Genomic DNA, 72,089 nt, shown 5'->3' with positions numbered 1-72,089 from the left:
AGATGTAGATATTATTTTTTGTCAACATGTAAAAATGCAATTTCTCACAGTTTTTTTAAAACTGCCAGCAAAAGGTGAATAGAATCAGAGCCCTACCAAGAAGAGAATCACACAATTTTGGCATTTCAAAGCAGCAAACTTCAAGATTGGCAAGAGCAGTCAAGGAGCAAGGCAATCTGACCTGTTGTTCTTGGTCTTTCAAACGAAACACCATCCCCATGTGGAGCCACTGTTAGCTACCTATACCAATAGGTTTCATATTTCATGATTGGCACTGAAAAGGTCCAAATATGCTCTGCTTTGATGATGCAAAGATCACATATTTCCATAAGAATACAATCTGTACTTATAAGCTTGGTATGGACTCAAATTTTGATGGATGGTCCAACAGTCTAATCTTGATCATGTCATGTTTTAAATTTTCAGTTGTAGAATAGAGAAAGAAGTTTGTCCAAATTGTTTAATCTTGGCAGACAGGTAGTTCAGGTAGAGAAGAAAAGGCTCCCAACAGCTTAATCTGGGACCTTGGAAGAAATAAGGGTAGAAGTAGATAGAAAAACAAAAGAAAAAGCCAAAGAAAAGAAAAGGAAAGTAAGGGTCTGCAAGCCTAAGTGCACCCTCCAAGAAGAAACAAAAAATGCTAGGCAAAGTAGCTGGGTAAGTAGATGGGGTTGCAGAAGTGGTATTCATTTCAGATTTAACCTTGATGGTCAAGATGAGAAAAGAAAAACAAAGAAGCATGTCTAACTTCCCAATTATCCCTTTTCCCACTCATTACTAACATCCCCTCATCAATTGAATTGCTTAGAAAACTTGAGGTTTGATGGTGGTTTTATTCATTGAAAAGCCACATTTCTGGTCTAAAAAATTCTTTTCATTTTGATCTACTCCCTGAACTAAGTAAGTTTCAAGTAAACTTAGTGATTTTTTTCCCTTCATTCACATATTCCCCCATATTAACTCTAACTCTATTATGTAATTCCCATATGTTACCCTTTCCCTAGTATTATTAACACCATGGTGTATAAAACCCCAAGCATTCTATAAATATCCTCCTTTTAGCATTATAGCTAAATATGTCTGTCTAAAGGGAGACTTTAGTCCACCTGGGACTGTGGTCAACCCTGTCCCGGGGCTGCTCTAACCTCTGGTTATGAGCAACAACCTTTCCCCTAAGCTCTCACCTTCCCTCTGCTCACAAAAAACCAAAAAATCCCCAAAAAACCTTGCTAAAAACTCCTTTTGTCCCTTTAACCCACTTCATTGGCAAAAATACTCTAAAAACCCACTTTTTTCCCTTATCCAAAGTCTAAGCACCGGGCGCATTTTTGCAAAAATATTCATAAAAAACCCATTTTTTATGCTATCCAATGGTTCAAGCGCTATAATGGTTTTATTTGAAAATACATTAAAAAACATCGAAATCCTTCATACCCCAATGGTCTTCCGCTAAGCGCGCATCTCAAAAAATATATTTTCTAAATCCCGCCCCCCTTCCGTATCGCTCGATCACTTCATCAACCTGTCAGCCGTCCGATCGAGCGCCTCTGATCGGACGGCCCTTATGCATATCGGGTTGGTCCTGACGCCCGACAATTAGCACTCGAGAAACTGACGAAGGGTTACATCAGTCCTCGGCCACCTGTCACCTTCTCAGTCTCTCGGGTCGGCCTCTGACAAAACCGGGGCCGTATTGTAAGCGGTCTGAGAAAACCGTTACCACTGTTTCACTTACCGCCCGGTTTTGCTGGTCCCATGTGATGCCCACGTCAGAGCCACGTCGCTGTCACCCCGCCGTCGCATCACCTCATTCGTCCTTCCCTTCGTGGACATGTCCGCCACTTCAACATATCCGTGGACCAACCAGGACCTGCCACATCACCCGGTGACGTCATGCTGACGTCATCCAACTCCGACCCCACCCGATGACGTCATCCCAAAAACGCGCCAATATTGCCAAAAAACTATTTTTAGGCCAAAATCTCGTGTTTTTTCCACTTTTGGAAAGAAGACTCTACTGCTATTTTTGCATGCTGCTCACGTCCAAACTAGCACCAGCCTGCCAAAGTTGATTCCGAGACCGCCAGAGCCTCCATTGCACCTGCATTTGCAACTCTTGCCGACGAATTCACCAGGTATTCTTCAAAATCATCCCGTAAGCCTGGTTTTATCCATAATTCCTCAAGTAAACTGTTAACAGACGTTAAAACTCAGTTTTTCACTGTTAAACACCAGTAACCCGTACTTATTTCCCTCTGGCAAGGCAAAAAACAGTCTGTAAAACCTGCATTTGACTAAATCAATCTGAATTCACAGTTAGTTCGCGCAGTCGTGAACTAGGAACCTTAACTGACCAAATTCACCACAGAAAACACTCTGCTCAGTCCTGTAAACAGTATTTCAATTGTTGTTTTACTCAATTTGCCTTCTGTTTCTTATATTTCACCTCCCTTGCAAAGAAACTCTCCTTTGTGTTGTTCTGTTCAATTGGAACTGGTTTACATACAAGTCAAGAGCCTCAGTAGCCATGGAGACAACAATAGCTCTAAACATCCAGCCTCTGAATGCCCCTCACAAAGAGATAAATTGGAAACCCCTGGGGGACCTGGATTATCAAATGTTAGATTGGTTTCCAATGGGCTCCAAGTATAATATTGATATGATCAATCAAATAAAAACCCAACACCTTAGTGGGGCTGATATTTTAGGGATTTGGGATTCAAACTTGCCTATTTACAACCTCCCTCAAGTCAATCCCCTTCCAGACTTGATCCACAAGTGCCAGGAGTGTTATGATCCTTGCGAAAGAGCTGTTCTTACTCCTACAGGTTCAGCGTTGTTCTACATCACTCCAGAAACCATTAATGAGATGCTCCACTTCCACACTGCAAGACCATTGACTCCCTTGTCCATACTGGATTTAGTAAAGAAGGGAACTAAGTTATCACATGCCCAGATTGTCAAGATCAACCAGTTATTTGTAGATTCAGGTTCTGAAACTGTAAGAACTCCTCCTATTGGATATGAGTACCTGAATGAATTGGGCAGAATGCTGGTGGACTTGATCAGTTATGTCCTGGGGTATAAGGGAATTGAAGATGTTGATGACACCATAATGGCAATGCTGTCCATATTTTCCCCAGGAATGCCTCCTGCTGTACACTATGACTATGCTACCTATATTGCAGAAAATATTCATGAGCAGCTAATGAATCTACCAAGGGAAAGAGTGTTCAGATTCACTTCATACATCTACCATCTGTTCTTTTTCTATCAACCAGACAACTTCCCTGTTCCCCTCAATAAACTAAATGCCCAGGGAGTTCCAAGATCATTTGTCTTTTGGTATTCAGTTTTTCATAGTGCTTCTCTCTCACCATACACATACTGTAAGTTCATAGACTTATTCATTTTCCCAGCAATGACCTTGCTATATGTTGTACCTCCTCCAAGGCTAACTGATGAGATGCAGAGTCCTCCACCTCTCTAAAGCCTACAGCATTGGTGATTGGTACTTCTACCAACACCACACAGTGAACAGGATTTATGGTTGTGAATTGGACCCTTTTAGGCTTCCAAGGTATGTCCCCATGAGGCTCTTTGCCCTAGAATACTTCAGACAGTTTGGAAATGCTGACTACATCCATTTCCAAAGTAAAAACAAGAAGGTGCAACTGAAGGTAAGGAGCCAGCTGGGTCCTTTCTTATATAATAAAAGAGAAGAGGGATGGAAGGAGGCAAACATCATCCTAGAGGGCCTCAGATTTCAAACCAGCTTCAGATGGTTACCCTATGACCGTAATCACTTTATTTCCCTCAGGAGAATAAAACACAAATTAGGCACATATTCACATCTGAAGTTGCCTCATATTGAGAAGTATGCTAATGCCTTGAGCTGGAAAGAAGGCACTATAGAGGAACCAATTACTAAAGAGCAGATGCTAGAGAATGAAGCTAGAAATCTACAAAAGGAGGCTGACTTGGAAACTTATGGACAGGTCTCTTTTTCATACCAAAGGCAACTTGGAGAAGTTGCCTCATCTTCAACAACACATCAGCAAGCGGCCATGAGAACTCAGCAAGCATCCAACAAAGACAAAGGAAAACATGTGGAGGAGGAGCAGCTACCTCCTATGACTCAAACAGATAAAGAGATGGAGCAGCAGGGAGAAGTGCAGCAGGAAGAAGAACAACAACAACAGCAACAACAGGAAGAACAAAGGCAGGAACAACCTGTGCAGCCAGAACAAACAGTGGAAGCCCCAAAATCCACTGAGCAACAGCCACAGCAAACTGTGCCTCCAAGGCAAGAAACATCAGGTGGAGCATCAATCCTCCAAACTCCACAAAAGGAGGATGTAAGCAGAAAGAGAGACAGAGAGACTCCCCTAACATCTTCTAAATCAGGGAGAAAAAAGGAAAAGGTTGAATGATTTTTCTGAGGAAGATGTAACAATAAGGCAGGCATTAGGCATGGGCCCATCAAGCAGGGAAGCATCTGCAAGTTCCTTCCAAGAGGAACAGAACAGAACTGTAGGAGGAGAAGTCAACTCCTCTAGCCAGCAGAGGGAGGGTGAACTAAGCATCAAGCAGCAGTTCATTGACATTAAGAAGAGGAGTGAGCCAATAAAAATACAGTTATATAACCATCTGTTGAAAATGGCTCCCACCAACCAGCATCGCTTAATGTCTGCATTTGATGTTAGTGAGGGCAAGATGATCATGAGCCACTTCACGCCAACTACATTGCAACCACAGTCCAATGCTGACTATATAAGGACCAATCTTGAGGTCCTTGCCAAAGACATCCACCCAATGGATAAGATTGAATTGCACAAGCAGACAGGTGAGATGGTCTATGCTTCCCTGGCAGACCAAACTTTGGATAACTACAGGCTACAAAGTAGCCTTAACAACACAACCTCTCAGCTAGAGTTGGAGAGAGCATCATCCCAGGCAAAGGACAACAGAATAAGGTCCTTAGAGGATATAATTATTGAGATTGGGCATGATCCCAAAGATATCAAGGGAATACATGAAATATTGAAATTAAGGGATGCTGACATGGCAGCTCTAAGAAGAAAGACCAAACTTCCAGCTACGATTCACCCCCAAACAGATGAAGTAGCTCAACAAAGGCATGATAAAGATGCCACAGCTCTGCTGGTGACTCTCTATAAACAGCTTATGCAGACACAAGAGAAGCTGGGAGAATCAGAGGCTGCACAGGCAGCATTACAGGCAACCTTGAAATAAAGAGAAGAAGGCCAGACCTCTCAGCCTCCTCCTCAAATCATTAATCTTGAGGAAACTGCTCCCATTATTACTCCTCCTCCTCAGCAGACTGACCAAGCAGCACCTTCTATGACAGCTGCACCAACAACAGAGCAGACTCATAGTCTGGATATGCAGAAGCTTCAAAATGAGATTCAAGTCTTGGAAGCTCAAATGTTAGAGCTTAATGAAGCCAAAGAATCTTTGGCTAAAGTAAATGAAAGGTATGATAAGAGCAAACAGAATGTGGCTGAGAAAGAAAGAGATATAAAAGCTCTCAAAAAGAGAATAACTGAACTTGAGAAAGAGCTCACACTTGATAAGGTGACAACAGAGCTCAAAACAGTCCTATGGGCCAATATTGGCCAGTCCATTACTGACCAGTGGCAATTCATTGAGACCATAGATGAGCAGTCAGCACTCATTACAAAGGCAAATAGGGAGATACACAGAGAAAGAGCAAGCCTTGGCAACATGCCTGATGCTGCCAATAGGATGATCAACATATTAAATAACAGGACAAGCTCTCAACTGACCACCATGGGAATTGCTAACAGGACTGAGACAATCTCAATGGTTAAAAGGGTCCTGACATTAAGAAACCTGGTTGGAACATTAGAAAGGAGGACCCAAGATATGCAGACCGAAATCAACAGGTTCATGGATAGGTTTCAGGTATTACAGAACAGAGGCCTCCCCCGCATACTAAGCAGTGTGGGAAGACTGCTTACCCATGAAAATTATGCCAAAAGGGTCAATGCCTTTGCTGCGAGTCAAATTGTAGGGCAGCCCAACACTTCAGCAGAACCAGGGCCAACATCAGGGCAGACTCTCTACAATAGGGTGGAAAACCTGTTCTTCATCATGAACGAGATCAATCATCTGTTCGATGTGACTCCAAATTTCTATAAATATACAGAAGCAGATGAAACCATAGAGGCAATTGTGAAGCACCAATTTCCCACACAGGAAGTCTGGAATATATTAACACAGCTAATATTATCAAGCCAGAACCTGTAATGTCAAGTTTTTTTCAAATTTATAAGTGATCATACAGAGGGAAAATTTTGGTAAATAAGCATACAAAGGAAGGATGAAAGGCTGAGCCAACTCAGCAGGGCTATTCGGTCACCACAACAGCAAGCACAGTCACAGGTGGCAGGGCCGAGAAAATACAGCGCAGCAAACGTAAAGGCACATTTTCTAGCTTGAAAGCAAAGCATTTCAACCGACTCAGTGACATCCAAAGGTCAAAATATCCTCTGACAGACTTAAGGGGCAGTTATGATGCATTCAAAGCTGTAATAACTTCTCTTCTACTTTTCTGTACGAAGTAATGCAGATATTTCTCTCTCAGATGACTCAATCCCTGAGATATTTTGTGTAAACATTTCTATAAAGTCCCCTTCGCATGAGTTTGCAAAGGGTTGTTGTTGATTTCATTTCTATATTTCTGTTGTTGTACAACTCTCAGAGAAATAATACAAAAGGTGGATGGAATTTCCGAAGCTCTGTGTTCCTTGATGCACTGTGGTGGTTGGCTGAATATTACAGGATTCCTGCATGTTTCATAGCACAATAAGTCTTCTTTAAAACTCTGTGTTAAATGTTTTCTAGTCTTTCATTTTCTTTCATGTTTGTGATTTTTACACTTAATGGCCAAGTAAAAGAATAGTTCCAGGATTTAATCACAGATTACCCTGAACTCAATCTAAGCTGTTATAAATGTTTTCTTCCAGATAGAGTAAATAAGGTGTAATTCTTAATTGCTACACTTTCAAGCTATATCTTTCTTTGTGATAAATATTTTTAGGAATTCAAGTTTGCTCCTGAGGCATCTATCTCTTTCCCACACCCCAGCTTAGTGGAAAATTCTTGAATGCTTTTCACTGGTTTTTCACATGTCACCATCATAATCTAACTTTGTTATATGAAGTATTTAAATGGCCCTGTAATTTCAGCAAATCATCTCAAGGTTTCTAAACACTTGTAGTCACAGACTCCATTGCCCAATGAAATAAACTCATCTGCAGATTTCACACTTCAAGTACAGAAAGATATCCCTCAACCAAAGCATAAAACTAAGCACCCTCATTCCATAGCTAGCCTAAAATCTCCACAGAACAGAGACAAATTATAAAGAGAGAGCCCTCTCTGATTAGAGTGTGGCTAGGCACTGTAATCCAAAGATTGGTTAGTGGTTACCCCAGCCGTATTCCCTTAGAGTCAAAGGGAACAACCTGGGTGTTAACAGATTGTACTGACAGCTGGCTAGCTATGAGAGCTAAGGCTTTGTATAATTCGTATGTATTTCCTCCATGTATGATAATACAATAGTGTGGGGTCTTTATCTGAGGATTTCCCCAAAATTATTTTCATGTGTATTGTGCCATTGATTCTTCTTCTTCTAGTTATATTTTTCAGCTCGACCTTTAAGCTTCTGAAAATTGATAGTAGAAGTAGGTTATAGTATTCTACTTTGATTTATATTGCATTATCGGGTTAATCTATCATAGATTTTATACATGGTATCAGAGCTGTGAATAGTATACTGAGAAGAGAATTCAAAGTTTGAAGTTCGAGGTTGCAGGTGCAAATCGAATTCATATCATACTTCAAGGTTGGCCAATGGCATTCTATGGCTCCAGACTTGAGTATGCCCTGTAAGGTAGCTCGAATTACATAACATGGAAAGATAGAATGGAGGTTGTATTAGAAGACAATGTCTTGAAGCAATTCATTGATCAAGAAACTCCAAACACAACTTCAACTAATGCACAAGAGTTGGCTGAGTGGAAGAAGTGTGTGGAAAATGTGAGACGGATCATCCTTGAGGGAGTTCGAGACCATATTGTCTCCAGTATCCATGGGAAGGATACTCCATTTTCAATGTGGAAGACATTGAAGGACCTCTACCAGAACAGTAGCGACCAAAGGAAACTTGCACTCAAGGATAAGCTTCAAAGAATCAAGATGGAGAAGGGCGATACTATTCCACATATATGAACAAGCTCACCACCTGCAGAGATGAGTTTGGCAGTGTGGGAATAACTACTGCCAATGATGATATGGTGAGCCTCACTCTCCTTGGTCTTACAAAGAGTTGGAATAGCTACTAGGACTCTATCAATGGAAGGGAGAAACTGTCGGATTGGGAATGACTATGGTTGAATCTTATGGAGGAAGAGATCAGAAGGAGCACATGAGATGGTTCTTCAACCAAGAATGATGATGAAGAAAATATGTACTTAGCAAGTAAGGCAAGGAAAGGCAAGGGGGAAGGCTTCCCACTTTACATCGGATTCTTCTCATGGAGGGAAGAAGGGTGACATGTCTAAAGTAAGATGCTTTAATTGTCACAAGATGGGACATTATGCAACTAATTTCACATCGAAGAAGTCCAAGAAGGGATCCTCAGAAGGATTAGAAGGTGAGGCATTAGCCTCTCAGTTTGAAATGGACTTTACCCTCATCGCATGCATAGTGTCATCGACGATGGGTTGTGACTGGTATCTTTACAGTGGAGCCTCATTCCACACAGCCGGTGTTGGAGAAAAGTGATTTCCTGTCATTTAATTTGTCAACCCGGGGGTTTTGTAAACTTGTGAAGCATGCGTGCACTATATGTGCTAGAAATTGTCTTTCAGTTTAGATCAATCTAACTACAAAATAATGAAAACCAATTCATCTAATCTATGAAATCAAATAATGAAAATGAAATTCAACTAACCTATGAAATAAAAAACAACTAATGTATGCTTAGTTACTCCAACATTCAATTATGAAGTGTTAAATTCTTGAGATGATGTGTAAGCAACTATTTATACTTTAACTTATAATATCCTAGAAAAGAAAGTAAAGTATGAAAAAAATAACTCAGTAATTGCATGTATCAAATATTCAACCATTCAATCTTGAAATATGATTAAATCAATTTCTTAGAATGATCTTTAGGAATATCAGTTAATGCAATTAAATGAGGATCTTAAAAGCAAATATAAAAGCATGAAAAAGTAAAGCTCAATGATTGCATAGGTTGAACATTCAATCACCCAATTTGAAGTCACCTTCTTAGCCTAATCCTTTTTTCAATTATACAATGAATGGATAGTTTGATCTAAGAAAGTAAATAACAGAACATGAAAGGAAACTATATAGCTATGAGCCCTTGCTTCAAACTTAATCCAATTAGAAAATACATAAATCTTCCATATTGAAATGTTTTTAGAAAAGCAAAGATTACACAGTCATTCTAAAACTAATACTAAGAAAGCAAATGAACTTTAATCTATAAAAGAAATTAAATCTCACAATCATTAGATGGCCATTCCAATGGTGTATGAGGATGGCAAGTGAAGAAGCTCCATATGCAAGCAAAACTAAATCTTCAAATCTCGAAGTATAAGATCCAAATTCTCTATTAAAAACATGACCATTTATCCAACTTTACACATGTCTTTCAGAGGAGAAGACTCTCCTATTTATACAAAAACATAAGAAGCTACCCTATTTAATGAGGATCGACTAAAATCTAATACAGTTACAACCAAATGGCTCATAATGAGAAACATATCCCATAAGTGTCTCATAGAGTTCTAATCCAAATAAGAAATGATGAGACACCTCATACAATTACAATCCAAATAGTACACATATCCTTCTTTGACCTTTATCCAAATCTCCTTTGAAGGGAATTCGAATTTGAGCATTGGAGGCCACATAAGTGTGCCTTAGAAGCTTCCAAATGACCTACACATGTCATGAAACTCAAGAAACATATATAGATACATGAAACCATGTTAATTTCCTAGTTTTTAATCATAAATTCACTTTAAATACATAAAAAAAAACCTTTGGTAAATAAGGATCCTAACCCATATATTTATGAAAATGGTGGCTAATGAAAGGTTATATGGTTATGGAGTTGCGACATGTGAGTGAAATGATGGCGATAAAGGTGAAAGTGGATGTCATTTTCGAGGCCCAACATACCCCCCAACTAGAGTAATTGCATGTCCTCATGAAAATATTGCATTAATTCCTTTGATTTGCTCGCAACGTCTTTTCTTTTGAATGAACTTGGCTTATATCATATGTCCTTAAAATTTGCATTTGACAATTTTATTTATTTTTGCAAAGTATTCCTTGTCATACATTGAATTGCAACATGTTTGGTTGGTTCTTGTGTTTCAACCAAATTCTAATTGGTATTGGTTCTTGTGTTTAAATACCTTGTTTCTTTTTGTTGCAGCAAGATTCATTGAACATATTTAAGAATGCATCTTTAAAATCTGCCATATAGTGTGCTCATAATTTAGGCATTATTTGCAAATCATATAAATGTTTGAACCATAATGCAATCATAATTGATTAGTACAAGTATGTTAGGATGAATGAAAATGTGTGATGGTGTATGATATATGAATATGAAATGATGTCCCTTCCCCCCAACTAAAGATATTACAATGTGAAAGAGGAAGTGAAGAATTTCCCAAAGTTACAATTTTAGTATTTTAAGGAATTTCATGACTAAAAATTAGAAAACCACATACGTTCACTTACCTCCAATGTGCATGAGTTATGGAAATTAAAGAGTGTGGCTACTTCTGGATCATGGAATGAAATGTAGAATTCATTTGCTTCTTGGTTGCATAAATGGTGGATGAGGTTGTGAAGTGGATTCTTTATTTCTGCTACTAAATCTGTTGTATCTGCTTCAAAATGCTGAAATGATATAGTCTTCAATCGCTATAAAACTGATGGTACAACTCTAGTCATCCAAATAAATGTGTCGGTGTCGAGCATGAAGAGAGGTCATTGGATTACCGACCATTGATGAATGTCGTTAACCAATGCGAGGAAAGCTCTTCATTAATGTCAACGAGTGCCAAGGTACCTAAGTACATCTTGTGAAGGGCGAATAAATGAGCTGATGTCGAAGTACTTCCAAGATCCAACGATCAAGGGACATTGGTGTATTCCCATGATTGTTGGCGAGAGAGCCTGTCATTAAGGCATACGAGCCTCAAGGTACTAATGAGGACTCTAGCCCTGAACCTAGATAATGTGTCGATGTCGATAGGCCAAGGCTTGTTAGAAGGAAGTCCTTAAGGTATCCTCCATCATCTAACCCGAACATGAAACAATGATTTTGAAGGACTATGAATGGAAAATTTTGCAGTGGATAAAGGTTTATTTAACGGAAAGGAAAATGAGAAGTGAATGGAAAGTAAAACGACAAATCAACATGTAAGCGAGCCGAATATCTTTATGAAAATGGGTTATGAGTTAGTGAAAGAAAGCCAGGAAAATATAGTTTCTATGAATAAAAATGAGCAGCGAAGGAAAATGAGATGAGAATTTTATTGACTAACTAAGTGAAATGCAATGCGACTACAAACGAAATGAGATGAACATTTTATTGACTGAAGGAGTATCGATGCAATGGAAACATTGTCATCTGAAAGGCTTGCAAATTCTAGATCTTATATGCATTAGCATGTGCTCATGCATTGATGTTTCATCTATGTTGCTACTCTCATCATTTTCTTGTGAAATAAATGTGGTCTTTGAGAGACATTATTTGCTTATAGTCATATGTTCTTCCTCCTGGAACCTGCAAAAAACAAGTACTTCTTCTCCAATGGATTGTAAAGTTATCAAAATAGAGAGGTGATCAATTTCTCTATTAATGAAATTTAAATAAAAAAATAATAATCAGTACTATTAAACAAGTTCATGAAAGAAAACCAAAAGAGTTTATACCTATGTCGAAAGTAGTGCCTCAAGTTACTTGTTGTTTCTTTTAAGAAATTTCTTCATTCTTTACTATTTCAAAATCTGATAATAGCTTCCTCATTTTGTAGATCTCGTCAAGATATTTCCAACGATGCTTGAATCATCGAATTCCGATGTTTTATGGGAAAGTTAGATTGTTTTGAAATTTTTATGACGCATTGAAAACTGTCATGTAAAATGTTCCATGGAAACATGATGCTACAGTGAAATATGATGTAAGTAGATGAAATGGTATGTTGATCATGAATTTATGGTTAGAATGCATTGTTTGACAAATAAATCATTGAGTTAAGTGCATAGCTGCAGAATTGTTGATTAGTTGTAGAATCATTGTACAGCAGCAAAATTGTTGATTAGCTGCAGAATCATTGTTCAGCTACAGAATGTGCACAATTTCTATAGCTAAAATCTTGAACAAACAACCCAAGTTAGTAGATAACAAAAAATGAATTCAAAGAGGAAGAAACAATGGTGTGATTTATTGGAGCCAAATCTAGTGATAATTGCAATGCCTCTTTCAGAAAAAATAGCAATTTTTTTTTTTTTTTTGCAAAGAGAAAAAATAAGAAGTATGAAATAGACCTTCAGTTTAATAATCGATGAGAAATTTTCCCATCTGTTCCAATATTGGAAGTTTTGAGCATGAAAACTGACTATAATTCACTCAATTTAAACATTTATCTTTGTCAATACTTGTTTGAAATCATTTACTGAAGTTGTGTATGCTTCAGTGCCCTTCTCTTTGTGCAAAACATCCAAGTTTTGATTTTCAATCAGTTGCTCTATAGTGCCTAGTGCAGTCATCACCTAAGTCTCTTTGCAGACAGATTCAAATTCATCATGTATATTCCCATGTATGGAAGTTATTGTCTGCAAATAAAGTTGGTAAAGAGTTTCTTGATCGACATATTTGAACGAAGAGAAAATCATTATGAAGTCCTCCTTGGGACAAGCAAGCAAGAGTGAATGTAAAGCCAACGAAAAAGATTTTCTAAGGCTCAAGGGAGAGGAGGAAATGCATGCATGTTTTGAACACCCATGCCATGTTCAAATAGTTCACTGTGTATTAATTAGAAATCATTTTTCCTCACGTAGTCAATGAAACAGTGTCCTAAAGAATCTCATATTTCTCTCAAACAGTTGCGAAATTAAGGAAACAATTTTTGGGTTACTTAACTTGACCTATTATGAAACAAACCCATGTCTCAATTTTCCAAAATTCGCTTTCATTTGGCTGGAAATCATGTTTACAAATTGACTTTTTCAAGTTTGTTAGGCATTTCCTCTGCTCAGGTAACTGCTATGGTTGAATTTTTTATTTGTAGGGTTGTTGTTGGTTTCTGTCAAGAATAGTCCCTCCAAGACCTCTATCTCAAATAATGAACTACCTTTTCTACAGTGTTGATCAGTATCCTAGACCTGTCCTCACCTCCCTGATGTACTATTTCCTTTTCTCCCTTCGTGTGGGCAGCGCTTTTATGGACCTTCTCCTTGGCAGATGCCTTAGCTTTGTCCACTTTCTCCTTCGTACTTGATGCCATGTTCCTCATCTTCTCCTTGGCTGCAGTGGTGGCACTCTTTACAAGTTGCATCTTGAAATGGATCGAAGGATATACATAGTACAACTAATGTCAATGTCTTACAAACACTGTGATATACTAATTAGATATATGCACGCTATTTTGATATTCCAAATTGGAAATGAAGCGATGAACTTTGTAGGAATGAGTAACTAAAACCTGTCAATCCTTCTTGGAAAAAAGAATTGATATTTTTTTTATTCAAAAATCTACATTTTCCTTATTCATTCAAAAACATGAAGATTTTTTTTTTTTAATTGAAATCTAACTTGATTTTTTTTTTATATTTAAAATCAAAACATGATTTTTTTTTTATTATTGAAAATATTTTTGTAAGGTTAGTGAAAATGCAAGAAAATAAGTAAAAATCTAAAGATTTTAAAGTCTAAAAACTTAAAAAAAAAATGCAATCAAGACCTTAAAAAAAATGTAATCAAGCTTGATTTTATTTCCTAGTTTATCCTACTTGAAATATTTTTATTTTTTATTTTTTAAGTATATGAATGTTTCCAATGGAGCCATTTATAGATTAAACTTTCTAAAATGTTTATATCCAAATTTGAAAAATGTACCTAATTGTGCATGAGGACATGAGAAATCGTTTTAACCTTTAGATTTGCCGCAAGGATCTCTTGAAGAATTGATGAATATTGTGGCGTAACCGCTTCTTGATACCATTCCTCAATGTAGTCTTTGGGCTGCATTCTAGATCCTTTGTCCATAAATGGTTAGTAAAAGCAAAAACAAATAAAATACACTCTAAACTAGAAGTTAGTTTCTATGCACACTTCCCTGGCAACGGCGCCAAAATGTTGGGGCAAAGTGATTGCCTGTCATTTAATTTGTCAATGCAGGGGTTTCGTATACTTGTGAAGCATGTGTGCACTGTATGTGCTAGAATTTTTTTTTCAATTTAGATCAATCTAAATACAAAATAATGAAAACCAATCATCTACTCTATGAAATCAAATAATGAAAATGTAATTCAACTAACCTATGAAATAAAAAACAACTAATGTATTCTTAGTTATTCCAACATTCAATTATGGAGTGTTACCTTCTTGAGATGATGTGTAAGAAACTATTTATACTTTAACTTCTAATGTCATAGAAAAGCAAGTAAAGTGTGCAGAAAATAACTCAGTAATTGCATGTATCAAATATTCAACTATTCAATCTTGAAATATGATTAAATCAATTTCCTAGAATGATATTTAGGAAGATAAGTTAATGCAATTAAATGAGGATCTTAAAAGAAAATATAAAAGAATGAAAAAGTAAATCTCAATGATTGCATAGGTTGAACATTCAATCACCCAATTTGAAGTCACCTTCCTGGCCTGATCCTTTATTCAATTATACAATGAATTGATAGTTTGATCTAAGAGAGGAAATAACAGAACATTAAAGGAAACTAAATAACTATGAGCCCTTGCTTCAAACTTAATCCAATTAGAAAATACATAAATCTTCCATATTGAAATGTTTTTAGAAAAACAAAGACAATCATTCTAAAACTAATAATAATAAAGAAAATGAACTTTAATCTATAAAAGCAATTAAATCTCACAATCATTAGATGGCCATTCCAATGGTGTATGAGGATGGCAAGTGAAGAAGCTCCATATGCAAGCAAAACTAAATCTTCAAATCTCCAAGTATAAGCTCCAAATTCTCTATTAAAAACATGACCATTTCTCCAACTTTACACATGTCTTTCAATCAAGAAGGCTCTCCTAATTATACAAGAAAATAAAAAGCTACCCTATTTAATGAGGATCCACTAAAATCTCATATAGTTACAACGAAATGGCTCATAATGAGACACATATCCCCTAAGTGTCTCATATACTTCTAATCCAAATAAGAAATGATGAGGCACTTCATAGAGTTACAATCAAAATAGGGCACATATCCTTCTTTGACCTTTATCCAAATCTCCTTTGAAGGGAATTCGAATTTGAGCATTGGAGGCCACATAAAGGTGCCTTGGAAGCTTCCAAATGGCCAACACATGTCATGAAACTCAAGCCACATATATAGATACATGAAACCACGTTAATTTCATAGTTTTTAATCATAAATTCACTTTAAGCACATAAAATAAATAACTTTGGTAAATAAGGAACCTAACCCATATATTTATGAAAATGGTGGCTAATGAAAGGTTATATGGTTATGGAGTTGTGACATGTGAGTGAAATGGTGGCGATAAAGGTGAAAGTGGATTTCATTTGGAAGACATTTTGGAGGCCCAACATAGCCCCCAACTAGAGTAATTGCATGTCCTCATGCAAATATTGCATTAATTCCTTTGATTTGCTCGCAACATCTTTGCTTTTGAATGAGCTTGGCTCATATCATATGTCCTTAAACTTTGCATTTGACAATTTTATTTATTTTTGCAAAGTATTCCTTGTCATACATTGAATTGCAACATATTTGGTTGGTTCTTGTGTTTCAACCAAATTCTAATTGGTATTGGTTCTTGTGCTTCAATACCTTGTTTCATTTTGTTGCAGCAAGATTCATTGAACATATTTAAGAATGCATAATTAAAATCAGCCATATAGTGTGCTCATAATTTAGGCATTATTTGCAAATCATATAAATTTTTGAAACATAACGCAATCATAATTGATTCGGACAAGTATGTTAGGATGAATGAAAATGTGTGATGGTGTATGATATATGAATATGAAATGATGTCCCTTCCCCCCAACTAAAGATATGACAATGTGAAAGAGGAAGTGAGGAATTTCCCAAAGTTACAATTTTAGTATTTTAAGGAATTTCATGACTAAAAATTAGAAAACCACATATCTTCACTTACCTTCAATTTGCATGAGTTATGGAAATTGTAGAGTGTGGCTGCTTCTGGATCATGGAATGAAATGTAGGATTCATCTGCTTCTTGGTTGCATAAATGGTCGATGAGGTTGTGAAGTGGATTTTTTATTTTTGTTGCTATATCTGTTGTATCTGCTGCAAAATGCTAAAATGATATAGTCTTCAATCACTATAAAACCAATGGTACAACTCTAGTCATTTGAATAAATGTGCTGGTGTCGAGCATGAAGAGAGGTAATTGGATTACTGACCATTGATGAATGTCATTAACGAGTGCGAGGCAAACTCGTCATTAATGTCAATGAGTTCCAAGGTACCTAAGTACATCTTGCGAAGGGTGAATATATGAGCTGATGTTGAGCCACTTTCCTGATCCAACGATCAAGGGGCATTGATGTATTCCCATGATTTTTGGCGAGAGAGCCTGTCATTAAGGCATACAAGCCTGAAGGTACTAATGCAGACTGTAGCCCTAAACCTAGATAATGTGTCGATGTCGATAGGCCAAGGCTTGTTAGAATGAAGGCCTTAAGGAATCCTCCATCATCTAACACGAGCATAAAACAATGATTTTGAAGGACTATGAATGGAAAAGTTTGTAGTGGATCAAGGTTTATTTAACGAAAAGGAAAATGACAAGTGAATGGAAAGTAAAAGGACAAATCAGCATGTAAGCAAGTTGAATGTCTTTATGAAAATGGGTTATGAGTTAGTGAAAGCTACAGATGGACAAACAGAGTGAAGCTATAGGGCTTCACTGATGAAGATTGTGCAGGGATTCCATCATATCAGAAGAGCACATCAGGAGGGATTTTCAACCTTGGGTCAGTGATAGTTTCTTGGTACAACAGGAAATAGAGGTTGGTTGCACTGACCTTGTTAGAGGAAAAATATATGGCTTCAAGTTAGGCAGCGTGTGAGGCCATCTTGATGTGGAAAATCCTAGTTGGTTTGTTTAATTAGAGGATGAATCCAACTATGATCTATTGTGATAATCAGAGTTGTATCAAACCCTCTGAGAATCTAGTATTTCATGATAGGTCCAAGCACATCGACATTCGGTATCATCATCCCAGAGATTTTGTAGCGAGGAGGATCATGTTGCTACAATATATTTCGACAGAGGAGCAAGATGCTGACATTTTGACAAAGGCATTGTCAAAGTGTAAATTCGAGTTCCATAGAGATAGGATCGGGGTGGCAGATAATCCCTTCCTTATTGCGAGGGAGTGTTGAAATATGGCAACAAGAATATTCCAATTTAATTTGTCCTTCAATTAAATTGTGAATTAAAATCGAATTTAGACTTAACAGCTACTTGGAATTAATTAATTAATTTATTTTAAATTAATTAGTTGGAGAAATTCAAGTTAGAAGTCTTTCTGAAGTCATGCAAGAGTTATCCCTTAAATTAAGGAGATAATATTGAGTTATATTTGAGTTGTAATTAGTTATCTCAGTTTACTGAGTTAAGTCCAGTTAAATTAGTTCCAAACTAATTGAGGAACTAATAGTGAGTTAACAATCAGTTGATGCATTATTGCACTCAACTAGTGCTACTCCAGTTAACTGAAGATCCCCTTATTGGAAACTCATGCATCTCTATTCTGAGAAAGACCCAGTTGAGATTATGTTCAAGGACATTGTACTATCAGTTGCATGTGTTTATTCATGGAGAAAACTCATGCATGCATTCAAGGATTCATCCGTGAGGATTGCATAGTTTGAAGGTTGGTTTTCCACTTGGTAAGAGGCTAATCATCCACAAGGAACAACACAAGGAAATAGGAGCTTGGAGAGCAGAGAGGAAGGCTGGAGAGAAGCCAAGACTTCCTGTGAGCATCTATGAGGATTGTACTGAGAGTTGGTTAGCTGTGAGAGCTAAAGCATTTTATAATTCCTATGTATTTCCACCATCTATGATAATACAATAGCGTGGGGATTTTATCTGAGGATTTCCCCAAAAGTATTTTCATGTGTACATGCCATTTATTCTTCTTGTTTTGGTTAAATTGTTTATCTTGATCTTTAAGCTTCCGCAAATTGATAGCGGAAGTAGGTTATAGTATTCTGCTTTGATTTATATTGCATTATTGGGTTAACCTATCACAGATTTTCTACATCTCCAAATGTGGTACCGCCTGAATTAAATGTTATACCTCCCAAAGGTTTTATTCACAAATCTACATTTAATCCTTGTGCAAGAGTTGCACAGAACTATAATATAGTTGAGGACTTGGCTCAAAATCCCTCTCATGTGACAACTCTCAATGCTTTATAAAATTTTCCTACCCAAAAGAGGTCTTTATCTTCTACAATTGGAGGCATAGATACTTTGGATTTGAGTCTTCTGGTCTTTAATAATGAGAGTCATACTCCCAAACTTCCCCCACAACTAGCATTTATGATCCAGGTTTTTGTTTGAAGTAAGACTATCCATTGGACAATTGTGGACAAAGGTGCTTCAACTTTTATCATGTCAATTTCCTGTTGGAAGGCTATTGGTTCTACTCAACTTAATTAGTGACACACTATTCTTAAAGATTTTGATGGAAAATGTTTCAAATCTTATGGAATTTTAAATACATTTCAAGTAGAATTAGCTAGAAAAATGGTTTCAATAGAAGTTGAAATTATAGATGGACCATTGGATTATAACCTTTTACTGGGACATGCATGGATTTATGCCATGGAAGCTCTCACGTCAACCTATTTTAGGGTGATCACTTTCCCTCACCAAGGGGCCATCATGGTCATTGATTAGCTTTCCTTATTTGCTAATAATTCTCAAAATACAGGAAGCATCCCTCTTGTTGGAGGATTCCCACATTCTTATCAACATGTTGGAGTAGGATTATTGAAGGATTCCTCTTTGATAGGAACTTTTTCTCTCCCTCCTCCTCACATTCTAAATCAGGTTGCATTATAAATATGATCTCTTATTGTACTATTCCATTTGATCCCCAGATAGTACCAGAAAATTATAATGTTTATACATTTGGTGACCACATGTCACTTATCCCCATTTATCTTGAATATGAAATTATCTATTCAACTTGTTCGGTACATTCTGATTTTGATTCGTCAATAGATTATTTTGATCATTCCAAATATTTTAGTTCATATTTTGAACCTTTCTTAATCACAAACTATACTAATGAAAGCATCATGGAAATCATGATGTTAGATGATGCACCATGGAATGATAATCATCATCATTCCTCCTTACTCGAAATCCTTGAGAATAATATTGGAGACATTACTCACCCAATATTACCGATATATTTATAGATTCCGTTTCTATTCATGGCACCGATTGTGAGAATGATTTAGAAAATATTCAAGAGAAAGTTCTTCTCGATATTTCTATTAAACCCTAAGTTATTGAAAATGTCCATATTGGTGCAAATTTTTCTCTTGATGAGGTTGAAAGATTTATAACTCCCCTTTTCAATAATTTCATGATTTTTTCACCTATACATATTAAGATATGGCATGTATTGATCTAAATATCATAGTATGTAAGATCAAAAATTATCTAAATTCTAAGCCAGTTCAACAACGCTTACGTCCATTCCACCCTAAGAAAGTTGTTGCAATTAAATTAGAGGTTGAAAAAATTCTACATGTTGGTTTTATTTACCTAGTAACTCTCACTAATTGGTCTCGAACATAGTCCCTATGATGAAGAAACAAGGAATTATTCGAGTACAGGTCGACTATTAGGATATTAATCATACTTGTCCTAAAGACAACTACCCAACCCTGTTTATTGACCAAAATTTTGATGATTGTGCTGTAAGTGAAATTTTTTTGTTTATGGATGCTTTTTTCAACTATAATAAAATCAACATACTCCCATCGTATCAAGATAAGATTTCATTTATTTTTCCAAGGGGCACATTTTCCTATCGTAATCTCCCTTTCGATTTGAAGAACGTTCGTGCAAATTTTCATAGTGCTATGAATTATGCCTTCAATGATATCAAGCATATTGTACAACCCTATTTGGATGATTTACATTTCCACTCCAAACATCATGAGGATCATCTAATGCATCTCAAGGATATTTTCCTATGTTGTCTACATTACAATATCAGGATAATTCCACACAGATGCATGTTTTGTGTCCAATCTAGTAAACCTCTTAGCTTCGTTGTGTTGAAGCAAGGAACCTATATCAATCCACTTAAAGTACATCCGATCCTTGATTTTCCTCCACCTTCCTCATCTATTTAGTTACAATGCCTCCAAGGGAAGGCTAACGTTTTATGGAGATTTGTACCGAACTATGCAAAATTGATGAAAGGATTTACTCACCTATTGAAGAAAGAAGTTCCCTTCCATTGAGATGATACCACCTAAAAGGCTTATGATGCCTTGAAATATGTTTTGGCTTGAGCATCATTGTTGTATCCCCATAATTATCAACTTGATTATTTCATGTATCTTGTTGTGACTATTACTACCATTGCTATGGTATTGGTCCAAAAAGATCACCAGGGGAGTGAACATCCAATTTATTATTTGAGTCATAATTTAAAAGATACTAAAATAAAATATACTCACGTCGAAAAGTTAGCTTTGGAAGTTTTCCAAATTGTTCAAATATTTCGCCACTACATTATGCTTCAGAAGACTATGGCAGTTTCTGATTGCAACCCGATGACATGCATTCGATCACGACATTTTCTGGCTGGGGAAATACTATAAATGGATTGTTATTCTCCAAGAGTTTGATTTGGAATTCATCAAAACCAAATCTCAAAATTCCTTAGTTATTTTTGAACTAGTATGCGACCTTCCCTCATCCAAAAGTGACTCTACATCTAGCGATCTTATTCTTGAAGAGTCATTGTTTCTTATTGATTCATCTAATCCTAGGTATGGATACATCATTATCTATCTCGAATCGAGATATTCTGGTCTAACATATCTCACTCTGATTAATGGAATATTTAGTACTAGAACCAAAATTACTTTATAATTGGTGACATGCTCTATTGTCGTGGTGTAGATATGATCTTTAGATGGTGCCTTAGTGATGAGGAGGTTGAGAAAGCTTTGAATGAATGTCACGCTGGAGCAAGTGGTGGACATATGTCTGGCTATGCCACCACCCAAAAAATTTGGTGGGTTGGCTACTTTTAGCCCACCATGTTTTGATATTGCATCCTTATAGGCCAAAAGTGTCATGCTTTCCATATTTATAATCGTAAATATCATGCATGGGACATCATTGTGGTTGTAGATTATTTTACCAAATGGGACAAAGCAATGCCTACATATAATAACATTAGAAAAACAACTGCATTATTTCTTTTTAATCATGTCATTTCTATATTTGGTTTGTCGCAAGTTATTGTTACAGACCATGGGAAACATTTTTGGAATCACATGATGTCTAAACTTAATTCCAAGTTGGGCCTTCAACATGATAGATCAACTCCCTATTACCCATAGGATAACAGACAAGTAAAATGTTAACAAAGTTTAGAAAACAACGTTACAACGCATGATAGGGATTCACAAAAAAAATTGGAACATCATCATTTTTGCGTCTTTGTGGGCATACTGAACCTCTATCTAGACTGAAACTAGATTCACACCCTTTCAGTTGGTGTATGGTCTAGAGGAAATCCTTCCCATTGAATGGGGGATTAATTATTTAAAGCTTGCCATCGAACTTCTCACCGCAATTTCCACAGAAGAAGAGTGTTTTTTGCATCTAGCACACTTATATGCAACTCAACGTAATGCCACGATGGCTAATGAGTCCCATAAGAAATGCATCAAAGCACAGTACAAAATTAATGTTAGACCTCATGCCGTCTCGGAAGGTGATCTAGCCTTTTTGTATGATTCGGAAATCGATAAGTTAGGGGTTGTGAATCTCGAGCCAATGTGGCTAGGCCCGTATATATTCAAAAATGTACTTGTGAAAGGGGCTTATGAGCTCATTTATTTTGACAAAATCCCTCTGGTGCAACCAAACAATGGGTTGTACCTTAAAAAAATCTATGCCTAGATTTTGTTTGCATAGTCACTAGGTACATATCGTATAGGTTTGTTGGTGTGTTTACAGTGTGTTTTCTTCAAATCTTCCTATCATCTCTATTAACATTGGATTACATTTGATTTTCAATTGTCAGTGTTCCTTCATCCATATGTTGGTTATGTTGATGGCGCTAACCGTAGTACTCAGAACCTTTCCTCCACAGTGTCAGGTATTTATGATCCAAATGGCGATTTAGTGAGTTTAAAAGGGATTTGTATCAGTCACTCAACTAATAACGTCAATGAGTATAGTGCAGAGATTGAACTGTTGTCTGACGCTATTTCATGTGGCATTTGTCATTTGATGTGTTAGAGTCCTATAGTGATAGGATTCATAATTTTGAATTGGCTGAGATTAAGTCTTGTAATATTGTACATACCTTTTCTTTCTGCAAATGTTTTCCATATTAAAATTAAAAAATGTAAAGAGGGTATGTCCTAAAATAAATATCAAAGGACAAGAAAAATAAGAAAAGTTCAAAAAAATGAAAAAATATGAACCCCAAACAAAAAACAGATCATGAAAGTGTGCAAGTCCAAGTGCCACTACTTTTTACTTTACTGTCTTAAATAATGGTTGTGTGTAGCTTGTCATACATGCCACAACCCATGATAGTCAAACTGTTTAATCTTGACTACTTCATGCTTTGAATTTCATGTTTATAGCTAGAGAATAAATATTTGGCCAAACAGTTCGATCTTGGCAAATTAGTAGATAGGTAGAGAAATAAAAGGAGATCATCAGTTTAATCTGAGCCCTTGGAAGATATAAGGTTAGAAGTAGATAGTTTGTTTCATAAAATAAAAAGGAAAGAAAAAGGTTTGCTAGCTTAAGTGCACCCAACAAAGTGAAGAAAAAATCTTAGGGTAAGTAAAAGGGTAAGTAGAAGAAAGGTTGTAGAAATACAAGCTATTTGAGGCATAAGCACATCTATCATGTTTAATCATGTGATTCAGTGTGCAGGAGCAATTATGAAAGAAAAATGATGCTCATAAGCTGATTTGCCTAAACCCCCCCATTGCATTTCACCCCCCACTATATACTTACTAATTTCCTTTTTACCCCTTCATGGCTTTTAAAGACACCATTTCCCTTCATTTTGATTCCTACCCCTTGCTTTCACACATTCCCTAGCCAATTTACCTTCTAAATTTATCCCCTTTTCCAAAAATCCCTTTCCCCTAGTGGGAAACACTTTTCCCTTGCAAAAATCACTTTCCCTTTGATTAATTCCCCTAAAAACCCCAAAAGACCCACTAAACCTCTTATCTTAACTATTCCCCCCCCCCCCCCCCCCCCCCCCCCCCGTGTTACTTTATTAATCCTGAAAATTCAATTTTACCTGTTATATTCCATAAACCCACATTACATTATTAACCCCGCATTTATACAGTGATTAATTACATTTAAGGGTAATTAACCATGGGCCCTGCTAAATCCTGCCCCCCTTCCTCGCCATGCCACTTCACCACACAATGACCGTTGGATCATCCACTCCCAGATCCTACGGCCTTCGCCCATATCGCGCCCGCTCACTACCCAAACTTTACTAGCCCGAGAGAACGCGATATGGCGGTATTGCTTGAGCCCCCTTGGGTTCCGTGGCGGCACCGCGCTAGGTCGCGTGCTCTCGACAAATACCACCCGATCCCCATAAGCAGTGCGATATCCCCCAAATAATGCCTCCCCGCTATATAACAAAACCATCACTGTTCATAAAAACATTTTTCCTTGCCAATTTTCTAACCATTCTCAGTTAAAAGCCCATAGACCCCCATTTTCACTCTTTTCATGCATTTTCTTTGTGAAAGAGTTTTAAGCCCTCGTATGGCCTTGAGATTTTGCGACTAGTTCCAACTATCAATTGCAGTCGAAAGAAGCTCCAGACATCAATTTCGGCCATCCATAACACCCCTGAAGCCACAAAAACTTCTACAACCACCATTTAAAGACCAGTTTGCAACCCCGACCATAATTTCAAGGTATTTCGACATTAAACTAGAGCAAGCCTCTCAATTTGAAATGTACAGTAAAATTCATGAAATAATTGATTGAATTTAATTGAATTCCCTTAAATTGAGAGTATTCCCTCTCCTAAAATACCAAAACTCTTACTTGCAAATTGCTAATACCCAATCCCTATACCAGAGTTGTCAAGACTTCATTTTTACAAGCTGTATAAGCCCAATTCCCTTATTTTATCACAAAGATGGCTGCCCAGACATCTCTAGATGTTAGACAAGTGACAACCCCTCATTTAGACATTGACCACTTGGCCCTGGCAGACAGGGATTTCCAGATTAAAGACACAACCACTCTAGCCCACCTTCTGAGAATTCACTGCTGGGCTAAGGATAGGTTCCTAAACCATGTTGATGATATAAACCTTTGGGAATCCAATTTGCCCAAATATAGATTCCTAGAAGTCCACCTATTCCCAGACATAGTACATTTTTTTCATGCCTGTTATGTTCCAAGCCATAAGGCTATTGAGGCACCAAACCATGAGATATTATTCACCATCACTACTGAATCCATCAACCAGATGCTGCAAACCTAGCCTAGTCCTAATATGACTCCTTTGTCCATTGGACAACTGTTGGACCTATACATCACAATGGACCCAACCAAGATCAAACAAGTATTCCAAAATTCCATCATTGACGAGAGACATACACCTACAGACATTCCACCCTATGTTGCCACTATTTTCTTAAAGACTGGCAGGAGAATAATCACTATGCTCTCATGCATCCTAGGATGCACATCAGACGAGTTTGTGGATGAGGTCATCATGGCCTTCTTATCCATTTTCACTCCAAACAAATAAATTCCCTTTGAAGATCCAGAAACTGGACACCAAGGGAAAGGAAAGATCAATCATCTACTGGACACCCTTGGTCCACCTGTTTTCCACCTCATTCACCTACATAGACTTTATAGATTCTTTTGTATATCCAGTTATGAACATGCTAACTTCTAAGCCTCAGCCTAGAATCAGCCCAGAGATTAAAAGAGTGCTACAATTAGCCAAGAACAACAAGGTGGGAAAATGGTACTTGCACCAAAACCACACAGAGATCAGGATTTATGGTTGTGAGCTCGCTCCCTACAAATTTCCCAAATACCTCCCTATGAGGATATTTGCTTTTGAGTACTTCAGGAAAATCATTAGCTCTGATGATATTAACTTCCTAGCTTATAGGAAGAAAACCCAATTTGAAGTGAAGAACCAGATGGGCCCATTTATTTGCAACAACAGAGAAGCTGGACCTGAGGCCGACAAGTTACTTCAACAAATGAAATTCAAAAATAGTTTCATGCGGCACTATGACCCTCATGGGGTCATAAACAAGCTCGGACTCAAGATCAAGTTGGGAGCATACATCCACCACCCAAGGCCTGACATTGAACAGTATGCTAACTGGGATGAGTGGGTGGAGAACACTTTAATTAACATTGACAACACTTTTGTGGACATAGAGAATACACTTATAGATTTGGAGAGACAATTTGATCATAACTCTTTCCTGTAGGTTCCAGAGCAAGGAGGGCCAATGAACACTCCTCCTATCATACAGACTCCACTAAATGAGGAGAAGAATCCTAAGAGGAGTAGAGATGAGGCATCTAGCTCTGCCATGGAGACCACTGATGAGCTGGTTGAGCCAAGCAAGAGGCCCAAGTTGAATCATGTCTTTGAACATGAGGATAACATTGCATTAGAAGAAATAATTGACACTAAGGCAATAGGACAGAAAGGCAAAGAGCCAGATGCATCAGAGGAAACACAACAACCTTCAACATCCAACACATAGTTGATGGATAAACAACCGAGTATGGAGATCTCTTCCTATGTCAGGACAGCTGACAAGGAAAAATACATCAAAGATAGATTTAAAGACATAAAGATGAGGAATGAGAGACTAAAGGCAGAGACATATGCCCAATATCTCAAGCTCATACTACCAAACCAGACCAGACTGATGTCATCATTTGACATCAAAGAGGGAAAAATGCAAGTCTCATTCCTACAGCCGATTGTACAGCAACCGAAAACCTTAGTAGAATATAGGAAGACAGATTTTGAGGTCTTGGCTAGGATTGTTCATCCCATTGATTAGATCAAATTTCACAAGCAGGCTGGAGAAATGATATACTCCACCCTCACAACAAAGGCCATGACTGCTTATAAATTGCAGGATTCATTAGACAATATGACAACTCAATTCAAGTTGGAGAGAGCCTCTTCACAGGCTAAAGAGACTAGGATAAAGTCCTTGGAGGACTTGATTATTGAACTGGGCCATGACTCAAGTGATGTAAAGGCCACAGAGAAACCGATCAAAAATAAGAATGAGGACATACCAGCCCTCAAGAAACAGCTCAAGTTGCCTCATTTGCAACACCCACAGACAAAAGAAGTCCTAGAAAGCTAGACTAATCATGAGGAAATGATGGACTTGGTGTTGCAACTGAATGACTAGTTAAAGGAGATGGAGAAGGAGTTGGATAGCTTGATCCAACTCAAACAAGCTAGCATTGCTAATGTTCCTGCAACTGTCATTCCAACAGTGACCACAACTGTACCTTCTACATTGGTAGCAGCATTAGCTCCCACTGCTCCAATGGCCACTGCAATTCCAACATCTACACAGACTACATCAGCAACAGGATCAACAGCAACAACCTCCACAAGTGAAGAAGCAAACAGGTTAGTCAAAGTAATGGAAGAAATTTCCATTCAGACCATTGAGATGAACAAATTGAAAGAGAAAGTCATGACCCTATAGACAGATTACAAACTTGCCTAGACCATGCATAAAGAAGAGCAACAAAAGGCTGTAAGGATTAATGAAAGGATAAAAGGCCTGGAGAAAGAATTGACCTTGACTGAACCTATAAGGAAGGCTAAAGAGCAACCGTGGGCTAATATCATTGACTTTGTCAATGATATTTGGCCATCCATCTAGGTCATATTTAAGCAAATAGATTTAATAAAGCAGGCTACAGAAGCCATTGAAAGGGTTAAAATAGAGCTTGGAGTTATGCCAGAGGAAACAACAAGAATCATCCACTTCCTCAATTCCAAGAATAAGTATGAACTGCAAGAACTGGAGATACCTGATAGGACAGGTACAATTTTGGACGTCAAAAAAGTCCTCACCAAGAGGAATTTGATGTTGAATTTAGAAGATAAGTATCAGAACATGTAGCTAGTCATTGACAGGTTCATGGCTAAGTTTGAACTTTTGAAGGAAAATGGATTACCTAATCCCTTAGTAATAAATGACAAGTTAATGACACAAGCGTATTACAACAAGAAGATCAGGGAAGTGGCCAAAAAATAGGTGATCACTTCATCCATGAAGGGTATGCCAACAGGAAAAGTCTTGTACCAAACTTTTGAAAACTTGTTTTACCTCCAGCATGAGGTAAACCACATGTTTATTAATAAGCCCACTTTTTCCAAATATACAGATGCAGATGAGATATACAGAAAATGATCAATATCTAATTACCAGATGAAGAAAGATGGGAAAAACTGAATGATTTATGTAGTAAAATTACAGTAAATTACAAATCTATAGTAAAAAGTGAAACAACAAGGTCAAAGGATATTGACAGGTCAGCATGATTAAAGAGTATCAGATGAAAGAGTATCAGGTGAAAGGTTAAAGTAAAACAGAGCATCCAACGTGAAGAGCAAACAACCAAGCAACATAAAGGGAAAAATCTCAAAGAGCAAAGCCAGCAAAACCTTAATAATAGGGATAGCAAGCAACATTTCAATAGCTGTCTCTATACTCTTGCAAGAAGATATTTCTTTTTTCCTAGATTAGTTCTGAATACAGTTTCAGATATTTTGTAATTCCTTTTGTATAAATACTTCAAAATTCAAAGTATTAGGTGTGGATTATTTTACATTTGTAGATTCGTTTTGATCTTAAACCTGAGGGTGATTGTACCATTTTCAAGTCAACAGACTGGAGCAAGAAATAAAATCATTTCGCTACAGGATTCATGAGATGAGCCATTTGCAATGAAGTAATTTCTTTGTGTGATTTTGTTACCTCCTTATGTTTTTCATAATCTTAAATGCATTCTAAATTTGAATGAATTAACTGGAAATATCACTCAGAATTTGTTTAATTACACTCTCTTTTGTACAGTTAGTCATTTACATGTTTTCCTCTGATACCCGGATTTGAGAACCCATAATTTCTCTCCCATCTCAGTTGACTTCTATCATTCCTTCCAAAATCTGGCCTAGGGAACCCTTAATTGCTCCCCAGATTCGATTTGAAAGCATTCCACCATTTAGCCATTGAAATCTGCAATAACTCATCTATCTTGCCCTGTAGACGCTGTTTTTAAAACTGAATCCAGTCTTGTTTGTCTGACATAAGACTGCATAGCCCAATGGTAGAAGAAAACCTTTGTTCATTTAAGTAAAGTGATCCCACCACCTAATTTCAAAACAAAACCCAAGTGTAAGAAATAACTAGCCTAAGATCATTTTAAATAAAACAAAGTTAATTTATAAAGAGAGAGCCCTCTCTGAGTATCAGGAAGGCTACGTCCTAATCTCCAAAAGTGGTTTTTGGTTACCTTTGACTTTTCTTTCTTCATTAACTTCAAAAGAAATAGCAGAGTGATAATGTTCTGGTGACCATACTGGGGACTTCGATCCTCAGTCTCATAAAACTTTAAGGAAATCTTAAATTTAATCTTGAGCCCCTTAAGGTCATTTTCTAAAAGTCAATTTTGAAAAATTTCATAAAAATAGTTAGAAAGATTAAAATTTTGGCTCCCAAGAAGATTCACTATACCAGGGCAAACCCAGATCCAAACCCTGCAACTATAGTTGATGACCTAGAGAGAATTTTAAGACAACCCAAAACAACAGAAACTCAAGCCAGTAGTAGCAGGTTAGTTAGAGTTAATTCACTCCTTGGGGAGTTGTCAGCTTTAGAGGAAATCCCTTTTTATTTGTCATTTGACCTCTCATTATTTAGAAGTAAATTTGAGAATGCAATCCATGAAACAGTCTTAGACCTTGATTTTGTAAAAATCTTTGAATAAAAAAGGATTATTCATTCAAATTTAGATAAATTTGTTGTTGACACTTTTGAAAAGACAGAAACTTGGGCCTCTAAATTGATAAGTAATATAGGTGATTCTTACCTTCAACAATCTGTTGAAACAACTACCCTTACTACTGTTGCCTCTGAAGTTTCTGCACAAACTTCACTCATTGTAAATACCCCTTCTTTTACCACAACTTCACCAATTGTATCTACCACAATCCAATCACCTAAACCAGTTATTAATCAACCATCCTCATCATCATCTAGTTCACCTCCATCAGTTTCAAGTCCTTCCTCAAGCACCACAACTTTACCCCCTAGTCAAGCCAGAATCATGGCAATGGAAAACCGATATGCACCTCTATTTTTACCTGCACAACTCCATGCCATGCCCGTAGATTATCATAGTAATAGCTTCATGTTTCATGCTACTAGTCATTACACTACCCATTAGCATGTAAACAAGATGTCTGACTTTTTTTAGTTGCATGAGATAGATGAAGCAAATGTCCAAATGAGGTTGTTTGCCCAAACTTTAACTGGGGATGTCAAGAAATGGTTCGAATCCTTTCCTACCAACCATATTGAAGACTTAGCTAATTTTCATAGGTTATTCATTAGTATATGGGAGAGAAAGAAAACCCGTTGCAAATACTTTCTGAATATGAAAACATTAGAAGAGCTCCTAATGAGCCAGTTCATGACTATTGCACTAGGTTTAATAGTATATCCAATGCAATTCCTGCCAATATTAAGCCTCCACCTGACCTAGCATTAATTAAGTTCCCTGATGGTTTTGACGCTGACATGTCATACCAGTTAAGGGAAATAAACCTTGAAACAGTTGAACAAATGCAAAGCAATTTTGTTCGTGTAGATGCCAACCTATTAGCTAAGAAAGCCCGAATGAGAAATGAAAAGAAAGTTGTATTTAAAGAGGAAGCTTCCACTTCAGATGGAAAAGTAGATATTTTAGTTAAGAGTTTAGAAAGAATCATGGATAGGTTAGAAAACATGGAGAGGAAAAATCAATGGGAGAATCAACAACAACAACCCCCCAATAAGAAACCCCAATTTCAGGAAGAACCCTAATGCTGGAAGGAATGCTACACCAGATCTATAGATTAGGCGTCCCTTCCAAGAAAATTATGTTGAGGAATCACAGATCCAAGAAAGAGAGGATGATACCCAAATTAACTTACTAGAAACCAAAGAGGAAGACATTGTTTTTATTACTCAAGAAGAACAAGAGTTATATATGTTGCAGTAGTTGCAATTAGAATTTACTAAATCCTTTGATTTTAAACAGGGATATGAGTCAACTATATATGAGGTACACAAAAAATATAGCTTGAGAAGTAAAAAGAATAATGAGGCTCTCATTAAAAGATCCATCCAGACCCACACTAAGATAATAAAAGAAGCTCTTGTTAACAAAGTGTTACAAATCCTCCCAAGGGGAACATCATAGACTTCAACCCCAAAGATTGTAGATATAACCTTCACTAAAACCCAAATAGAGACAATTACTGAAAACAATCAAAATAAGAGAAATCAAGGTAGAACAGTAGAAACACAAACTGAAATGCCTAATACTGAGAAACAAAAAAAGAACACACAAACTGCACATATTAAGGAAGATATAAACCAAACAAACAAACCTCAGCTCCTTTTCAATATCAAGACTGAAATAGCAAAGTTAAAGATATGAGTACCCTTGACCGAACTAATAAAGAATGAATCTTATACATCACAGATAACTAAAACTTGAAACATAGGAGAGGGAGATGATTCTATTAATTTGAATGATGATCAGCCTGAATTATTGTTTGGCCCTGAGGCCAATGGTATTCATCAGCAAGGGGGAGTTCCTCTTTTTTACATTAGCCTAAATATTCATGAAAAAATATTGCATAACACTATGTTGGACTCAGGGGCATCCCACAATTTGATGCCAAAGGAAATAATGAAAAGACTGAACCTAGACATTACCAGGCCATACAAGGATTTGTTTTATTTTGACTTCAGCTAGCTTAAATGCCTTGGTTTGATCAAAGACTTATGTGTAACTCTTGTCCAATGCCCTGCAAAGAGTATTCTAATGGACATTATAGTTACAAATATCCCACCAAAATATGGAATGTTTCTATCTCACTCATGGGGAGCAAAACTGCAAGGATCCTTGCAGTTGGATATGTCTTATGTCACCATATTTGTTTTTGGCCAACAGAGAAAATTATATAGAGAGACCTTGATGAATTACATGGTGAGTAGTGAGGAAAAACCACAAAAATTTCCCATATACTCCATGCATTCAGATATGGACTCTTTTATCATGTATAATGCAGAAAATGATCATAAGGAAATCACAGCCAAAGACCTAAAATACAGAACAACTGACGATGAGAACATATTTCATGAGTCATTATGGCATCTAGACTTTGATGGGTCTATCAATAGGTTAGGGGTTGGTGCAGGAGTGTGGATCCATAATATGGAGAGTAATCATGCTGAGGGACATGCTTTCAGACTGACTTCAAGTGTACCAATAACATGGCTAAATATGAAGCCCTAATTCTAGGGTTACAATTGGTTAGAAAACTAGGAGCCAAAAGGGTTTCCATCATGAGATACTCAGAGCTGATTAGTAAACATATTAATGGTGACTACTCTGTGAACAGTCCTAGACTTGGTCAATATAGGGATATTGTCCTGGAATTGATCAAAGACCTTCCGGAAGCAAACTTTGCTGCCATTCCTAGAAAAAAAAATATGCAAGCCCACAGTTTGGCCACTTTTGCTAGTACTTGTGAATTGCCATTTCAACCCAACCATCAATACACTGAAGAAGTCAAACATAGGCCTGTTGTACTAGACAACCTTAATTATTGCCATATTTTCTCCCAAGATTCTCAAATTTATGATTTCATGAAAAATGAAGGTGAGTTTTAGAATTGATAGGTACTGATTGTACAGTAGACAATAATATAAAAAGTAACCTAGATGCAAATATTTTAGATATAGATAAACCAACTAAATTTACTAGAGTAGAAATAGATAGTTTAGAGAATGTAGAGATTGAAGAAATAATGAATGATGATCCTAATATTCTTAATCTGAAAAATAATTTTTTTCCTAAGGGATTAGTCCCTTTAGAAGATTTGTTTGACTCTAATGATGTAGCTAGGAAACCCAAGGTGGAACCGTTGAGATCTGACATAGAATAGGTTAACATAGGAACTGAGGACAAACCAAAACTCATTAAAATATAAAAAGCCTTACCTCCAGAGGAAAAGGCTAAATATGTCAATCTGTTTAAAAATTTCCAAGATGTATTTCCCTGGAGTTATGAAGACTTAAAATATTATGACACCAGAATAATCCATCACAAAATACCTCTAAAAGAAGATCATAAACCTTTCAAACAGAAACTTATGAGAATAAACGTAGTTCTTATGCCCTCTATTGAGAAGGAAGTTAAAATAATGTTTGATGCCCAAATAAAAGCCCCCATTAGATACTCAAATTTGATTTCAAACTTAGTCACTACCAGGAAAAATACTGGTGAAATTAGACTTTGTGTAGACGTCAGAAATTTAAACAAGGTCTCACTAAAAGATAACTATCCTCTACCAAAAATGGACCATATACTGTAGAGGGTAGTAGGCTCATCCAGGATTTCACTGTTAGATGGATTCTCTGGGTATAACCAGATCTTAGTTCAGCCTGAGGACCAAGCCAAAACTGCGCCTACTACTCCTTGGGGTACCTTCATGTATTTGAAGATGCCATTTGGATTAATGAATGCAGGTGCCACATTTCAGAGAACTATGGATATAGATTTTGCCAAGGAGATCCATGATTTCCTAGCAGTATACCGGGATGACATCATAGTCTTCTCTAAATCTAACAATGAACACCTAGACCACCTGAGAAGAGTATTTACCAAATGTAGAAAATTTCAGATTTCTTTAAATCCCAAAAGGACACTCTTTGGTCTGGAAGAGGGAAAACTGTTGGGACATATCATATATAAAGATGGGATTAGAATAGATCTTGCTAGAATAGAGGCCATTTTGACCATTACCCATCCTAGAAACATTAAAGAGTTACAGTCATTTCTAGGCAAGACAAACTTCCTTAGGAGATTCATTTCAAATCTAGCAGAACTGATTAGAGAATTAAATAACATGCTAAGAAGGACTCAGCGCTTAAATGGATAGTGGAGGCCAAACAATCCTTTGAAGCCATCAACAAAGCCTTAACCAAGACTCCAGTCCTAATAAGTCATGATTTGAACAAGGATCTTATAATTTTTTCTTTTGCTTAAGAACACACCATTGTAGCAGTCTTGCTTCAAAAGAACAACCAAGGATATGAACAACCAATTGCATTTTCTAGTAAATCGTTAAGATATGCCACACTCAAATACAATATTATGGAAAAACAAGCATTAGCTTTAGTAAAGGCTATCAAAGAATTCAGAGTATACATTATGTATTCTCACATTATTGCTTATGTTCCAAATTCTGTAGTTAAGAACATTTTGATACAAAATGGGCTTAAAGGGAAAAGAGGCAAGTGGATTGCCAACATATTGGAATATGAAATAGAAATAAAACCAACTAAGCTTATCAAAGAACAAGGCTTAGCCAAACTCATGGCTGAATCGAACTGTCAGGCCCTTGATATAAACTTCACAAGTTCCCTTGATGATCAGGAAGAGATGGCGACTCCATCGATCAGTGAACCTTTTACTGATTCACCCTGGTATGTAGATATTATATTTGTACTACAAAATTTACAAGCTCCTCCTGGTTTGACGAGAACTAAAGCTATATTTTTAAAGATGAAGTCATTAAAGTATTGTATCATAGATAATGCATTGTTTTGGAAATACAATAGTGGTATTGTTTTGAATTGTTTATTGAAAAATGAAGCTGATAAAATCATGCAAGAGTTTCATGCAGGGGATTGTGGAGGACACTTGTACTGGAAGACTACTGCTGACAAAATCCTGAGGGCTAGTTTCTATTGGCCTTCTTTGTTTGCATATTTTAATAAACATGTGACCTCCTGTCATCAATGTCAGATATTTGAGGGAAAGAGAAATCTTTTACCTTTTCCTCTTCAACCAATTTCCACTGAAATTCCATTTCAACAATGGCGGTTAGACTTCATTGGAGAAATACACCCAGCCTCCTCAACTCAACAAAAGTGGATTCTGATAGCCACTGAGTATTTTACCAAATGGATAGAGGCCATACCTTATAGGAAAGCCACAGACAGTGTCATAATCTCCTTCCTAGAGAGTAATATCTTGTCAAGATTTGGATGTCCCCAGAAGCTCATTACTGATAATGCAGCTGCCTTTAAATCCAAGAAAATGATAAACTTTTGTAACAAGTACCTCATCACCCTTGGTCATTCAATAGCCTATTACCCTCAAGGTAATGGACTAGCAGAGTCATATAACAAAAGCCTAGTCAATATCATTAAAAATTTGCTGGAAGATAACAAAAAGACATGGAACATGAAGTTAGTTAATGCCTTATGGGCAGATAGACTGACTACCAAGAAATCCATTGGCACATCTCCCTACTAGATATTTTATATGATGGATGTAGTTTTCCCATCATCCTTGGGAGTGCCAGTGATGAAGATCATCCAGGATTTTCAAGTGGAACCAAATGATATTTAGAGAAGAATAAATCAGACTATACACCTGCAACAGACCAGAGAAGAAGTATATGAAAAAACACAGGTAATCTAAGAAAAGGTCAAGAAAGTCTTTGATAAAAAGACTAAAGTAGATGATTTTTACATAGGAGATAAAGTCCCTAAGTGGGATTCAAGGAGAGAGGAAAAAGGAAAGCATGGAAAATTTGATTTTTTGTGGCAAGGGCCTTATGTCATTTATGGCTACAGAGGCAATAATACCTTTTTCTTGAGAGAGATAGATGGATCAGATCTACCAGGAGGACCTGTTAATGGTACGATGCTGAAGCATTATTTTTTCAGTGACTCGCAATAGTTCACTTTACTTTGCATCATTTTACATAACATTGCAAAGTTTAGATTGGATTGGATGGTAATCATTTGAAGTTGAAGCCCTGAGAGAAGGCCTTGAGCTTTGAAGGATTCACTGTCATAAGTATCAATAAAGTAGAATCACAGAAGGACACTTCACAAGGTAACTACAATCACAATTAAAGGACTACTGGTCTTTAGAGTTCTTGACATTTCACCAGGAAATGTCATCCCCATGTGGAACCACTGTTAGAGTCCTATAGTGATAGGATTCATAATTTTGAATTGGTTGAGGTTAAGTCTTGTAATTTTGTACAAACCTTTGCTTTCTAGAAATGTTTTCCATATTAAAATTAAAAAATTTAAAGAAGTTATGTCCTAAAAGAAATATCAAATGACAAGAAAAATAAGAAAAGATCCAAAAAATGAAAAAGTATGAACCCCAAACAAAAAGCAGATCATGAATGTGTGCAAGTCCAAGTACCAGTACTTTTTACTTTACTGTCTTAAATAATGGTTGTGCAGCTTGTCATACATGCCACGATCCATGGTAGTCAAACTATTTAATCTTGACTACTTCATGCTTTGAATTTCATGTTTATATCTAGAGAATAAAGCTCTAGCCAAATAGTTTAATCTTGGCATATTAGTAGATAGGTAGAGAAATAAAAGGAGCTCATCAGTTTAATCTGAGCCCTTGGAAGATATAAGGTTAGAAGTAGATAGTTTGTTTCATAAAAGAAAAAGGAAAGAAAAGGGTTCGCTAGCTTAAGTGCACCCAAAAAAGTGAAGAAAAAATGTTAGGGTAAGTAAAAGGGTAACTAGAAGAAAGGCTATAGAAATACAAGCTATTTGAGGGATAAGCACATCTATCATGTTTAATCATGTGTTTCAGTGTGTAGAAGCAATTGTGAAAGAAAAAGGATGCTCATAAGCTGATTTGCCTAACTCCGCCCATTGCATTTCACCCCCCACTATATACTTACTAATTTCCCTTTTACCCCTTCATGGCTTGTGAAGTCACCATTTCCCTTCATTTTGATTCCTACCCCTTGCTTTCACACATTCCCTAGCCAATTTACCTTCATAATTCATCCCATTTTTCAAAAATCCCTTTCCCCTAGTGTGAAACCCTTTTCCCCTTGAAAAAATCACTTTCCCTTTGATTAATTCCCTTAACAACCCCAAAAAACCCACTAAACCACTTATCCTAACTATGCTCCCCCCACATTACTTTATTAATCCTGAAAATTCACTTTTACCTGTTATATTCCATAAACCCGCATTACTTTATTAACCCCACATTTATACAATGATTAATTACATTTAAGGGTAATTAACCATGGGCCCTGCTAAATCCCGCCCCCATTCCCCATCATGCTACTTCGCCACGCGATGACCATTGGATTGTCCACCCCCAGATCCTACGGCCCTCACCCATATCACGCCCGCTCACTGCCCGACCTTTACCATCTCGAGAGCACGCGATATGGGCGGTATTGCTCGGGCCCCCTTGGGTTATGTGGCAACATTGTGCTAAGTCACGTGCTCTCGGGAAAATACCACCCGACCCCCATAAGCAGTGCGATATCCCCCAAATACCACCTCCCCGCCATATGGAAAAACCATCACTTTTCATACGAACATTTTTCCCCTCCATTTTTCTAACCGTTCCCGGTTAAAAGCCCACAGATCCCCATTTTCTCTCTTTTCATGCATTTTCTTTGTGAAAGAGTTCTAAGCCCTCCTTTGCCCCCGAGCTTTTGCGACCAGTTCTGAATACCAATTGTAGCCCAAAGAAGCTCTAGACACAAATTTCATCCATCCACAACACACCTGAAGCCACAAGAACTTCTCCAACAACCATTTAAACATGAGTTTGCAGCCTCGACCATAATTTCCAAGTATTTCGACATAAAACTAGAACAACCCTCTTAATTTAAAACATACAGTAAAATTCATGAAATAATTTATTGAATTTAATTGAATTCCCTTAAATTGAGAGTATTCCCTCTCCTAAAATACCAAAACTCCTACATGCAAACTGCTAATACCCTGTCCCCGGACCAGAGTTGCCAAGACTTCATTTTGACAAGCTGTATAAGCCCAATTCCATTATTTTATCATAAATATGGCTACCCAGACCTCTCTAGATGTTAGACCAGTAACAACCCCTCATTTAGACATTGACCACTTTGCCTTGGTAAACAGGGATTTCCAGATTAAAGAAATAGCCACTCTAGCCCACCTTCTGAGAATTCACTGTTGGGCTAAGGATAGGTTCCTAAACCATGTTGATGATATAAACCTTTGGGAATCCAATTTTCCGAAATATACATTCCCAGAAGTCCACCCATTCCCAGACATAGTACATTTTTTCATGCTTGTTATGTTCCAAGGCATAGTGCTATTAAGACACCAAACCATGAAATATTATTCACCATCACTGCTGAATCCATCAACCAGATGCTACAAATCTTGCCTAGTCCTAATCTGACTCCTTTGTCCATTGGATACCTTTTGGACCTATACATCACACTAGACGTAGCCAAGATCAAACAAATATTCCACAATTTCATCATTGAGGATAGACATACTCCTACAGACATTCCACCCTATGTTGCCACTATTTTCTTAGAGACTAGAAAGAGAATAATGACGATGCTCTCATGCATCCTAGGATGCACAACAGATGAGTTTGTGGATGAGGTCATCATGGCCTTCTTGTCCATTTTCACTTTAGGCAAGCCTCCAGCCACTATGTATGATTTTTCCTAGTTCATTGCAGACAGAATGCATGAACAACTCACTAGACCGCCCACTGAAAGAGTTTTCAAATGCTCTTCAGTGTTGTTTCGTATGTTACTTTATTACCAGATAGATAAATTCCCTTTGAAGATCCAGAAACTGGACACCAAGGGAAAGGAAAGATCATTCATCTACTGGACACCCTTGGTCCACCAGTTTTCCACCTCATTCACCTACGAAGACTTTATAGACGCTTTTGTATACCCAGTTATGAACATGCTGACTTCTAAGACTCAGCCTAGAATCAACCTAGAGATTAAAAGAGTGCTACAATTAACCAAGAACAACAAGGTGGGATATTGGTACTTGTACCAAAACCACACAGAGATTAGGATTTATGGCTGTGAGCTCGCTCCCTACAAATTGCCCAAATACCTCCCTATGAGGATATTTTCTTTTGAGTACTTCAGGCAAATCATCAGCTCTGATGATATTAACTTCCTAGCTTATAGGAGGAAAACCCAATTCAAATTGAAGAACCAGATGGGCCCATTTAATTGCAACAACAGAGAAGCTAGACCAGAGGCTGATAGTTTACTTCAACAAATGAAATTCAAAAACAGTTTCATGTGGCACTATGACCCTCATGGGGTCATAAACAAGCTCAGACTCAAGGTCAAGTTGGGAGCATACATCCACCACCCAAGGCATGAAATTGAACACTATGCTAACTGGGATGAGTGGGTGGAGAACACTTTAATTTTCATGGAGAACACTTTTGTGGACATAGAGAATACACTTATTTATTTGGAGAGACAATTTGATCATAACTCTTTCCTATAGGTTCCAGAGCAAGGAGGGCCAATGAACACTCCTCTTATCATACAGAATCCACTAAACGAGGAGAAGAATCCTAAGAGTAGAGATGAGGCATCTAGCTCTGCCATGGAGACCATTGATGAGCTGGTTGAGCCAAGCAAGATGCCCAAGTTGTATCATGTCTTTGAACAAGAGGATAACAGTGCATCAGAAGAAATAATTGACACTGAGGCAATAGGACAAAAAGGCAAAGAACTAGCTACATCAGAGGAAACACAACAACCCTCAACATCCAACACACAGTTGATGGATAGAAATTTGAGTATGGAGATCTCTTCCTATGTCAGGCCATCTGACAAGGAAAAGACATCAAAGACAGATTTTAAGACATAAAGGTGAGGAATGAGAGATTGAAGGTAGAGACATATGCCCAATATCTCAAGCTCACACTTCCAAACCAAACTAGACTGATGTCAGTATTTAACATCAAAGAGGGAAAAATGCAGGTCTCATTCCTGCAGCTTACTGTACAGCAACCGAAAACCTCAGCAGACTATAAGAAGACAAATTTTTAGTTCTTGGCCAGGGATGTTCATCCCATTGATCAGATCAGATTTCACAATTAAGTTGGAGAAATGATATACTCCACCCTCACAACAAAGTACATGACTGCTTATAAATTGCGAGATTCATTAGACAATATAACAACTTAATTCACGCTGGAGAGAGCCTCTTGACAGGCTAAAGACACTAGGATAAAGTCCTTGGAGGACTTGTTATTGAACTAGGCCATGACCCAAGTGATGTAAAGGCCATAGAGAAACTGAACAAGAAGAAGAATGATGACATTGAAACCCTCAAGAAATAGCTCAAGTTGCCTCATTTGCAGCACCCACAGACAATAGAAGTCCTAGAAAGCCAAACCAATCATGAGGAAATGATGGACTTGGTGCTGCAACTAAATGAGCAGTTAAAGGAGATGGAGAAGGAGTTGGATAGCCTGATCTAGATCAAACAAGCTAGCATTGATCATGCTCCTACAATTGTCATTCCAATAGTGACCTGTTGATGCCTCGAAAATCGCTGCAACAACATCGGGAAAACCACGCGGTCCAGACCTTAAAGGCAGCTACTTTTCCATTTGGTGTGGTGGCTCCAACTAGAAATAATGGGACCAGTTTCCCAGTGATTGGTAAATAGGATGGATAAGTGGTTGATTCTCTAATATCTAATGATAATGGATGAATTATTTAATCTAAAAGTAAAATTATAAACAACTACCCTATCCCGGGAAATTTCTGCTTTAGTGTAACTTTCGATGATCTTTATACACAAACAGGCATATAGATGACTCTGTTGGTAAACAAAGACATTTATTCATATGATAATTACTTTGTTCAAATAGTTGAACAAAGTAATCAAGAAAACATTATTACACTATTCTTCATATATATCATAGACATAAATATGATTTAAAGAATAACACTCCTTAGACATTCAATAGTTAAAAGTATAAGGATTGCTGTTAAAACACATACATATATTCAATGATAGCAAGATTAAATAAATGCTGATTCACATGCAAGAATGAGGCAAGAGCATAGTTAATAGTACCATATGTTATTTGAATCACTCCCGATATCAATCGCATTCAAATTCCTTCTTCTCATTTAGAAACACTTCCACAATAAGGCAATAGTGCACATTTCATCAAAGCTTTCTTCGTTAAAATTCAGAATATTGGCCCAGTCTTTATAAAAATATATCAGAAGCACAATAGTTTGACTTGCTAATTTGAGTTCATACAAAAACTGAGGACCCTTTCTAAATGCATGAAAGGGCCTATAAATACTAATTATGCTAACTAATCACAAAATAAAAATGCTATTAATTGGTACAACAAAATTATGAGTATCTCCTCAAAATCGACTTGTTTGTAGTTGGCAGCATGATTCATTGATTTGGATGATCTCGCTTTGGCTTGAGCTGGCAGATAGCAAGCATCGATTGCAATTCTGGAGGGTGACTCAGACGAGAATGTAGTTGAGATGAGTAAGTGGCATCATGGATTTCAGGAATCATGCAAGTGATGGAATCAGTTAAAAATTTGAGTGCAGCCCTCTGACTGTATGGTTTAATTAAGAAAAACCAAAAGGTATCCCAAGTTAAACTTTGGATGCGGCGATTAATCTTCCATTCTTCTCCAATTCTTGATTGCATGTTTGTTCCAATGATTTTGCTGACGTCAATTTACCTGGAGAGCACTGTGAAATCATGTTAGACAGATAAAGAGTGTCATTGATTAACTCAATTAAATTACTGGTTGATAATTTGCATCTTAATGTTTCTCTCTCTGCTTTCATTAGTTGTGACTGCAATTCTAGGAAAATGATGTCTTTCTGTGACTCTAGAATTTTGGGCAGATTCGTGGCTTGCCCTTCACTGGTGTCTTGCCAAGCAAGAAAGTTGGTTAAAGTATCATCAGCCTGTTCTAAATCCTGCCTGGCATCCACTGATTTGTCAACTATTGATGCAGTAATCTCACAAAGGGGCTCAACCAGAGAAATGTTATGACGTAACAGTTTTAGCTCTGTAATCAATGCTTTATTGATTTGGAGAGCTTCGAACCTGAACTTTGCTGGTTGAGGAAGACTCTTGAAATTTTCTACTTGTTGTGAGAGTTGAGCGATTTGCTCTTCTTTCGTCTTATTCATTTGTTCATTCATTGTCTTCATTCTGGCTAATGCTTCAGATAATTCCTTTTGTTTATGTACTGTGCTTAAATCTATCCTCTGCTTCTCCTTGAGCATTTTCTCATTTAATTGACTGTTTTTCTGCTGCTGTGTTGATAGTTTCTATTCTAACTGTTCTATCTTTCGCTGTGCTTCGAACACTTGTGACTGCAATGAAACAATTGTTTGGTCTCTTTCCTTAAGTAGATTGCTTACTTCTGAGGCTTTATCCATGGTGGCTGCCGAATAGGCTCTGGTATACTGAGAAAGTTTTGTAAGGTCATCGGAAAGGTTAAATTCCTCCTTCCACACTACATTAGCCATCTCTGTTTGTGCTGGCACAAGGGAAGATTGATCAAGTCTCCTCCTTTTCCTTTTTCTTTTCACTACAACCCTGTGATGGGACTGTAAAAGACATCTAATGGTTGCATGTCCTCTATCTACAAAACAATCTGATCGGATGGATCTTTAGGAATTATTTCCACATCTTTGCTGATGGATAGGCCGCTGGTCCCTTCAATTGGAACCGTAGTTGTTGTTGTTTCTTGACTGACTGTTACTTGAGGTGTGCCGAACCCTTGTGAAGTCTCGGGATTGCTTATAATAGAGTCAAATTGTTGCCACTCTTTGAGGAGTTTGGGTTCAATCTAAGTATCTAGATCAATATGTTCACTCTCCTGTTTCTTTTCTTTCTCTTGCTCTGTCTCCTGTTCTGGCTCTTTTCCTTTTTTTGGGATTTTCTATGTAGCGAGAGGTTTGTCAATAATTCGTTGTTCAAGCTTGCTTGATTGAGTTGTTGGTGTAGTAGGTAATAAGTCCAGAGGCATAGTTTGCAACCTTTGTTCTCTGAAGCTATTGAATTCTACCAATCCTTCAACTTTATATTTCGTTTTGGCCAATGTTTTCACCTGAAATAATGATTCTGCTGAAGAAAATAGGTCGTCAAATTCATCCTTTTCATGGTCAAAATTTGTAAGTTTAGCTTGTTCAAGCACATTATAGGAAACTTTCCTTGGATCAAATTACCTGTTTGGAATGGTTGGAAGATTGAGCATATTTATTTTTCCTGCCTCCTTTTCTGCATGTTCGTAATCATGTAGAGTATAAACACCGCATTTCAAAGGAAATGTAGGCCATGGCTTCTTTTTAGAAGTCATGAGAGTTTTGGATGTTCCTGCTGTTGTTATTTGGTAGGCCAACTCTCGAGCTAACAGCTTATCAGGTATATACAAAGGAAGGACATGGGGTTTTTCGAGGCTACCATAAACCCTTATATATGTGAACTTGTCCTCCCCGAACCAATTCCCTACAGTAGTCAAGTGAATCTCTGCCTCCTCGGAAATCCTTGGGGCAGGCTTATCAAAAATGGCATAATTGATAGGCAACATGAAACCATTACAGATTTGATACAAGTGGTCTTTATAGTGCGCCTTCCATAGCATTTGATGATAAATGTGGATTGGCTTAGGGTCTTGTCGCGTCCATCTCCACCCAAGTATCGGGTATTCAGAATTAAAGAAAAGCATATCCATAACATAAGCACTGTAATAGAAAGGGGGAATGGTCCCGGTGGTTTTACGTGAATTTGATCTAAAATCAAGAATTGCAGAGGCTAATTTATCAGACAATATGTTTTCCCAATCCATCACATAACTATTAACAACCGCTTCCATTAAGGGAACCATTTCAATAGTGAACTTTGTAGAATCATGCATTCCCCACATTCTACACATCATCGCCCCAGCATAACAGTAAAGTGATGATAGCGAATCGATAGAGTACTTACCCGATGATTCATGTTTGTGCTTTGCGGGATTCTGCCTCAATTGCTTAATTGGGGCTGATTCAGTCTCATTCTCTAATGCGAATTTCTCCAGAAAGGCTTTGTTGTATTTCTTCTCAGGTTGGGGTAAATGGTACATCTTCCTTAAGTCATCAGGCTGAAATGAACCAAAAATTCTTCCGTCAACCATGCAAAACGTTCTATTTGAAACTGGAATTCCTTCAACCACCCATCTGACTACATCAGTGTATGGAAGCATTTTCTCTCGTGCTGCTATCCTGTGCAAATATGAGTCGGCTAAGTCTTTCAGGGAAGCTTCTGATTTATTAGTTGAGTCTGCAGTAGCTTCTTCTGATACTTCCTCAAGATCCTCTACTTCAATTAAATTATAGATACTTTTCCAACTTGTATTTCCAAGGCCGAGACATGTAGTGTCTAAAATTAAATCCTTTTTACTTGGTCCTAGATCACTGGTTGGCTGCACTGTTGCTGTTGGGGCTGCTGCTGCCACGGACTTCCTGGATTTCTTTCCCATTTGTTTAGAACTTGTTATTTTGGCGGAATTATGCACAAGGAATGAAAGCAACGTGATACAGAGCATAGGTAGTATGAGCCAATATGAAAGAATTATACCAATTAGCGAAAAATCTAAGATTATAGTGAAACTGCCGCATATACAATCTAAGGGAAAATCTCGGCATAACTGCTTCATTAATTGGCCATTTAACTTGTCAATCATGGTAAAGTAGCTTTTAAATATCCATCATGACGTTTATATAGTGAATGATCCATTCAAGCGTGGCTTAGATTTTTGGCGGATAATCACAATTGATGATTGGTAACGTGAAGTTTGGGAAGGTTTTAATAATAGTCCAAAATATCCCTCGATCACCAAAGGGTGATACAATGCATGCAAGCTTTTCAAATATGTTTCGAAACACGCACCCTGATTTAATGCATCGTAATCAAGGATGGTCTCGGGTCATACTACTTATGCCATTACGAAATCGCCGATCACCGATGGCAATACGCCTTATCGCATCGAAAGATTTGAAGGTGGCACAATTCATATGTTGGGTTGTTAAGACCGACTGCCGATGGTGATATCTTTTATCGCATTGGGGAAATGGGGGAGGTGCTTTTTTCTATACTATGTGCTTTTTCCTTTCCCCGATATCCGATAGCGATTTCCTTCTTCGGATCGGAGTGAGTCAATGGGTGTTTTATATATGTTTTCTTATTATTACAATATGCGATCTTTCGATTGCTTTATCGTAATAATAAAGAGCTTTATAATTATTTAAAATACCTATTTTATTATTGTTCAAAAGGCTTATTTTAGAATATATCATTTCCATTGGACCTTTTGATGGGGATTTTTCAAAAGATGGGTTAATACCAATTTATTCACACATCTAAGTTTTAAAAGGGACCCATTTCATATTATGATTTTTGAAAAAAAATTATATGAAATGGGGGGTTGTTGTATAGGACAAAAATTGGCAATTCACTGGGAGAAACAGTTATCTCTGAGAAATGTTAAAATATTTAAACTTTCTGAATCCAGAAATCTTGACTAGCAAAAAATTCTAATATAACTAGGCAATCATAAATTCTGAAAATAATGATAACTCTTTCTGCTATTTTCCTCTCGTGTTAAAATTAAATACATTCTATGTTTTAAATTAGTCTTAATTGGTTTATAATGATAAAACAAAAACTTTTCCAACTTAGCTTTATAATGACTCCTGTGTCATAGGTAGAGCCTCTGCTGCCAGCAAACGTCTATAGTCTCGACATGGATACCTTTTAACCGTTTGATCATTCATTATCCCATCCATTTCAGAGTATAATTAAAGAGAATGAATCCATAAATATGTCTTCATATTTTGTATTACTTTTTCTTTTTTCATTATTTTGTAAGATAAAGAGCCATTGTCCTAGTTTGGTGGCCAACTGTTTGACAATGCCATTCATTGGTTGTAATTTAACTAAACAAGCTGGCTTGTGATGAGACCCCTTGTCTTATAATTATAAGCCATTACCCTGTTTTGGTATGCAGTATTGGTAATGTCAGTTGAATTATTCCCCTAATGATCATGGTAAGCAGGCTTGTAATAATACCTCTTATCTCTTATATCATACATATTTTAGAATTACACTGAGTAATTATAAACTTTGATGAATGGGATGAACAATTTCCTCCTTAAGAGAAGATGGATGACAGGGTAAGAGTTGAAGATGCTAAGATTGAATCAGTTTCTATTTTGTATTAATAACCATGTTTAGGCTACTTAAAAACATTAAAATGATTTACATTAGTTCTATATCTTGAGAAGATTTCACAAAAATAGAATGGGGTTTCAGAATCTAAATGTACCTAATTTCCTAGAAAATTTTCTTTAGTTTAAGGCTTCCATTTTTTAAAAGTAAATATTAGACCTATTTCTTTTGAGTAACTTTTCAATATAGTAAAAACCAATGAAAGGCTTCATACAATTTTATTTTCCTAAAATTCTAGCAAATAACCTATGTACACAAATTTTGCTAAAAATTGAATATTTACAAAGGGAGAAGGGGTTACCTCCTCAATTGAAGAATTTTTTCAAGATAAGGCCATTAACAGGAAGAAAATATCTCTTTCTTGATAGATCTTGTAATATGAAAGTGGAAGGGCCTATCTTCTCGTTGATTTGAAATGGTCCGAGCCACATTTTCTAAAACTTAGTGTGTTTTCCTTTATCCTCATGGGCTTTGTCCCATTTCAAAACTAGGTCACCAACTTGTAATTGCTTTGAACTGGTTGAAGTTATATCAAAAGATGACTTGATAGTTTTCTGATGTTTTGTATGTATAATCCTGGCTTTTCCCCTTTCTTCTTCTAGTTTTAAAATTTGATCATGTCTTAGTTGAATAGAAGATGAGGGACTTTCTTCAATAAACTGCACTAAAGCTAGAGATGGAAGTACTAAATTTGCTAGTATGACAGCTTCCTTTCCATATACTAGATTAAATGGTGAAGTGCCTATGGAGGCCTTCTATGTTATTATGTCAGCCCATAGTGCAAATATCAAAGATTTATGCCAGTTTTTATGATTCTGCTCAATAGTTCTCTTAATAATCTTAATAAGATTTTTATTGGTGGATTCTGCCAAACCATTACCCTGAGGGTAGTAATTTGCAGAATACTTCAATTTAAATCCCCTTTTGATAGCAAATTCAAATATAGAATTTCCAGAGAAATAAGATGCATTGTCAAAAACAAGAGCGTTTGGGACACCAAACCTGGTAATAATGAATTGATCTATGAATTCCATGATTGCCTCAGAGTTCGTTGTCTTCAAAGGAATGGCTACAACCCACTTAGTAAAGTAATCAGTGGCGGTAAGGATATACTTATGCTGTTTGGATGAATGTGGAGTGATTTCTCCAATGATGTCCAATCCCCATTGCTCAAAAGGTTGTTCAATGTTGACTAGTTGCAAAGGGAAAGCTGGCTTTCTTTGTCTTCCACTGGATGTTTGACAACATTGTCATTTTCTTACATATTCATGAGTATCTCTAAATAGGGTGGGCCAATAATATCCAGCATGAATGATTTTGTGAGTGTTGTATCAGCTCGAAAATGTCTTCCTGCTGGTCTGTCATGTAATTACTGCAAAACTTTTTGTGCTTCAGGTTTTTCTAAGCATATTAGTAAAATTAAATCATAATTTCGCCTAAACAATACATCATCTACAATTATGAACTTTTTTTCCTTCAACCTGATGGCATGTTTGTTTTTATAGGAAAGATGAGAAGGAGTGTATCCATTTTTTAAATAGAAATTCAGATCTGCATATTGTGATTTAGAATTTGTGATACTTATCTGATTGATTTCTTCAGTATCTTCTGTACCTTCAGGTTCTTGAATGTTGGATGCTCCTGCTAACAACCTGCAAAAACCTTGGCCTTTGACGATCTATGCTAGTTTGATTTCTAAGTCGTATTCTTGTAATGTTGCGTCCCAATTTGCTCTCTTTTCTCCTAATTCCCTTTGAAATAATAATTGTCTTACTGCTGAAAAAGGAACTATAACTTTTGTGTGAGCTTTTAAGAGAAAGGGCCTGTAGTGTTTAATGGATTTGTACACAGCAAAGGCTTGTTTTTCAACTTCCGAATAATTTAGTTTAGCACCTTGAAGATTTGAGCTGTAAAATGAGATTGGTGCTTCCAAGTTTTGATCATTAATTTGAGTCAACACTGTTGCATAAGACGAAGCGGATGCGAGGGTATATAATATGAAATGACTTGAAAAATTGAGAGTGCTTAAAGTAGGAGCATTAATGATTGATTATTTGATAGAATCAAACGCCTCTTTTTCTGCAGGTCCCCATTTAAACACTGAATTTTTCTTAATCATCATTTGCAATGGTAAAATAATCTGGGAAAAGTCTGGAACAAATCTTTTGACAAAGTTAATTTGACCCAAAAATGACAGCATGGATTTTTTATTATGAGGGAATGGAATATCAGAAATTTCTTTAATTTTATCTAGATCAATATAAATACCATCCTTTGAAACAATGAAACCTAAAAGCTTTCCTTGATTAAGAGCAAAAAAGGACTTCTTTGGGTTAAGCGAGATACCATACCTCCTGTAGCGTTCAAAGATTTGTTTCAAATCATGTAAATGATTAGACCTTTTCTTGGAAAATACAGTAATATCATCTAAATAGACAACTGCTGATTTATTGATCAATCCTTTGAATGCTATGTCCATTGCTCTCTGGAATGTAGCTCCTGCATTGATAAGTCCAAAAGGCATTTTTTGATAAGCATAAGTTCCCCACTTGGTTATGAAGGTAGTTTTAAGGTTGTCATTAGGATGGACCAAGATTTGGTTATATCCTGAAAAACTGTCTAAAAAGGACATTAATTCAGAACCAGATACTGAATGGAGTGTCTGTTCCATGGTAGGTAAAGGGAAGTTATCTTTTTGGCTTGCCTTATTAAGATTTCTGAAATCGATGCAAATCCTGATGTCGCCATTGTTCTTTCTAATTGGCACCATATTGGACACCCAGTTTGAATGTTTGACAGGAAAAATTATCTTAGCCTTTAAGAGTTTGTTTAGTTCAGCCTTTATTTGATGCTCTAGATTAGGATGAATTTTCCTTAACTTCTGTTGCACTGGCTTTTGTTCGGAAAGCATTGGAATAGTATGTTGAATGATCGATGCATTGTATGTTTTCAAATCATCATATTTCCAAGCGAAGACATATTTGTTTTTCTTTAACAGTATAATGAATGTTGTTCTTTCTTCTAAATAAAGTCCTAATCGCAAATTGATGTTTTGAGTGTTTTCCTCAGTACTTAGGTTTATCAATTCAAATCTTAAAGTGGAACTCTAGAGTTTTGAATTGGTCACTTGTTTAAACATGTCTTTAATATCATAAAGATCCTCAAGTTTGACCACTGGTTTAGGTATTGAGTTTTCTACTTGTTTTTCATTCATTTGAAGGTCATGATCACTTTCATCAATGATTTGATCATCATAGGACTTATCTGAAGTCAAAAAATTTAAAATGTCTTCATTGTGATTGAACACTCGCCAATTGGTGACATTATCAGGAATTGATGGTCTAAAAATTAATTCTACTGAAAATCTGTCTGGGCTATAATCTTCAGATGATAGGAGTTTGGACGCAACGTTAGCTAGCAAGTCGGCTGCTTTGTTTTGGGATCTAGGGATGGGAGAAATGTTGAATGCTAAAAATTGAGAGATGAGTTCCTGTACTAAAGACTGATAGTGTTTGAGATGATCAGAATGGCAATGAATTGAATTTCTAACTTGTTTGATAACAATTTCTGAATCACCAAATACCTTCAGATATTGAACTTTAAGACCAATTGCTTTGTAAAGTCCTTGAACTAAGGTCTCATACTCAGCTGTATTATTTGTGCATTCAAATTCCAATATGCATGATAACATAGTTTTTTCTCCCTCAGGACTAACTAAAATACATCCTACTCCTGCACCTTCACTAGATTTAGATCCATCAAAGTATAGTGACCAAAATAAAGAATTATTAACAATTTTATTTACAGTTTCCTCAGCGATACTAACACATCTTGACCTATCTGTTTGTGAGAAGTTTTCGATTTGAGATGTGAAGTTATTAACTTGGAAAGGAGATGTTTGGGCAGTGAAATTGCCAACGAATGACTCAGATGAATAATTCCCCAAAATATTATTATTGAATGCTATTGGTTGATTTTCTTGTTCGAATTTGGTAACAGTGTGGGTCATGTGTTTCTCCCCACCGATTTTGATCTGATTCAGCTTTCCTTTATAAGGTAGCCACATATGGGACCAATCGGTGGAAATATAACCATGGAGTTTCTCAGACCAGTCTCTACTCAAAATCAAACCATAAAATTCCGGTATATTAGCAATTAAAATGTCAATTATCTGAACCACTCTTGGATCAGCTGATAACCTGATAGTTATTGAGTTGATTTCCCCTAAAACCTGGACCTTGGTTCTATCCAACTGTACAATATGAATTGCAAACTTTTGGGGTTCAATGTTCAGTTTGGAACAAACTAAAGCTAGAATTATATTAGAGGAAGCCCCTGAGTTAATCAAACAATTGTGTAGATTTCTATTATAGATCTCATAGGTGAAGAGGAAAGGAGGAGTATGAGAATTTGATCTATCCCCAGTTAAAATTGCATCAGTGGCTTCTACCCTACCATGGGGTGGTCGACCTGAATCATTAGCAGCTTTGGACAATACAGCATTAGGGAGAGGTGAAGAAGGTACAACATTTAGCTCCTTAAGAAGTAATTTTTGTTAATGTTTCAGTTTGCTAAGTTCAAACAGAGTAATATTTACTTTAGTCTTCTTCATATCTTCGATAATATTACAGTCCATAGAATCTGTAACTACTAATGTCTTAGATGTTGAAGGTCAATTTGAAGATGATGGTTGATTTTGGGATGGTATTGCTGCAGATTTCTTTGTGGAAACCTTTTCTTTGGTAGCAGTGGTACTTGCATTCCTTTTCTTTGAAGTTTCCTGAATAGGTTCAGGAGTACCTTTACCTCTGGTAGTCACAGGAAAAGCTTCTTGTTCATTTTCTGTATCAGAGCTGGGAAAAATAAAATCTCACATCCCATGGAATTCAACATTCTCTTCTTCTTCTGATTCGTCGGATGGCAAGACTGTTTCATTTTTTCTTCCTCTTCGGGATATGAGTCTGGATTAGATATGGCATTTGGTGGTTTTGATTTAGGTTTCTTAAAATTTCTAAATGGCCTTTTTGTTGAAGTTTCAACTACTTGCCTTTTGATCTCAACCATTTCATTTGACATAGTCTTGAGGACTTTTTGTAAACCTTCCATATCATATGGATCTTTAGGGGTTTTCTTCTTTGAATCATCCTTAAAAGAAACCTTTTTGGATTTTCTATCTTCAAGAGCAGCTTTCTTTTCTAAAGCAATAATGAATTTCTCTATAGTAAGCGCCTCTTTCATGTTCTCATCTAAGGTTGGTTTAGCAGCTCTGTCTACAAAAATAGCTATATTTGAAGGTAGGGTTGTTATATACCATTCGCTTCTGATTTTATCACTTGGTTTAGAGGCGGTTGGAATCTTATTCAAGAGTTTATTAAATCAGGAGTTTAACTCTTTTATAGGTTCTTTAGATTCTATTCTAAGATTGGAGAGATCGTTAATTAACGTTGCTAAAGACTTGTCGTCACCATACTTAGTCAGAAACTGTTCTTGAAAAATGTTCCAACTTGTAATGGATCCAGAGGGCAGGGAGAAATTCCAGGACTCAGCAGGTCCTTGTAAGGTATAAGGGAAAAGCCTAACGACAACATCTTCGTCTGTTACTCCTTTAAAATTAACTAATAACATGAAATTGTTAATATGCTCCTCGACTGGTGTCCCTGTATCTGGATTAAATTTCAGCAACCATTTTTCAGGAGAATCTAGCAATTGGTGTAGTGATGCAGGCATGTTGACTGCACCAGGACTACTCCATGGATTCTGAGCCATTGTAAAAATAATAGCAGATGATATTTCCGATGAAGTTCCAGATGTTCGGGAAGGAGTTGATATTGAGGTCTGAGGTTGAGATGTTGAAGTTCTTGATCCTTGTTGAACAACAATGTGTAATGGAGGGGTGGATGGCTGACTTTTCACTGGAGAAGATGAGATGGAGGATGATGATGACAAAGTCTCACTGTCAGATCCTTCAGTGTTCTTTTTTGCCCTTTTCCTTCTGGGTAAAGGCAACTCAGTAGGTTCAATACCGAGATTTCTACTTTGAAGTCTGGTGAGAGGGTGAGGTAGATTGAATTGCGAAGTCGCACTGCATTGAGATACCTCAAATTTCTGTGGTGATATCAAAAAGAATTGAAGTTTATGGATTAGAGACTGAACTTCAGGGGTCTCAGGACTTACTTGTTTTGAAGTATGATGGGTTTGAGCAGTTGTGGTTGACTTCTCTTCTTCTTTAATACTGGTGTTCCAGTGTGCAAATTGGAGATTCGAGGTGAGGTGGAGGGAGATTTACTCTCAGAATGGGTTATAGGTTTGGATTTTCTCGCCATTCACAGTTCATGCCCTCCTTCTAGCACCAGAAATGTTGATGCCTCGAAAATCGCTGCAACAACATCGGGGAAAACCATCCGGTCCGGACCTTAAAGGCAGCTCTTTTTCCGTTTGGTGTGGTGGCTCCGACTGTAAATAATGGGACTAGTTTCCCAATGATTGGTAAATAGACTGGATAAGCGGTTGATTCTCTAATATCTAATGATAATGGATGAATGATTTAATCTAAAAGTAAAATTGTAAACAACTATCCTATCTTGGGAAATTTCTACTTTAGTGTAACTTGTGATGATCTTTATACACAAACAGGCATATAGATAATTACTTTGTTCAAATAGTTGAATACAGTAATCAAGAAAACATTATTACGCTATTCTTCATATATATCATAGACATAAATATGATTGAAAAAATAACACTCCTTAGACATTCAATAGTGAAAAGTATAAGGATTGTTGTTAAAACACATACATATATTCAATGATAGAAAGATTAAATAATTGTTGATTCACATGCAAGAATGAGGCAAGAGCATAGATAATAGTACCATATGTTATTTGAATCACTCCCGATATCAATCGCATTCAAATTCCTTCTTCTAACTTAGAAACACTTCCACAATAACGCAATAGTGCACATTTCATCAAATCTTTCTTCGTTAAAATTCAGAATATTGGCCCAGTCTTTATAAAAATATATCAGAAGCACAATAGTGTGACTTACTTATTTGAGTTCATACAAAAACTGAGGACCCTTTTAAATGCATGAAAGGGCCTATAAATACTAATTAGGCTAACTAATCACAAAATAAAAATGCTATTAATTGGTACAACTAAATTATCAGTATCTCCTCAAAATCGGCTTGTTTGCAGTTGACAACATGATTCATTGTTTCGGATGATCTCCCTTTGGCTTGAGCTGGCAGATAGCAAGCATCGGTTGCAATTCTAGAGGGCGACTCAGACGAGAATGTAGTTGAGCTGAGTATGTGGCATGATGGATTTCGGGAATCATGCAACTAATGGCATCAGTTAAACATTTGAGTGTGGCTCTCTGACTGTATGGTTTAATTAAGAAAAACCAAAAGGTATCCCAAGTTAAAATTTGGATGTCGACTATTAATCTTCCATTCTTCTCCAATTCTTGATTGCATGTTTGTTCCAATGCTTTGGCTGACGTCAATTTACCTGGAGAGCACTGTGAAATCATGTTAGACAGATAAAGAGTGTCATTGATTAACTCAATTAAATTACCGGTTGATAATCTGCATCTTGAGGTTTCTCTCTCTGCTTTCATTAATTGTGACTGCCATTCTAGGAAAAGGATGTCTTTGTGTGACTCTAGAATTTTGGGCAAATTCACGGCTTGCCCTTCACTAGTGCCTTACCAAGCAAGAAAGTTGGTTAAAGTCTCATCGGCTTGTTCTAAATCCTCCTTGGCGTCGACTGATTTGTCAACTATTGATGCAGTAATCTCACAAAGGGGCTCAACCAGAGAAATGTTATGACATAACAGTTTTAGCTACGTAATCAATGCTTTATTGATTTGGAGAGCTTCAGACCTGAACTCTACTGCTTGAGGAAGACTCTTGAACTTTTCTACTTGTTGTAACAGTTGAGCGATTTTCTCATCTTTCGTCTTACTCATTTGTTCATTCATTGTCTCCATTCTGGCTAATGCTTCGGATAATTCCTTTTGTTTCTGTACTACACTTAAATCTATCCTCTACTTCTCCTTGAGCATTTTCTCATTTAATTGATTGTTTATCTGCTGCTGTGTTGATAGTTGTTGTTCTAACTGTTCTATTTTTCGCTATGCTTCGAACACTTGTGACTGCAATGAAACAATTGTTTGGTCTCTTTCCTTAAGTAGATTGCTTACTTCCGAGGCTTTATCCATGGTGACATTTGAATAGGCTCCAGCATACTGAGAAAGTTTTGTAAGGTCATCAGAAGGGTTAAATTCCTCCTTCCACACTACATTAGCCATCTCTGTTTGTGCTGGCACAAGGGAATATTGATCAAGCCTCCTCCTTTTCCTTTGTCCTTTCATTACAACCCTGTGTTTGGGACTGTGAAAGACATCTAATGGTGGTATGTCTTCTATCTGCAAAACAATCTGATCGGATGGATCTTTAGGAATTATTTCCGCATCTTTGTTGATGGATAGGCTGTTGGTCCCTTCAATTGGAACTATAGTTGTTGTTGTTTCTTGACTGACTGTTACTTGAGGTGTGCCAAACCCTTATGAAGTCTCGGGATTGCTTATAATAGAGTCAAATTGTTGCCACTCTTTGAGGAGTTTGGGATCAATATGAGTATCTAGGTCAATATATTCACTATCCTGTTTCTTTTCTTTCTCTTGCTCTGTCTCCTATTCTGGCTCTTTTTCCTTTTCAAGGATTTTCTCTGTAGCAGGAGGTTTGTCAATAATTCGCTGTTCAGGCTCGCTTGACTAAGTTTTTGGTGTAGTAGCTAATAAGTCCAGAGGAAGAGTTTGCAACCTCTGTTCTCTGAGCCTATTGAATTCTACAAGTCCTTCATATTTATATTTCATTTTGGCCAATGTTTTCACCTGAAATAACGATTCTGCTGAAGAAAACAGGTCATCAAATTCATCCTTTTCATGGTCAAACTTTGTAAGTTTGGCTTGTTCAAGCACATTATAGGCAACTTTCCTTGGATCGAATTTCCTGTTAGGAATGGTTGGAAGATTGAGCATATTTATTTTTCCTGCCTCCTTTTCCGCATGTTTGTAATCATGTAGAGTATAAACACCGCATCTCAAAGGAAATGTAGGCCATGACTGCTTTTTAGAAGTCCTAAGAGTTTTGGATGTTCCTGCTGTTGTTATTTGGTAGGCCAACTCTCGAGCTAACAGCTTATCAGGTATATACAAAGGAAGGACATGGGGTTTTGCAAGGCTACCATAAACCCTTATGTATGTGAACTTGTCCTCCCCGAACCAATTCCCTATAGCAGTCAAGTGAATCTCTGCCTCATCGAAAATCCTTGGGGTAGGCTTATCAAAAATGGCATAATAGATAGGCAACATGAAACCATTACAGATTTGGTACAAGTGGTATTTATAGTGCAGCTTCCATAACATTTGATGATAAATGTGGATTGGCTTAGTGTCTTGTGGCATCCATCTCCACCGAAGTACTAGGTATTCGGAATTAAAGCAAAGCATATCCATAACATAAGCACTGTAATAGAAAGGGGGAATGGTCTTGGTGGTTTTACGTGAATTTGATCTAAAATCAAGAATTGCAGAGGCTAATTTATCAGACAACATATTTTCCCAATCCATCACATAACTATTAACAATCGCTTCCATTAAGGGAACCATTTCAATAGTGAACTTTGTAGAATCATGCATTCCCCACATTCTACACATCATCGCCCCAGCATAACAGTAAGGAGATGATAGCGAATCGACAGAGCACTTACCCGATGATTCATGTTTGTGCTTTACGAGATTCTGTCTCCATTGCTTAATTGGGGCCAATTCAGTCTCGTTCTCTGCTACGAATTTCTCTAGAAAGGCTTTGTTGTATTTCTTCTCGGGTTGGGGTAACTAGTACATCTTCCTTAAGTCATCAGGTTGAAATGAACCAAAAATTCTTCTATCAACCGTGCAAAACGTTCTATTTGAAATTGGAATTTCTTCAACCACCCATCTGACTAAACCAGTGTATGGAAGAATTTTCTCCTGTGCTGCTATCCTGTGCAAATATGAGTCGGCTAAGTCTTTCGGGGAAGCTTCCGATTTATTAGTTGAGTCTGCAGTAGCTTCTTCCGATACTTCCTCAGGTTCCTCTGCTTCAAATAAATTATAGATACTTTGCCAACTTGTATTTCCAAGGCCGAGACATGTAGTGTCTGAAATTAAACCCTTTTTATTTGGTCCTGGATCACTGGTTGGCTGCACTATTGCTGCAGGGGCCACTGCTGCTGCGGACTTCCTGGATTTCTTTCCCATTTGTTTAAAACTTGTTATTTCGGCAGAATTTTGCACAAGGAATGAAACCAACATGATACAGAGCATAGGTAGTATGAGCCAATATGAAAGAATTATATCAATTAGCGAATAATATAAGATTATAGTGAAACTGCCGCAGATACAGTCTAAGGGAAAATCTATGCATAACTGCTTCATTAATTTGTCGTTTAACCTGTCAATCATGGTAAAGGAGTTTTTAAATATCCATCATGACGTTTATATAGTGAATAATCCATTCAAGCGTGGCTTAGATTTTTGGCGGATAATCGCAATTGATGATTGGTAATGTGAACGAGAAGGTTTTAATAATAGTCCAAAATATCCCTCAATCACCAAAATGTGATACAATGCATGCAAGATTTTCAAATATGTTTCGAAACATGTGCCCTGATTTAATGCATCGTAATTGGGGATGGGCTCGGGTCATAATACTTATGCCATTTTGAAATCGTCGATCGCTGATGGCGATACGCCTTATCGCATCAGAAGATTTGAAGGTGGCATAATTCATATGTTGGGTTGTTAAGACCGACTGCCGATGGCGATACCTTTTATCGCATCGGGGAAATGGGGGAGGCGCCTTTTTCTATACTATGTGTTTTTTCCTTTCCCCAATATCCGATAGCGATTTCCTTTTTCAGATCAGAGTGAATCAATGTGTCTTTTATATATGTTTTCTTATTATTACGATATGTGATCTTGCGATCGCTTTATCGTAACAATAAAGAGCTTTATAATTATTTAAAAGACCTATTTTATTATTGTTCAAAAGGTTTATTTTAGAATATATCATTTCCATTATACCTTTTGATGGGGATTTTTCAAAAGATGGGTTAATACCAATTTATTCACACATCTAAGTTTTAAAAGGGACCCGTTTCATATTATGATTTTTCAGGAAAAATTATATGAAATGGTGGGCTGTTGTATAGCACAACATGACCACAATTGTACCTTCTAATTTGGTAGCAGCATTAGCTCCCACTGCTCCAATTGCCACCGCACTTCCAACATTTGCATAGACAACATCTGCACAGAGTACATCAGCAATAGGATCAACAGCAACAACCTCCACAAGTGAAGAAGCAAACAAGTTGGTCAAAGCAATGGAAGAAATGTCCATTCAGACCAATGAGATGAACAAACAGAAGGAAAAAGTCATGATCCTTGAGATAGATTACAAACTCGCCCAGATCATGCATAAACAAGAGCAATAAAAGGCTGCAAGGATGAATGAAAGGATAAAAGGCCTAGAGAAATAACTGACCTTGACTGAACCTATAGGAGAGTCTTATTCTTGCAGCCTTTCATTGTAAGGATAAGTATGAAATGCAAGAACTGGAGATACCTGATAGGACAGGTACAATTTTGGAAGTTAGAAAAGTCCTTACCAAGAGGAATATGATGTTGAATTTAGAAGATAAGTGTCAGAACATGTGGCTAGTCGTTGACAGGTTCATGTCTAAGTTTGAACTTTCGAAGGAAAAGGGATTACCTAATCCCTTAATAATAAATGACAAGTTAATGACACATGCATATTACAACAAGAAGATCAGGGAAGTGGCCAAAGAACAAGTGATCACTTCATCCATGAAGGGCATGCCAACAAGAAAAGTCTTGTACCAAACTTTTGAAAACTTGTTTTACCTCTAGCATGAGGTAAAACACCTATTTATTAATAAGCCCACTTTTTCCAAATATACAAAAGAAGATGAGATATACAGAAAAATGATCAATATCCAATTACCATATGAAGAAATATGGGAAAAACTGAATGATTTACTGTAGTAAAATCACAGTAAATTACAAATCTATAGTAAAAAATGAAATAGCAAGGTAAAAGGATATTGAAAGGTCAGCGGGATTAAAGAGTATCATATGAAAGACGGACAAGTAGCAGTTCAATAGCTGTCTCTATCTTCTTGCAAGAAGATATATCTTTTTTCCTAGATTAGTTATGAATACAATTTCAAATATTTTGTAATTCCTTTCGTATAAATACTTCAAAATTTGAAGTATTAGGTGTGGATTATTTTAAATTTGTAGATTCATTTTGATCTTAAACCTGAGGGTGATTGTACCATTTGCAAGTCAACAGTCTAGAGCAAGTAATAAAATCATTTTTCTATAGGATTCATGAGATGATCCATTTGTAGTGAAGTACTTTCTTTGTGTGATTTTCTTACCTCCTTATGTTTTTCATAATCTTAAATGTGTTCTAAATTTGAATGAATTAACTGGAAATATCACTTAGAATTTGTTTAATTACACTTTGTTTTGTACAGTTAGTCATTTACATGTTTTCCTCTGATACCCGGATTTGAGAACCCTTAATTTCACTCCCATCCTGGTTGAATTCTCTCATTCCTTCCAAAATTTGGCCTAGGGAACCCCTAATTTCTCCCTGTATCCAATTTGAAAGCATTATGCCATTTAGCCATTGAAATATGCAATAACTCATCTATCTTGCCCTGTAGACACTGTTTTTAAAACCGAATCCAGTCTTGGTTCTCTAACATAAGACTCCATAGCCCAATGGTAGAAGAAAACCTTTGTTCATATAAGTAAAGTGATCCCACCACCCAATTTCAAAACAAAACCCAAGTGCAAGCAATAACTAGCCTAAGCTCATTTTAAATAAAACAATGTTAAATTATAAAGAGAGAGCCCTCTCTAAGCATCAGCAAGGCTAGGTCCTATCCTCCAATAGTGGTTTATGGTTACCTTTGACTTTTCTTTCTTCATTAACTTCAAAAGAAATATCATAGTGATAACATGATGGTCAAAATTGATTCACAACACATAGTACTACATTTAAAAAATGTATATTCCGAGAAAAGTCCAACTATGCTTCGTATGCTTTGAAGGGTTTGCCTTCTAGAATGATATTTTTATTAGATTCCAAATCAAAATATTCGTACAAGTATAAACACATTAACTAATGCATTAGCCAATTATGTTTTAGACAGACATTTGCAACGCATGTAAAAATTTCTATCAACATCATACATTGGATAAGACATAGAGAAAATAGGAAACATAGATAGATAAGTATATATATAGAGTTTGGTTTTGCAAAAATTGTGTTTGAGACACATATGGCAACACAACCTATACTATCAAAATACATGCACAGAAAATATGGCTTTCCTCATAGACGAGTCCCGATGATGATCGCAATGACCATGGGAAACATTTTCGAAATCACATGATGCCTAAACTTACTACCAAGTTGGACCTTCAACATTACAACACAACTCCCCATTACCCTCCCCATTACCCACAGGCTAATGAACAAGTATAATCTATTAACAAAGTTTTGAAAATAATGTTACAACACATGATAGGGATTCACAAAACAAATTGGCACCTCATCCTTTTTGCCGCTTTGTGGACATAACAAACCTCTCTCCAAACTACAATAGGATTCATGCCCTTTTATTTAGCATATGGTCTAGAGGAAATACTTCCCATTGAATGTGAGATTCCATATTTGAAGCTTCCCTTCGAAATTATCCCTGTAATATCTGCAGAAGAAGAGAATTTTTGCATCTAGATGCTTAGATGAAACTCAGTGCGATGTTGTGATGGCCAATAATGCCCAAAAACACATCAAAACACAGTTGTTAGGTCTCTATAATACTAGTGTATGACCCTTATTGTTATTTTTATTTATCCCCCTATTGTTATTTTTGTACCCATAGAAGCCCACTATTATTATTATTGTGCATTTGCATTATTATTGTTATCCAGTCTCTGATTATGTAGTGGCCCATTACACTCTTATATATACCAAGGAGATCTTATCATTTGTATCATCCATGAATTGATCATTTATGCAGTGTAAAGGAGGTTTCCCCCTCGAATAGGCTAATTTTTAATTCGTTGATCTATCTTTTTTTTTTTTTTGTGAGCTAGTTTCTTAACATTTGGTATCATAGCTTTGGATTTTAGGGTTTCGCTATTTCAAACAGGTCATCTTGGTAGTTTCACTATAACTTTATTTCCACAAGGAATCAGAAGCAAAAATTTCTACCACATGGATTTGAAATTGTGTTGAATTTCATGTGATAATTTCAAATCTTGCTTCGTTATATTTTTTGAGATATGGTCCGAAGAAGTTATGATTTTTGCAAGCTCCAGAATTCAATCTCAAATAAGTGACGTAGGGAAAATCATCATAACTTTTCCTCTTAGCATTAGATTTGAATTTCATACAACATGACTAAAATTGCATGGACTATAGTTTTTTATGTATGATTTTCAGGGCTGAAGGTCGAAAATGTGACACATGGAACTCCACACAAGTTCTCTCTAATGAACGAGAATATAATCAAGTTATCGTGGGATATTGGGCATAACATTTTCTTGAAGAATACAAGCTTGGTATGACTTGTGGAATTAGAAAGAAGACTTAGATTTCTACCATGGGACTAAATTTTAGACCTTAGAGAGCCAAAATTATATAGATACAACAGTTTCAAGATCAAGCTCCCAAAAAAAGCCAAAAAGGTGTATATTTTTTAAATTTGCATAAATTTTATTTCAAAAATCAGTTTGAAGCAATTCAAATGGCTTAGTGAAGAATATATATCATTATTTCCAATATTCCTCACAACAAAAAAATGGATACACCTAGTAAGCAACCAAAAATCTCTAATACTACACATGAAGAAGAGGAAGAAAATACGTTTTCGCAAGAAAGGCTTCCCAGTGGTGACAAGGTAATCCATGAAAATCGTGATGAGGAAAGAAGGAATATGAATTATGATTTTAGAGACTCCAACGATGGGATTGACACCCATCACATTCCAAATATCGATATGAGGAAATTGATGGAAATGATCTAGTAACATGGATACTACAGATGGAGCAATATTTTGATCTTCATAATGTGAAATAGACACAAAAGGTAAGAATTTCATATTTATATTTAGAACCCAATCAGTTTGTATGGTATCGATGGTTTTTTTTCTCATAAACCACTTGTCACTTGATCATTTTTTACGGAGGAAATGATAGCACATTATGAGGATACAAATAGCAGTGCATTCTTTAGCTAATTGATAAATCTTAAACAAATAGGTTCAATAGCGGAGCACATTGAGGACTTCCAAAAATTGAATATTAGGGTAACTAATATTCTAGAGAAGCATAGGATTGGTATCTTCATAGGGAATTTAAAGGATAGCATCTAACATGAGGTTCACCTTTGGGAACCTGATTCATTAGAGAAGGCATTCAGGGTGGCAAGAAAAGTTGAAAGAAAAATTATGGAAACAATGAAGTATACCACTCACAACTATAAAGATGGAAGTGTTGTTGCTCCTAGCCTTCCATAACCTACAAGGTTGACACCACAACAATTGGAGCAAAAAAATGAAAAATGTCTTGTTACAGTTCTGATAGAAAATACACTAAAGGTCATAAGTGTGCTGAGAAGAAATTATTTTACATATATTGCAAAGAGGTGGAAGAAAAGGAACAAGAAACATAAACAGAGGAGGATATACACTAGGAACCGACCCCATAGAATGAATAAATGAATCCAACCATATCTTGTAATGAGTTAGTAGGAATTACCACTCCTCAAACTCTCAAGATAGAAGGATATATCAAGAAGAACAAGGTAATATTGTTGATTGATTCAGGTAGTACCCATAATTTTATTTATTGTAAGATAGCCAAGGAATTGAATTTATTTCTATATCCTGAGTATCAAGTGATGGTTGCAAATTAAGGAACTATAAATTGCTTTGGAAAGTGTCATAATATAAGATATCCATGTGGGAATATGTATTGAATAGTGTAATGTTTTCCATTCCAATGGGTGGTGTTAATGTTGTACTAGGAGTCTAATGGTTACAATCTTTGGGGATGAGAGATTTTAATTTTCAACAACTTTTCTTGAAATTATTTTGGGAAGGAAAGGAAGTTGAGTTAAGGGGTATTGGAGGGAAACTAGGGAAGATAATCAACTCTAATGGCATGAAATATCTTCTAAAGAAAGAAAAATGGGGCATAATTGCACAATTATGCTCACTAGAGCTTCAAATATCGAAATCATCTATTTCTCCAGATCTCCAAAACGTCTTGGACAATCATTCCAAGGTATTTGAGACTCCCAAAGGCCTCCCACTTATTCGTGATCATGATCATGCTATTCATTTTATTCCAGGAATGTTTCTCCAAACATCAGGTCTCACATATATCCCTATGCCCAAAAGAGTGAAATTGAACATATGGTTGCATAAATGCTAGAGGTCGGTATAATTCAACCTAGTCAAAGATCTTTGTCTGCTCAAGTAGTATTGGTGCACAAGAAGGATGGATCATGGTGTATGTGTATGGATTATAGGGAGCTCAACAAGCTCACTATTGAAGATAAATTCCCCATTATTGTCATTGATGAAATTAGATGAATTAGATGGAAAAATTTAATTCACCAAGTTGGATCTTCGATCAGGATATCATCAAATTCGAACGAAGACTGAAGACATTTTGAAAACAACATTCAGAAATCATGAAGGTCATTATGAATATTGGTCAGGCCTTTTGGCCTTACTAATGCACCTTCTACATTTCAAGGTTTGATGAATTCCATTTTCAAACCCAGCCTTAAAAAATTCTTGTTATTGTTTTCTGATGATATACTAATCCACAACAAGACTTGGAAGGATCATGCTCAACATGTTGATAGGGTGCTCAAACTATTGGAGGAGAAACAACTATATGGAAAAACCTCCAAATGTTTCTTTGGAGTATAAGAGGTGGAATATCTGGGTCATATTGTATCTCATGTGGGTGTTAAGGTAGACCCTAACAAAATTAAAGCCATTAAGGAATGGAAAATCCCCACAACCCTAAAGCATCTTCTAGGATTTCTCAGGTTGAGAGGGTATGATAGCAAGTTTGTTAAGAATTATGGAAGAATAACATCACCTCTAACAACATTACTAAAGAAATATGTGTTTTCTTGGACTCCAGAAGAAACTAAGGCCTTTGAACATCTTAAAAAGGCAATGTGCAAGCACTGATATTAGCTACTCTAGACTTGAGAAAAACCTTTATTGTGGAATGTGATGCCCCGGGAAATGGAATTGGTGATGTTTTAATGCAAGAAGTAAGACCCATTGCTTTTGTAAGTCATCTAGTCAAGGGAAATTATTTACACAAACCTATTTATGAGAACGAAATGTTAGAAATAATACATGCACTAAAGAAATGATGGCCTTACCTAATGGGAAAACACTTCAATGTAAAAACAGGTCATGATAGTCTGAAATAATTTTTGGAACAAATATTATCTTCAGAAGAGTAGTGACAATGGGTCACAAAGGTGTTGGGTTATGACTTTGAAATCATTTGCGAAAAATGGAAGCAAATGTTGTTGCATATGAACTCTCGAGAAAGGATGAGGATGTGGAAGGATTGATTTGTGTCATTTATATTATCCAACCTAATTGGATAAATGAAGCAAGGGATGAATGGAATAATGATAAAGAGGTGTGGACACTAATTCAAAAGTTGCAGGAAGATCCCAATACAACTGATACATTTACCTGGAAAATGATTCATTATGGTACAAAGATCACTTGTATATTTGTAAGAATTCCCAACTGGAACAAAATATGCTTTTGGAATTGCACACCTCTCCCCTAGGAGGGCACTCAGGATTTTTAAAAACTTACCATGGGGTCAAGAAGGATTTTTTTGGGATGGCCTTAAATCTGATGTTCAGAAGTTTATGGAATTTTTTTTGGTTTTCCAACAAAATAATGTTGATACAATTAAGACCCCGATTCTATAGCATTGGGAGGAGTTCGCAATGGATTTTATTATAGGTTAACCCAAGTCTGAAGGAATGAGTGTCGTTCTGCTGGTAGTTGATAAAATTTCCAATTATTCACACTTTTGTAAAGTATCTCATCCTTTTAAATCCATTAGAGTTTCTACTGCATCTATGGAAACAATTCAAAAGATACATGGAAACCAAAAGATTATTGTAAGTGACAGAGATCCCATTTCCACTGGAATTTTTTGGACAGAATTGTTTTCATTTCTTGGCTCTCAATTAGATCATAGTTCATCTTATGATCCTCAATCTAATGGGAAATTTTTTTTGAAGGATATCTTCATTGCTTTGTATCTGATAAATGAAAACAATGGGTGAAGTGGTTACCTATGGCTGAATGGTGGTATAACACTTCCTTTCATATTGCAGCAAAAATGACCCCATTTATGGCACTTTATGGATAGCATCCATTGTCCATCACATCATATTTAAGAGAAAATTCTAAGGCTCAAGAAGTGGAAGATCGCATCGAGCATCAACAATAAGTTCTACAACTCTTAAATGATAACCTCACTCTAGCGCAAAATCGAATGAAACAACAGGAAGATCAACATCGTAGTGAAAGAAGTTTTTATGTAGGCGAGTGGGTATTTTTATGGCTACATCCATACAAACAAATGTCCCTTAATTAAGCTAAGAAGGATAATAAATTATCAACCAATTGATATGGTCCTTAAAAGGTGTTGCAAAATATTGGTACTATGGAATACAAATTGGAGTTTCCGACATCTTCCCGAGTACACCCAGTTTTCCATGTTTCATGCTTAAAGAAGGTTATCAATGACAAGCTCCAGTTCAAACAATATTGCTAGAACTTGATGAAGAAGGAAAAATGATATTTTAGCTTGAAGAATTCATGGAAATAATAACCCGAGCTATAAAATCGATTAATTTCAGAGTATCTCATTAAGTGGAAGAACTTACTCGCAGAAGATTCCACATGGGAAGATGAAAATTTTATACAGAAGCATTTAGAACTACTCAAGCGTTGAGGAAAACACTTTTTTAAAGGAGAGGGGCACGTTGGGTCCTTATAATACTATTGTAGCCCCCTTATTGTTACTGTTAGGCTATGCCCCTATTATTATTTTTGTGCCCATCCAACCCCCATATTGTTATTGTTGTGCTCCATAGAAGCCCACTATTGTTATGGTTGTGCCCTTACATTATTATTGTTATGTAGGCCCTGATTAAATTGTGACCCCTTACACTCTTATATATACCAAGGAGGTATTATCATTTGTATCATCCAAGAATTATTCATTTATGTAATGTAAAGGATATTTCCCCCTAGAAGAGGCTAATTTTTAAGTCATTGATCTATCTTTTGTTTTGTTTTGTGAGTTGGTTGCATAACAATAGTATGACAAGAATGTTAAACATCGTTCCTTTTGGAAGGTGATCTAGTCCTTTTGGATGATCATAAATTCGATAAGTTAGGGGTTAGGAAGATCGAGCCGATGTGGCTAGGCCCTTATATAGTCAAACATGTACTTGCAAAAGGGGATTATGGCTTCATTGATTTTGATGGAATAACTCTAGGGCAACCCAGAAATGGGTTGTACCTTAAAGAAACTATGCATAGATTCCCTTTTCATAGTCACTGTGTACATACTGTATAAGTGTGTTGGTGTGTTTATAGTTTGTTTTATTCAAACTTTCCTACTGTCTCAGTTAACCTTGGATTACATTTTATTTGCAGATGTTGGTGTTCCTTCAACCATATGTTGGTTATAATGATGGCGCTAGCCTTAGTACTCTGAACCTTTGCTCTGCAACATGGGCTATTTAAGCTCCAAATTACGAGTTAGTGAGTTTACAAGGGATTTGTATCATTCGCTCAACCAATAACATTTTTGAGTATAATGGAGTGATCGAACTATTGTTTGATGCTATTTCACGTGGCATTCACCATTTGATGGTCAAATTTGATTCACAACTCGTAGTACTACATTTAAGCAATGCCTAAAACCCAAATATGCTTCACATGCTTTTAAGGGTTCACCTTCGAAAATGATATTTTGACTATATTCAATATCAACATATTCCTAGAAGTCTAAATACAATAACTAATGCATTATCCAATTATGTTTTAGACAGACATTTGCAACACATATAAAAATTTCAATCAACATGATAAATTGGACAAGACAGAGCAAATAGGAAACATCAATATATGAATATACATATAGAGTTTACAAAAATTGTTTCCAATACACATAAGGACACACAACCTATACTATCAAAATACATGCAAACAAAATATGGCTCTCCTGGTAGACTAGTCCTCGTGATGATCACGACAATAGAAAATCGCGCGAGCAACCTTGCACAACAACCAACTAACACACTCTGGTACTCCAATAGTGTATCGTTGTAAGTACATGGGGATCTCATTGGCCCTAGTCTCTGACACACTATGGGTCAAACCCTCAACATGGCACTTGAACTCGATGAGCGTCCTTGCTATGTTGAGCTCCTGCATCTCCTCCTCTGCCCTTGCAGTCACTACAACTCCTACCGATGCAAGTTGTGTCTCTCCTCAATGTTGAAGATGTGAAGAGCCGATTCATCATACTGGTACAATATTTAACCTTTGAAGAACTAAAAACATAAAAAATAAATTGTAAAATCCCAAAACCTAAAAAAATAAATCAAAATGACATTGTTTCTATATCACCCATTGCTCACCTTTAGCTAAAATGAGATCTAGATCTCTATAGAAATCAGCTTTGGCATATGGATAGTCCTTTATCATAATGAGTTGCACCCATATCCATTAAAATAAATTGGAAGTGAAACTCATCGAAGATGCACCCACATGATGAGCCATGAGATCTACCCATTTCCTCATCCGTGGAACTCTAAGACCTGGGACCTCAAGCTCAATGCGTTGAGGTCAAAGTAGTGGTATCCTCTCCAGAGAAAATGATATCATAATAGAACCATATATAAGGTCATTCAGTTGCCCATCCTTTTCCCTATTGAGTTGTTCCTTCATATTTTCCAAAACACCCTCACTCCAGTTGAACACAATGGGTTCTATGCATTCTAATGCATACTACGTATGGGACTTGGTAGCCAAATACAAAGCGGTGCTACCAGCCAACTGAGCCATGATGAAAAGGAATGTACTGAGATTTAGTCATATCACATCCTTAATCTCTATCTTCTCATCCTTTGTTGGTTGAGAATGAATTCTAAAGTGAGAAGTTATGTAATCCTTGACGGTCTCACTGCCCCTTTTGATACCATATAGTGAGATAGGATCTCCTCTTCGAGAGAAGCCTACTAGAAAATAGATGTCCTCAATCTCTATCTTGAGAGTATGTGCCTTGATGCTAAATAACTATCCATGTATACCCCATTCCCTAACTACATATTCTGGTAACTCTAGTAACACTAAGAAAAATCCATGTATACCCCATGTCCACAATTCTGAAGGCCCTTGTATTGATACTAGATCATTGGCAACATCCAAATATTAGGACTCATTTTATCTCTCTCTCCAGATTAGAACCATTTTTTGTTCCGATAAATGTCTGCAAAATCACAAGGAAAACACTTAGAATCATCCTTGAGCAAAATTTTTGAGAGAAATATGGATAAAAACATTAAAAAAATTCTTAAATTGTGCCCATTGCACCTGCCCTTTAGTGGACAGAGCGCCCCAGTGCACTTTTCCTTCTTGGCAGGTGTGTTGGACAGTTCTTCCATGTGTGAATCAGGTAGACCCAACACAACTTTCGATATAGAGAGGGTGAGATGGGCCTAGGGTGAAAAATTAGACCCTAAAATGATAATAAATCTCAAAAAACTTCCATGAAATGGAAAGTGGAAACCATGAAAAAGGAGAGCATGGACATATCTCCTACTGGGAACTTGCGGCACTAAAAATGGTCCACCAGATTGGTTGCAATCATCTACTAAAGTTTGAGGGTAGAAAAACACTCACTACTCACTAATAAGAGGTAAAAATGAATTTAATTTCTTCCTATTTATGGTCATTTCTATTATTATTTTATTATATTTTTAAATATTTTGACGTAATTTTACCATGTAACATATATTTTTAATATTTTTGTGGTGTTATGAGTAGTTTAAAATCTAAATAAAGTATCTTATGTGAATTTTAATTTCAATGTAGGCCACTCTGATGAAGGATAACACTTTTATCACTTTTTTGGGCTCTGTAAACTTACAGAAAAAGAAACCCCTGGAGTCATATTTCAACTCTTTTCAGACTCCCTAAACATGAAAAGATTGTTGAGCACTTGTATTTTCAAAATCATTAAATTAAATGAAAATACAGCTACCCAATATAAGTTTAACCCTTTTCCAGACTGGGATAGACTACTTATGAAAAAGGAATACTTTAGTCGAACATGACTAAAAGGTTATCCTAATTACCATTTTATGCCTTTTTGAACCCAAGAGGCTAAATTTTCGAAAAGGAACCTTTGGAGTTTTCTTTTTCACCTCTCTTTCAAACTCTCTAAAAATGAAAATGAAGTCGAGTTACACCTTCGTTCGACTCATAAAATCATCAAACAACATTGGAATCGTAAAACATAACGTGATCAAAGTACTCCTTCTCATGGCTTGTTAAAATTAATCAGAAGGATTCATCTGAAGAATGAACTTATAGATCAAGCATATGTTACCCTCCTCAAGCTTGTAAAAAATAAAGAGGTATTGACCAAAAATAGTTGGGAAAATTAGAAAAAGAAGGTACTTAACCTAGAAATGTCAGTGAGTCGCTCTTGAACTTGACACTCTTTCACTTCATCTCCATGAATGTTGGGTTGGGAAATCTATCTTCCTCTTTGGTTAATCACACCATATTGAAAGCCTTTGCAATCAGTTTTGGGTCAATGCTGCCAACTCCATAAAGTGTTGTTGATACGTTTAAGAGAAGTCCTTCAGTTGATATCTGCTACAATACTCTTAAGCCTTCGTTCATGACTATCGTTCCTATATCAACTCTGCATTAGCATCATTCTGTCTCAAGTCTTTATATTTGTTTTGTGTCGTTGATAGGGGATACATAAAGGACCTCCTACAATGGGTCACTTCTTATTGACATAAGTACATTATCCAGGAAGTTGACTTAGAAACACCCTTTGGTGCCTTGGAGGTTGCATACCTCAATGGAAAGTTTCCTCACTTTCAGTAATAGGTCTTCATCATCGGCCTTCGACTGGAAGATTTTGTGTGGTGTTTTAATTTAACTCACTTATTCACACTACATAGGTTGTATTATAGTACCTTGAGATCCATTATCATTACCAATGGTTTCTCTCACGTCTTTTAACAACTAACATCATCAGTAAGTAATCGGATGGTGTCTACCATGTTCGACTCCAACTCATGTATTCGCATGGTTGGACTTATATTATCAAGTGGTGAGGTTGAGACCCGAGATCTAGTTCCATCCATATGGGTTGAAATTTTAGGATTCATACAAGATTCCAAAGTATAATGGATATGATCATTTATACAATCATCCAAGCAGGGCTCCACATTTTTTCATCAATGCATGAGACTTCTTGATTATTGTACATGTAATATTGGCTTATATGTTGAGTATGGGTATGCCTCCCTCAACAATGATATCATCATGATAATATGTATTGTAACAAAGGGTGATCTTTACCAATTTATTCTTGATCCATGCTTGTCACAAAGTAAAGTGCTTTGTCCTCAACCACCGCTTATGAATTTTTACTTTAGGGGGGAATCTGTTACATGCCATTTTGTCACATCCACTCAAAAGGCCTGAAAATTAGATCAATTAACATCCTTGAACAATTTGTCATCATCCCTTTGCAAAGCCCCAAGCGTCACCTCTCCAAAAAGTGAATTTTTAGGTAAATTGGCTCAAAAACATCATTTTTAGCCCCAACATACCTTGCATGCATGTCCACTTGCAATGGTTACAAGTTGCATAACTGAGCACATGCATTGATTGGCATAGATTTCTATACTCTGGAGGTGCAATGGTTCTATAATTTTGGGAAAATTAAAAAATATTTTTGAAACTTATCCTTCAAGAAGCTTCTAAGGTGGTTTTAACTATTTACCATGGATAGATATCTCAAATTCCTTCTCTAAAGGCCTTATCTCTTATCATTTGAGCTTATCCCCTATTATAAGTGGATCTTAAGTCTATATTGGTAAATCCTGAACTACCATGTTTACCCTATATATTTACAGCCTCCCATAGAGTTTGGGTTGGCTTTTGGAGATTATTAGTGCCATCATATTGTTGCTTTGAGCTTAAGGAATCATCATCCATTCGAATTAGGGTTGAATGTGAAGGTTTTCTTTGTGGCAAGGAAGGACAAAACAATTGGGGAGCTATCTACAAAGTTAGCTTCTATATATTGTTCTAACTCTCTCCTTTATTTATTAATATAAAAAGCACTTTGTTTCATTATACTTGTGTCATGTTGATACTTATGTATTTTAATGTGATGTTGACCCATTGACTAGAGACATTGGATTATGCTATGTGGATATTGTCGTTCCTTTGCTTGTTTTATTCATTGTTGTAGGTTCCATTTATAACTTCTGGAGCTAGAGTTGGAACTTAAAAGTGAAGAGAAGGGGACGACTTATTACGAATCCTAGGTAGGTCCCTTTTCCGTATTCTAATCTCTCTAAGGAAAAATTAAATCATTTTTGTAACACCCCTGATTGAAAACTCATGTAAAAATATATAAGACTGTGGATGATGGGACACGTATTCCAAGCTGAATGATGGGGGAAACATCATAGTGGGTGTTGATTTGGTTTATTATGGCTAAGAAAATGACAAAGGCTTTGGAAAGGAAAAATGGCATTTTTGGCACCATTAATTATGAAAATTATGGAAATTAGGAGAAAATGGAGGTGAAAGGTCATAGGTTGCATGTGAGGAGGAAAATGAAGGAAAATATTGGAAAAGGAAGAAAATAGAGGCCTCATTGATAAACAGGCTTCTGTGGAGTAGTTGGCAAGCTCTTAGTTAGTGTAATCTCTTGGCTCAAGTTTTGGCTATGGTTTTGCATGGGATCAAGAAAGGAAAATAAAGGAAGAGGAAGAAAAGATCAAGCAGGGAAAGGCAAGATCAAGTAGCTAGAGTAGGATTCATTGTAGGTATCGATTTTCATGTGTATTTTCCTTGCTAGATTTGGTATACATGGTATTGCATGTGGTTCTTTTTTATTGTGGCATGGGTTTTTCCAAGTGTAACAGTGTTTTCAACCTAGTGATGAGCACCAATATTGCAGCAAGGATGCTGCAACTCTTGGGGCTACCAACTTTACTTCATCAACCCAAGGTTTGTACAAACTTGGAGGTGACAGTGTTGTATACACAAATAGATGTAATTGGTCTACTCTTTGTCACTATTGAGCTAGGGCGATAGAACACTAGGGTTTCTCAAACTAGCCTTCTATTGACTAGAAGAAGTCTGATTACCAACTTGGAGAGGAAAAATTTACCCTAATTGGGAGAAAATAAATGTTTCCTATTGCAAGAATGAAAGACTGAAAGAGATGCTTGCAAAATAACATGAAATCCTCTATCTACTTGTAAACGTACCTTGCTTGCAAAAGAGCCCTACTTTAACACATGTGAGGTTTTAACTAATCTAAGCATGAAATCTGGTCTAGAGAGTACTAACTGTTGTGTGCATGAATAAATATAAAGAACTTTTTTCCTTTTATATTTTTTCTTGAAAAATGTAAATGCTAATCCTTCTTGGTTCTTTGGCAAGGGAGACAGGTGTGGAGGAAGAGGAGTACAATGGTTATGATGGCTTGGAGGTCAAGTAGGGGCCTAATCCTGGCTTTAGTGATTATTTATCTCAATTC

The sequence above is a fragment of the Pinus tabuliformis genome, chromosome 9, assembly GCF_031772625.1.
Source record: "Pinus tabuliformis cultivar Carrire ecotype Pingquan chromosome 9, CPIR1, whole genome shotgun sequence".
NCBI classification, from domain to species: Eukaryota; Viridiplantae; Streptophyta; class Pinopsida; order Pinales; family Pinaceae; genus Pinus; species Pinus tabuliformis.
This window is presented reverse-complemented; position numbering follows the sequence as displayed.